Source organism: Adiantum capillus-veneris, chromosome 7 (genome assembly GCF_014529385.1).
Source record: "Adiantum capillus-veneris isolate H3 chromosome 7, ASM1452938v2, whole genome shotgun sequence".
In the NCBI taxonomy this organism is placed as follows: domain Eukaryota; kingdom Viridiplantae; phylum Streptophyta; class Polypodiopsida; order Polypodiales; family Pteridaceae; genus Adiantum; species Adiantum capillus-veneris.
Genome location: NC_140937.1, coordinates 10455018 through 10527106, shown reverse-complemented (window position 1 = coordinate 10527106; position 72089 = coordinate 10455018). Strand labels below are relative to the sequence as shown.

Below are 72089 nucleotides of genomic sequence, written 5' to 3'. Positions count from 1 at the left end.
TAAAAGTAAATAAGGTGCTAGCATTGCTGGATGGGCTTTGGCCTATGAGCCTCTTCTTATGATATGATATGAGATGATTCCCATGAATTCAAATGATGCAAATGATTCCACATGGTGTATCTATAGAACCTAAATTCATCCCCTATTAGTAGGCGTTGACCTCTCTTTCTAGGAGAGCTTGGTGGAGGTACCTGCACTCTTATTGACTTCTAGTACAAGCTTGTACTACCTATAGATGCTCAACTCAAAGCTTTAAAGAGAGCACTTTGTACTTGATGCATCTTATAGTTTTTGTTTAATTATCTTCCATGCATAATGGTGCACTCTTCATCCATGAATACCTCTCTTCTCTATCCACCATAATCTTTCAAATGCATCATAGACACATGAGGATTTGTATTTTCTAATGCATCATAGACACATGGGGATTTGTATTTTCAAATGCATCATAGACACATTTTTTGATCCATTAGGTTCAAATTAGCATGGATACAATAATTAGTCTTATTAATCATCAATAGACTAGTTAAGTGTGGTTCTTGGGTTTTCTTCCATTGAGCCCCTACTCTACTTGACTAAGTAGGCATTGGTTAAGTATAATTAAAATCTCACTCAGTAATGTGTGCTGTTATGTCTCCATAATTAGGCAATTCCAATAAATATTTCACCCATCATACACACTTTGGGTTAAGCTTCACTAAATTTCATCAAATTTGTTGGTAATGGTTGATTAGCAGGGTTGGATCATTTTAGGTAGGGTTTTCAACTATATTTCATTGTGTTTGTTAGCAAAAGTTTCAACATCGTATTAATCAATCCTCTTGATCAACACTTGTACCCATTTGCCTAAGATTGAAGCCCCTATTTTTTGCTTTCCATAGATTCCTTAACTTCTACAATTAGAGATACTTGACACCATCAACTTTATCACCAAAGATAGGTGTGTGCGAGTGTGTGGGAGCATTACCTATTTTTATTGCCTTTTTTTGGGTTCCCTTCTCATCACTTGGTTAACTCAAAAAGTTCATTTTCTTGGTGTGTAGGGTCGTGGCCTCAAATCCCCAAATTTTGGGGAAGGTACCTTGGTAAAATTTGAAATCTGGCTTTCAATCACCTAAAATCCTCTGGCATGTCCGCTCCGTGTCCACAACATTGATTCTCACTAAAGCTCTTTTGAAGGTTTCCTAGATCTGGATGCTAGTACCTTTATGGTCTAAACTATACAATCAATCACGTTTAAAGTCGGTACCATATCCTACTTGGGGAAGAGTCCCATAGCTTGCAAACAATTATATACCTTGTTAAGAGGCGTATCCACAATTGAGAAAGATTCAAGTTCTCAACTAACAGCAATCTCCCACCAAGAAGTAAAGCTACCTAAAGGAGGAGTCATTGTTCAATTCAAATAAGAAATTTTCTCTCTCCCTCCTCTCCTTCGCTCTTTTAAAATTTTGTAACCAAACACAATGAAACCATATGTATTTACCATCTTATAGAGAGATTTTTGTCTTGATCATGCAAATTGTGGGGATTTACACTAACCTTGGAGAGTCTCCAAGTATCATGACCACTCCATAAGCACAATGGGGGAGAAAGACTTCGAGAAATTTAATGGCCAAGGCTTTCATACCTAGCAAATAGAAATAAGGAATATTTGATGAAAAAAACATATGGTCACTCATGAATAACATCTCTAGAAAGGCAACCCCAACTAGATACAACTCTTATCATCGCCATCAATTGTTAATCCACTTGTTGTAGAAGATGAACAAGCCTTAGACATATACATCACAACACTTCATAGTAAGTGTGTGCACTTTATCGATGAATACACTAGTGCGTATGAGGCATGGAATTTCTTGGAAATAATTTTGTGCTAGAGAAAAGAGGAGTAAAGTAAGCTTGAAGAAAGACTTGTATGAAGTAACAATCAAGAAAGAAGAAGACATTGCAAGCCTTGTTGATACACTTAAAATAATTGTTACATAGCTTACATTGAATGTGAATACCTAAAGATGAAAAATTTATAGCAGTCTTAGGAGCTTTTCCCAAAGAATATGATCATCTAATCTTTGTGCTAGAAGGAAAAGATCTAGCACCAAAGCTGCAAGTTGTACGCAGGTCAACTCAAGACGTAGAAATAAAGCACAAAAATCAATCACAATGCCATTCAAGTGGATGGGTTTATCTAGTTTCATCATGAATAGTTAAAAGTTTCACTTGTGGAAAGCTAGGACATCAAGTAAAATAATGTTACAAGATCAACAAATGCAGTCTATGTAGAAAAATATGACACCCAATTGGCTATCAAATTTCATTTCAACCAACTATCAAATTTCATTTCAACGATCAACAAATACATAGAAAAAACAACAAGAAGAAGTAGCAAACAAAGACTCAAAAAAATATATTGGAGGAGAAAGAAGATGAAGATCAATAAATCAATCACTTTACTTCATATGGTTTTGACTAACATTTTGTAGATGAGCACATATTTACTCCATTCTTTTTAATGTACCATTTAGGATATAGCCCAAGTGTCCTCAATCTTGCGTACTTTAATTTTTGACGTATTAGTTTCTCTTTTTCATTATATTATAGTCTAAATGTCAAGGGGAGGTTTGTTGGGAATGGGCTTATGACCCTCCTCTTCAGATATGAAATGACATGATGCGTCTTTACATGAGCTCACATTATGCGTATGAGTCCATATGGTGTATGAGTCCATATGGTGTATTAACTAGAGTCCAAATTCAGTCCCTAGGATCATGAGTTGACCCTCATGAGTAATGCATCATTTTATTTGTTATAATTAGAGAATCACATGATGATGACTATAGTTATTAAAAGATAGGCTATGGGGATAGCAGATGATTGGAGATATTTAGCCCTTTTGTAACAAATGTGATAGTTGTCAAAGAATGGACAGCAAACTGACAATAGGTAATATCCTATAACCATGAGTTGACCCCCATGAGTATTGCATCTTTTTATTTGTTATAATTAGAGAATCACAAGATGATGACTATAGTTATTACAAGATAAGCTATGGGGATAGCATATGATTTGAGATATTCAACCCTTTTGTAACAAATGTGATAGTTTTCAAAGAATGGGCAACAAACTGACAATAGCTAATATCCTATAACCACCATTATACCTATGGAAGCATTTATGAAGAGGGGTTTTGGACTTCAGGGACCATGCAAAAGCTGACACCCAAAAAGAACAAGGACTTTTGTTGCAACCACTTGTTATGTTAGCAAATGGGTATATTGGGTATGTGGCCTTTTGCCTATGCCAACAGGTTGGTGTGTACCATCTCCAGTCTACTCAACATCTAGTCAATAGGAAACCATATGATAGCATGTGAGTTTAGGCGGCTTGTACACAAGGAGCCAAAGGAGTGCCCTTTGGAATCTACATTTAGAGGTTGACCCTTGCCCTTTGGGAGATGCATCTTGGTTCTTGAGAGATGCACTTAGCCATCTGCTACTTCTTTAAATAGCCACACTTGTGTTGTTGGTTGGTCATTTCATAATCAAGTATTGTCATTAGTTTTTTTTTTCCCAGAGAAAAAGATCCTTCCATTAGTCAGAAAACTTCCCATAGGGCTACAACCACCTCTACTAGAGAGGGCTACATCAAAACCAAGGAGAGTCTCTCCCAGTGAGAAGACAAAATATGTACAATGGGGGCTAAATCACAAAATTAGAGGAGGAAAGAGCCACACAGGTGGATGGTAGTGCCATGAGGGTGCACCTTGGACCATGGTGAAGAAAGACCTTTGGCGCCAGACTCGCAGGAAAGCCTCTCTACACTCTCCCATGCACTGGGAGTTGCCTTGGAGTCTCTTGAACTGACCCTTGAGAGTAAATCAACTCCAACCAAAAATCACAAACGGTCTGTTCCAGTGGGATAGGGCAAGCCTCAAAGATGTGGAAGCAACGGGCCCGCCAAATGAACCAGAGTGTCAGGGCATAGCCACCCGAGGGTTTCCAATCCACGAGCAAAAAAAACCGAGCAAAGCCAATTTCTGAGAAAATATGAGCAACACCCTTGACAAAATGATGCAAGCGCAAGATATACTGAAGAAATAATCATGTCATGCAAGATTCAACCACCCAGAATCTCAACACAAAAGGTTCATACAACTAAAATCACCACAAAGCAGCAGAGGCTTCAAAATCTCAAACCTTCTTACATGTTGAGTCTGTAACAAGTCACAATATAAAGTGCTTAATTATGGATGCATCCAAAACACCAAAAAAGGTTAGAGCTAACAAACTTCCACCAACAAGTCTATGAAGCCACTCAGGTACCTACCAAGGCTTGAAACAACTCCAACTTTGTGAGTGTAACATGATGCCCAACCTCATGGGCAACAAAGTTCAAACCAAGGACGCAAAAGAATACAAAGAAGATGTGTTTATAAGAAACAAATGTAGCATGTTTGTTGTACCACATTTGGAAATTCTCACACGACGTGCAACGAGGGAATTTTGCAAGGGTGACAACATAAGTAACTTCTTTCTCCAATGACCCAATTGTACTCACATGGAACACATGTGATGTGATGGGGACGAGTATTACCTCCTGCAGCAATGTCGGATCCATGCTTCTTTCCTATGCAATTCTACCTTGAAAATCTCTTGCTAGCTTTGATCTCCATCTAACAAACTTACTGTCCCTGAACTTGGGGTGAACCACACTCGATACAGATCCATCGACTTTGACATTGTGGTTGCACTTTATGCTTGCATCAATGTCTTTAAGAACAAACCCATTGTGCTCTAACATTTCAACCTTGGATGGTTGCATGTTAGTGCCCTCTACCACTACCCAAGTTCTAGGAAACCATGGCATCCATATTCCGACTATGAGTATTACTACTATTGCAGAACCATACAAAATTCTCAACCAAACCTCTTGGATTGGATCTCTTAGCGGGATAGTTCTGCCTACCCCAAAAGCACGATGCAGGGATTCCATGTCTCACAGTTGCTTCCATCTCATTTATGAACCTACCACAAGGAAGATTTTCCTCCACAAGAACACCAAAGCATGTCATTTTCCTTCCAGACTCTGTATGCCTAATTGCCCACACTGTTTGGGGCACAAGTATGTCAGGTCACATATGCTGCAAAGTGCAAGCTTCACGCTAACCACTCCTAAATACACTAACCTCTCTTGGGATTGTAGTATACTCAAGCATGTGGTTGTCCTCCTTCAATATTTCCCTAGTTTCCACTAGTATTGGTCTAGATCTTCGAACACTTTTCTCCCTCACGGGTTCTCTGAACATTTCTAGACTTGGCATCTCATGCAAGGAATAGTGGTCCATGTTTATAAGCTTCTTTCCCAAGCCACCTACTACCCGCTGGCTCATAAACTTTGCAGCCAAATCTACCACAACTGGTGAAGTGCATGTGTGAGTTCCTTTTAAGTACACATTGTACCTCGCACTTTGCAATGCAGGTAAGGCCATATCTGCACATGTCGCTTCATACAAACCTATCCTATACTTTTTAAAGTCTAATGGACATGTTCTTTTTTACTTGTAAGCCAAGTGGGTTTTCTTGCAAGCTGGTGACAATAGTCATTATTGAGGGAGCCATCTGGATGAGCAGCTAGCTTTCTTTAACTCTTTTTGGGCTCGCAAATTGCAACTTTAATGTACCTATTGTACATGCAGGTGCACCCACAAAGAGAGAGAGAGAGAGAGAGAGAGAGAGAGAGAGATAGAGATAGAGATGAATGTGTGTGTGTTTTTGTCTTCTTTGGGAGAGTGAGACATTGGGAGAGACTTGCTGAATCTTAAACGCGAGCATGGCTTGTACGAGCTCTCTTACTTTCTCGCTGGATTTTTCTACGAATGATGTAGATAAGTCATCCAACAATACTATTACTTTTTTTCTTACAGGGCACATGGATATCTCTATATCGACATGCGCATTGTTTTTTCCCATAACGAAGGAAGGAGATTCTAAAGCCCAACTTGCATGGTTTACCTTGTTATTTAATCTTCCACAATATTCTGACTAGCATGAACCGGTGCTTTCTCTGTGTCAAAATTCTCTGCAGGGATGGCCGAGGTAGCTTCGAGGAGGACCGGGATTCCTCACATGATCACCATGGGAATGATGAGAGATGGAGTTTCCCCTAATTTCCTAGATTTTCTTTTGGAGCCGATCAGCCATAGCGTCAATAAGAAAAGAATGAACTAAAGTTAAAACTACTAATTAATGGAGCCCAAACTGACGTCGTTTTGTGACAGCCCCGAAACTGACATCGTTTTTGACAGCATTTCTAGCAAGCCGCTTTCCACCGGGTGCAGAAGAGAATGGCCGTGACAAGGGTGGAAGCAGTTCAGGCTTGAGCTACGCACGACAGAATAATGGAGCTTAGGCTTGAGCTATGCCTGCACGGCAGGGTCGATGCTGCTTTTCACCAGCGTCATCATCATGCACATCACCAACACAGGAGCTGGGATCAAAAGGAGAGTATACCTCACGTGTTCTGGAGCCGAGGGTCGAATACAGGCCGGAGCTGTGAGTTTTTGACTGCAGAGTCTAAGAGATCACACATAGTTATTTTCGCTGCCAAGTTATCCTGTACTCTAGATGCAGCGTGGGCTGTGTCCATATTAGCTCATGATGATGGGCCTAGCCCCACCCCCACTCCACTTTGTCTCTACCCGGTGAAACCAGTCCGTGCCGGCGCGGACTGGTTCTAGCAGGTTCGAGCAGAAGAGAATGATCGTGACGAGGGTGCAGGAAGAACTTCAGGCTTGAGCTACGCACGACAAAAAATTGGAGATTAGGCTTGACCTATGACCACACGGCAGGGTCAATGCTGCTTTTCACCAGCGTCATCATCACGCGCATCACCAAGAAAGGAGCTGGGATACAAAAGGAGAGTATACCTCACGCGTTCCGAAGCCGAGGGTCGAATACAGGCCGGAGCTGCGAGTTTTTGACTGTAGAGTTTGAGAGATCACACATAGTTATTTTTGCTGCCAAGTTACCTGTACTGCAGATGCAGCGTCGCCTAGCCCACCCCAGTCCACTTTGTCTCTACCCTGTGAAACCTGTTGAAACCAATCCGCGCCGGTGCGGACTGGTTCTAGCAGGTTTCAGCATGCTATACAAATTCCAATACTATGACTCGCTCCTCATTTCATTATCTAGAATCTTGGCAGATCCCCTCTTAATCTTCCCCATGGTTGATGCCGACGATGACTAAAATCAGCTATGCGCGAGCAGGACATGAACTCGAAACTTCACCAACCAACCTAGCGAACCATATCTCTGCGCTAACCATCCTAGCACCACGACAATGCTGCCTACAATACAATGTCTTCAACATACAAATAAAACCCCCTCGCTTGATGCTTGCACACTCGCGCTGCTCAGCTGCACTCTTGGCCTCTCATGCAGTACTATCACCCTCGCCACCATCTGGCAGTAAACACATTTTCCTTTTCAGCCGGGAATGGGTATCTTTTCAGATTCACGTAAAAAAAAATGTTTGAGACACCTACTCAGCTCATCTGCACACTATTCAAAGCAAAAATATTGTTTTTTTAAATTTTAAAATTAGCTCAAACAAGCTATACAAAGCCAGATAACCACCACATATGTCCTTGGTGAAAGTAGTCCAAACCATTCCGCGCCAGCGTGGACGGGTTCTAGCACGGGGCGGCGCCACCGCCACCGCCACCGCCACCGCCGACGGATCCGGGCAGTACTATGGTAGATTTAAATTAAAAAAAAACAAAATCGGCTCCTTGGTAAACTGGATCACTTTTGTATTAAAATGAATTAAGATGCTTTTGTTTTCATATATTAGATAGTGTTGATATTGACATAAGTATGAACAAAGTGACAGTACTCGGATATGTGGATAAGAGGAAAGTTTTGAAAGCTATGAGGAGTAGAGGAAAAAGGGCAGAGTTCTTGCTAGAAGCATTCAATAGGTTTCACAATCATTCATCATATGATGCAGATGATGGGAGTACTTATAGCCCGACGAGCTACCATATCAACAATTACAACTATAGCAAACCTTCCTCATAGTTTGGTAGCCATATCCTCACGCATCATCCATTCAAACACACCTACAATTATGTGAAGCATGATTACAACCATTATGATTACTAATTTATGGCCGGTCGCATTCGGTGGCCTCTCTCTCTTTTTCTCTCTCCCTCTTTATCGTGTGCACATGGTCTTCTCTCAATTTTGGAGTTTAGCCTTCATGTCGCAAATTTTGACATGTGTAAAGGGCTCCCCCTTCCGCCATATTATGTTAGTTTAGATAATAACCTCAATGATAAATCCATGGCCCACTACAATTATGGTACCACATCAATCGAAGCCCCATCAATTACAATTATAATTACCTCAATGACAAAAATACATACACATAAATACTATGCCACTAATATGTTTAGACAACTTTCTGACTTCTCCAAATGTAATCCAGTTTCTCTCAAGTTTAATACATTCATCCATTATAAATACATTCATATAAATGCATTCACGTTATTTACCAAATGAAAGTGTATCTCTCACACACATAAAAATAAAATTCTGTAACAATGAGGGCATTTAATTATGTAGTCTAGCAACTAATCATGGTTCCTGGGGAAGGGCTTCCTTGGTTGATGATCCTCTTTATAATGATCAAGTCAACTTAGTGTCTATTTCCACAAGTTTTGATGATTTTGATAATCATGTAGATCAGAGTGAGAGTACAAACACTGAGTTGGATTCAATGGATGAAGTTCCAAAGACGGCCAGTCAAAAAGCTACTTTGAAGCTTGTCCCTGTTCACATATTGCCTGAGGTGGCTTCGTGTGTGGATGAGGGGGATGATAGCCACTTAAATGTGGACAAAGATGAGGACATCCTCAAGTCAACAAGGTCTTTAGCTACTTGGAGTGTCTAGGTGTGTCTTTATGCATACTTAATCCATACGCGTGTGCTCGTGGTCTCAGATCAGATGTTTTGGGTCTGAAGATAGCTTTTGCCAAATAGTGTTACATTAAAGAGAAAGGATATTTTATTGTTTTAGTGCACAGATGTCAAAAGAAACCCCATTGATAGGTAATCAATAATAAGCAAATAAAGGTGCTAGCTACAAATAGAAGTGTTGTTCTCAGAGTTGGTTGAAAAGAGATAGAATCTTAGATAGATCTAGCAAGGTCCTTGTTAACTACATTGATTTTCCTCAAGGGATTGATATCCCGCCTAGCTTCACCATGGAGATGTACTAAACCGAGATATTGCTAGTTTACTAGAGAAAATTAAGTCGTCTCTCTCTATCACTTGAGAGTTGCATAAATTTGTACTTGTTTTTTATACTTCCATTGTTTTGTTGGATATCTTCTTCTTACATTTTATTTCATTCTATAATTCATTAACAGACATTGCTATCACCATTTTTAAGTGTCTATACATTTCAAGTTGTGAGTGTGGCAGCCATGTTCTCTTAAAGTGTATGCCGTGTATTTCATTTGGATGAAGTGCATTGCAAATATACCTATAGGCAAATGTAATCCACATGATGTCGGACCCACTATACGATGATTTCTTGAAAGATAGGCCTCGAAGGCGGCATCTGTTTATTGATGATGGGTGTGATTCAAGTTAAATTATGTGGAGCCATAAACAACGATGAGATGATTTGGGATGGTAGTTTGTTTTGCAATATCTTGTGCTCTATAGCTCTTGTGTACTAATGTTTGAAAATGCATTATCATGTGACTTAATATACATTGATTTTTGTGTAAGTCTCTTTTGGTATGTATTTGTGGTTTGCTATATCTCTTGAATTCTCTTCATCATACTCTATGACCACTTATCACAATGTTATCACGCTTGTTTTGTCTCTTTTTCCTTATCACTTTTGAAAATGTCTGTAATTCACAAATAACTTTATTAAGGGACTCGCTCATTTCTTTTGTTGCTCGAAAAAACACGCTCGCCATCTTGTAAGACTCAGGCACCCAACACACCTCTCTCTCACTGCACCACTCCTGGGGGGTAATCTATGTGGCAAGTTGGAATGTAGGTCGACCCCCTTGGATCACTATCATCTTGTTGGTGGAAGCCAACTCAAAATGGATCACAGGGCTTGTGAGAGTGGACCACGCTACAACACAAGTCAACTGTCGAGAGATGGCATCAACCGAAGCACAAGGATATTTTCATTCATATTTACTTTGTGCATTGTTCAATTTCTCTCTCTAATTCCTCATTATGAATGCTACACTAATCATGCCACCTTAACCCTAACCTTTCAATTCCATTAGTTTAACTACTCCTTAATCAACACCCTAATCTTCCATCTATGGAAACGCTCTTGTTGAAGTTTAATGAGCCACTACCCTCCATGGAGGATCAATTAAAATTTATTAGGTAGCACTTAGTGTTTGCATTTATCAATTTCTCCCAAGCTAGATTGATTGGAAGCATTCTCCCCCTCCATTTCTAATGCAAGATTGAGGTCAAATTCTCGTTTTTGGGTTTGTCAACACGTGGAAACCCACTTGGGGACTTGGCTTAGCACACCATACTTAAAATCGTGTGTGTGTGTGTGTGTGTGTGTGTGTGTGTGTGTGTTTAAGTATGAAAAATTCCTTCATAATTGAACCATACTTAGACAATTGTATTACATAATATATTAAATAACAATACTTAAAACAAACTGTCATAAAACTCAATTATCATTTCATATACAGCAATACATCATTCTGTATCTGATGGATAGTACAATTATTTAGATCAAAAATTTGATCTCTAATCATTACAAATTGATATCTCAGTGTTGTATCGCTATGTGTCCACCCTTTGGGATGAGCTTCCACTACATCTACATGGAGAAGGATCCAGCTGTTACCTGCATCCATACAAAAACACTCAGTTAGAACTGGCTATGTTTGTGCGTTTTGCAGGTGTCGACACTGGATCCAGTTGTCATCCATGTCACACCTGTAGACCTAGTTTACCGCTTACCCTTGGGATTGAGTGTTAAGTTGAGAATATAAGTAATGTAACCTCTGAGTGTATAGTCATGTGTATCCTAATATTCACTGAGTAGACTCAAAAGTAGTGCTAGTATCTACGACCATGCATGATACAAAATTTGACCTAATTCTCCATAGGTACCCATCTATGTGTTTTTATGCCAAAAACCCGTGGTTTATCATTTAAGAGTGTGTGTTTACAGCCTGCTAGATGAAGTTGCAACTTCCACTTTAAACGCCAAACATTTTTTTGTATGATTACATACCAAAAATCTTCTTTAAAGACTGCAAATTCAATGAGATACAAATGTTCAACCAAAAACTATTTATGTTCACTATTCTAATGCTTAAAAACCTAAGTGTGTATTTGTTGTTCCAAAGGTTTTATGTACGCAAATCTAACCAATTTAGGGCATCACTTTGCTGCCATTTGAAATAGCTTTCTCAAAGCTCTATGAACTTAACCTCTCTTAATGCATTCAACAAGAGGATTAGGTTAAAAAAGCATAAGCAATATCAGATTTACCAAAGATTCTATTTACGATTGGTCATTGCCACCATCTATACAACTTACCCATCATTGTCACTTTAGTACGAGTCACTATGATCTTCTTAGTAGGAGTCATTATGTCACTGAGTTAAAAAGACCAAGTTCTTAATAGGTACGGTTAACATTACCTGCCTGGCAAAAATCGGACAGCATCTTGTTTGTATATCGAACAAATTTTAAAAATTTTAGTTTTTGCCATCTCACAATGAGACCCTCCACGGGAGGTTTACGGCTCGCCATTCACGGCTTATACCCAAATTCCTTCTTAATTTTTGAAAGCAAAAGTCGTGAAACCATAGATTTTTCAATGCATTTAAGTATATAAGTTTATGCATCTTATTTTGCAAAATGAACTGTTGTACAAAAAGCCAAATTGCTATCTTTCTCAAAACCCACTAAGACAAATTTTTAGGCTAGGTCAACACATCTTTTTCTGTCCTGCAATGTAATGTGTGAAACATTTATAACTTCAATGCTTTTTATTCATACAAAGCCATCAAACAATCCAGCATAATGATCTATATATTAAAAAACCTTAAACAAGATTTCCTTAGCATGCTTGTCTTGGAGACCTCAAAGATAACCAGATTCTAAGTAGGTGCATGCACACCTACCTGTGTAGTCGAATGCTAGCTTGAGTCATGTGTTCGAACGGATTACAGAAGCGAGAATGCCTTCGATGATTGATTCTTATGCCGTTGACTCCACTGTGTAGGCGGTTGTTGCATATTGCCCTTATGGTAGATAGAGATCCTGTTGTTGCAGATCAGGTATGACCATTGACAGGGCCGAGCTTTTCAATCCAAGGCTAAAAGAGCCACATCGAGAGCGGTTGAGAGTTCATAGGTGATAACTTACAAGAATCTGCCAGTGGGTGTGTTTGTGTGAAAGAGATAGAGATAGCGAGAGGAATTATATGTGGGGATATTAGAGAGAGAACTAATCTCATACGAAAAGGGCCAACATGGAGTCTCAGCCCAATACGCACTGTGTGTGTGTGTGTGTGTGTGTGTGTGTGTGTGTGTGTGTGTGTGTGTGTGTGTGTGTGTGTGTGTGTGTGTGTGTGTGTGTGTGTGTGTTGAGAATCGAGATGTATTACCTGGGCGGCAGTAAAGAATCCGTTATTTTCCTGCTTGAATAGAGGACGCCCCACATTGGAGTACATATACGTCTGCATTGCCATAGGCTTACACACTAGGAGCTCCTCAAGGAGATAGAGAGAGAGGGAGGGAGAGAGAGAGAGAGGGAGAGAGAGAGAGAGAGGGAGAGAGAGAGAGAGAGAGAGACAGAGATAGAGTTGCGTGCCTCATGCTTCGATGTTAAAGCCGAACCCGCAAGGAATGCAAGTGCTCACAGGAAAAAAAACACAGCCCCCATAAACTGAGAGCACAGCAGAGAGAGGGCCCAACACTATATTATTTAGAACATAAGAAAGGGGCCACCTCGTATATAGCCCGTTGAGAGTGTAGATAAGGGATAATGAGCCAATGAAAGGGGACCAGATGCACCCCAAGATTGAAGATATTATATAATGGAGCACAACCACTCAATTCGAGATAGCCTCCTAAACATAGGGGCCTCTTAAACATGGGTCTGTCACTGAGTCTCTAGGTCAGACAGAGTGAGGGTGAACCGGATAGACTGAGAACAAGAATACGGTATGTTATAGGCCACGATATCGGCCAGCGTGTGCAACAAATAAAGAACCGCAGGCTTGTTATAGCCAGACAGAGTCGACTTCCCTTTTTTTGGAAAAATCCCAAGATAGGTAGACTCCAGCTCATCAAAGCTAGGAGTTTTAAAACCAAACCATGTGAAAACTGCCAAATTGGCTAAGGGTTGGCACTCTCAAAGCAAGGACTGGCGAGTGTAAAAAGACGGCTTACATGCGCACTTCGAGGTGTGGGTGTTAGTGCTTGAGAACGTAGAGAAAGGACGAGTACATATAGAAGGAGTCGCAACCTCACCACTGCTGAGAACGCAATCGAGAGGAGGATTTACCAAAAGAACTATTGCATATCTACTAACTGACTCCAGTTAGGTATCCCATGAATGAGCCATAGTTTAGGTAGGTCACATGTAGGCACGGTTGTTCACAACCCCAGAATAGGAAAAAAATTAAATTTCATGTAGAGGTTTTAAAATTCCATCATGTGTTACCCGAATAGGGAGGAGTCACAAGGGGAGAACTACGAATGAAGATTAATGGGAAAATGAGAAAAAGGGCTGAAAAGAAGACAAACCCCGCAGTAAAATCCCAGATTGTGAGGTAAAGCATCGCTATCCCTTCATCAAAGGAGGGTCGGTTCATACCAAGTTAGTGTAGGTACTGCATCTTGGCATGGGAGACTCATCTTATTACCAAGTTAGTGTAGAGTTTCCATCTTGGTACAGGAGATAGCGAGAATGAGATTTCCGAAGAGAGAACAAGTCAGCCAGGTTTAGTCCAATAATTGTCAACTAGATAAGTGTGTGTGTGTGTGTGTGTGTGTGTGTGTGTGTGTGTGTGTGTGTGTGTGTGTGTGTGTGTGTGTGTGTGTGTGTGTGTGTGTGTGTGTAGTTGTTTTAACTTATATAATAAGACATGATTGAACTTTTACATTCAAAAGACAGCTTGCTTCAGAGAAAAAGCAAAAATTAGTACAAAAATAACTCGGTCTTAGAATTATCTTTGTACATGGCGTATTAGAATGAAGCCTCATTATAGTATACAATGATACTGATCCAATAAAGAATTACTTCCCAAGTGGTAAGAGCAGGTATACTATCTGACTGACAATAGCTTTAAGCCAAAAACAATCCAAGAAAGGATAGAGTCCTCACCTGCATTCATCCAAACAAGACAACGGATTCGTTAACCTTGGATGTGTATTACAAGTGTCAATGGACTATATCAGTTATTATCCATGTCCAACTTACAACCCTTTTTTAATTAAAACCACTGTCAAAAAATGTTCATGTCTTTTAGTTCTTTTTAGAAAAAACAGTTTATTTATCTCATTAAATGTTAGTAATTGTATGGTTTCTTTATAGCCCAATGTTTTGAAAGACCTTTAAATAGATATTTAGCATATATATCATTTTGATCAAAAAGACATTACCCCTTTTGATCCAAGTGTCCTATTTTAACCCATAGGTTAGTTTTTTTAAGAAAATTGTTATGCCAATTTGTGAGGCCCAAATTTTCAAGTATCATAAAGCATAAAGTAACCTAATTATCAGCTTAAAATATGTACCAATACCAGAACATCTTTGCCAATTTTGTCACGCTCCGATTTCACTGGCTTAACTAATTATCATGAAGCCATAAAGTGTTTCTCAATACCAAATCTAGATACCTTCCAAAAAAACCTCTCGGCTTTTGTCAAGCCGACTCAACAATCTCATGTTCATTTACGATTGTCATCCTACCAAAGTTTGTATGAAAAAAACTCCACTACAAGAGCCCAAGTTAAGAAGAATAGTAAGGAGAAAAAACCCATATATGTTACCAATACTGCCAACTTCATGCGATATAACTTACTACGTGGGATTCTTTGTAAGTGTAGCCCAAGTCAAGAAGATTAGTAAGGAGAAAAACCTATATATGTTACCAGTATTGTCAACTTTATGCGATATAATTTACTACTCGGGATCCTTTGTAAGTGTAGCAATCCCAAACGTGGCATGAGGGAGGAAAAAACCCCTTTACACTACGCAGTAGTATGCAAAAAAATTTGTGCATCTGATATACAAAGTCTCAACAGCCCCGACTCTAGGCTAGAAAAACGACAGTATCAAGTATAAGGTCCCCCATTTTTCACAGTCCGAGTATTGACACATTAAAGCACCACTATACTGGTTGTGTATTGGTTAGCATACCATCTAGAATGAGTTACAAGCGTTGTTCAAGCTAAAAAAACAAACCCCAACCTTTTGCTCAAAAGAAACAAAGCCCCTTCACACTACGCAGTAGTATGCAATAATTTCCATGTATCTAATAAAGTGAAGAATAGCCCCGACATTAGGCTAGACAAATGACAGTATCTTGTATAAGATCCTCCATTTTCTTATCCAAATATTGCTACATCAAGCACCACTTATCTGGTTTGTCAAAAAATACCTTTAAAGAAATGATTAATGGCGTTGTACAAGCTAAAAAAGGCAAAAACTAATTCCTCTACAATGGCCCAAAAACGAAACAATACTCAGTATGATCATCAATGTATTTCAAGCCATCTTTAATCGCCTAGTTATGCAATTGCATAAAAAATCAAAGGAAAAAAACTAGGTACCGTTAGTTGGTAACTGCTCGTTTAGCAGAAAAAAACCATTAACGTATGTCATCAAGGTATCAAGGTGAGTACCAACCTGAGATGCTAGCTCAACAACTTCCATAGCTGCTTAGTATCAAAAAAGCCCTCACACCTCTCCTTGATAAACACACATAGAGGAAAATAAACCCATAGACTAAGTGAGCGCCCAGAGCACCCTCACCTTATATAGCACCTCCGGGAAAGTTCAAGGTGAAGACGCCCACGATCAAGTACTCAGTAGCTATTGCTTCCCAAGGCGCCTCTATGGCCACTCCTGTTTACATACGGGGAGTTGAGAGGGAGAGAGACCCCGTGTAGGGAGTATCATACGCATTGCAGGTAGTTAAGTGAGACAGACAGAGCCAGTGGGCGTGAGGTTTAAGGTAATGAAAGTAGCTACCTCAAAAATCCCCCAAGGGGTGGGTTCCCATGTGGCGTTTGGGAGGAAGAAGGTTAACCCCTTATTTTTCAACTACTTCCTTTTCCAAAAATTATTTCCACAAGGGATTTGTGTTAAAAAAATGTACATGATTTTTTTTTTGTTTTATATATATAATCGGACTACTGTATAGGTAAACATGTGTGTGTGTGTGTGTGTGTGTGTGTGTGTGTGTGTGTGTGTGTGTGTGTGTGTGTGTGTGTGTGTGTGTGTGTGCGTGTGTGTGTGTGTGTAGAGTCATCACTTGTATCCATCCTTGAGAAGAGAGTCCACGTGGTGGGAGATAGGACCCACCATGTAGAACCCTACCCTCAACCAAGTTTGAACAAATTAGGAACAAAACCTTTCGAGGAATCAATATGGAGTGTTTTAAGAGGTATTTATCATATGTAAAAAGGTAACCATTTGGTAAATTGGTGCCCATAGGGCTTAAATATATAAGCATCATAACTATGTCAAGTATGAGTTATGATGCTAAGCATCATAACTCATAGAAAAAGCTATCTAACTAAGTATACTATGTCAAGTACTGAGTAAGACAAAATTGCATACCATTATTCACCATTGAGTTCATTTATGTTCCAGCAAATGGTTTCCAATGTTTGTTATGGAAATTTTTCAATATCCTGCAATTAGGTTGATATGTTCAAAGGTTATCAATCACTGTTATAAACTCATTTGAGATATTACTATTGTTTTTTACAAATTTTGTGTATGCATAATAAGTACAATAAGAAAGTAAGGTTATAAATTTTGTGGACCAAAATATGCATCTAAAGGTCCCACTCTTATCTTTTCAAACTATGTAGGTTAACATGTGATGTACATGGTAGGTAGTCATGTTAAAAATTTGTGTCTATCGTGAGAGAAAATATGTGCTATATGTTCTTGACCACATTAGGAATCGTGCCCCCACCCATCCTATTGAATTGGGTAGGTCAAGTCGGGATATATAACTGGTCTAGGACCATTGTTTGGCGCTAGCCAGACCAAAGGCTAGCTAGAAATAGGTATGTGTGTTTTTAAGATTGATTATCTAACAATAGTTTTCTCACAAACTATTTTGAACCATACAATGGAACTAGAGACCAGCAGACAGCGCGTACATAGATACAGAAAAATAAGTCTTTATAGTAGACAAAAAGTAGACTTTACAATTGATAGAGGTAAGAGAGTACAATTGACAAAATTTAGTCTTTACAATTTTTCACAAATAGCATTACTTTTGTGAACGTATATAAATATCAAAGAAATATTTATAAGGACTATTTATCAATCATAAAAAACCAAAACCGAATCATGGATGATCTCATGCTATTGATGTAGTTGTTGTCATAATCCCAAGGAAGGAACCTCTTTCGTGCCACCATCCAAGAAACACAAGTATGTTAGTACTTGCATTTACTTGGGAAAACAATTTTCAATAACCCCTTTCCCTTGTTATCAGTGTCAACATCATGGCAAGCATAAAGGCATTTGGAAGCGCCATGAGTGCAAAAAACCAAGGCACCTAACCAATGATTGTTGGAAATTTAAAGAAAATGCTCATTGTGAAAGAAAGGGGCATCCATTCTCCAAATTCCAAGGAGACACTAACATAAAGGAAACAACAAAATAGGAGTGACAGACGAAGACAAAAGACAATAGCTCACTAGTGACAGTGATAGCTTGTAGACAATATGGGTGAACCTTAGCCTCATTATTAGAGGGGACATCTTGGTCCTAAGAGATTCTTGGTTTGAGGGGAGGAATCGTTGGTCTCCATGGCACCATAGTCCTTTGAGATACAACATAGCCTATGTGGCTCTACTAGCCTTCATGGCATAGCCTTTGTGGCAATGTGATCTCATTGCAATTGGTCATTAGTCTAAATTCCAAGGGAGGGTTGTTGGGTATGTAGCCTTTTTCCTATGCCACATGTTGGTATGTACCATCTCCAGTCTAGTCACCATCAAGTGGGTACAAAACCATGTGATAGCATGTGAGCTTAGGTGACTTTCACAAGGGACCAAAAGAGTGCCCTTTGGAGCCTACATTGGGAGGTTGACCCTTGCCCTTTAGAGATACCTCCTTGCCCTTGGTAGGTGCAACGAGCCATCTACAACTCCTATAAGTAGCTACACTTTATACACACACACACACACACACACACACACACACACACACATTTGTGTTGTTGATCATTTCATTTTATAATCAAGGATCATTATTAGTATTCTACTTTGTGCATTGTCCAATTGCTCTCTCTGATTCCTCATTATTGATGCTACACTAGTTATGCCACCTTAACCCTAACCTTTTAGGGTGAAAGCCAATGTTCCCTAGTAGTATTGCAAGATCAACAATAGTGTTTATTTATTGGTAGATCAATTGTCATCTTGTATGTCCAATCAAAAAAGCTTAAAATCAAGAGCCATTTTATCAATGACTATGCAAATACAAACCAAGGAATCTGTGATCAAGCATTGAGATTCCACAATACATTATCCTAGATGGATAGCACCAACAAAACACTAAAGACACTTCTAACAAAGATAGTCAAGAAGCAAAATCACAACTAGGATTGGAAGTTATAGACAAAACTTGCAGGTCATAATATTGCTATCACTACCAAATTGACAACGAGGTAAGAAGAGGCCTGATCATCTTGTATGTCCAATCAAAACAATTTAAAATCAAGAGAGCCATTCTATCATTGAAACTATGCAAATACAAACCAAGAAATCCATGATCAAGCATTGAAATTCCACAATACATAAGACACCTCTAACAAACATAGTCAATAAGCAGAATCACAACTAGGATTCGAAGTTGTAGACAATGCTTTCATGTCATAGTATTGCTATCATTTGGGCTTAGAAAATTGACAACAAGGTAAGAAGAGGCCTAATCCCATTTTAGATGTTTTTTAGAGTTGAGGTGGATTTACCACTTAATTTTATGATTCCCATTCTAAGAATGGATTTAGAGTATATAATCTAAAACTAAGAAAAATAGTGCATGACCTGATAGGATTTAATGAAATCATGCAAAATGCCATCTGGGATCAACCACTAGCAACAAAGAAAGGATGTGCTTGACGAGAAAGTAAAACATCAATATCTCCAAAAGGAATACTTAGGTCTATTTTATCAATCTCAAATGGGATCTAAGAAACCCAAAATGGGGATTTCATGGTCGAGACCTTAAGAGATCAGCTAGGTGTCCTCAAAAGCTGCAATGGGTTTGAAGGATTTGTTGGTTATGATGCTCCTTAGTGAGTACAACAGCAGAGGAACATTATATTATTATTTAGATAGAGAAGGGAGATAGATCAAGATGATAAAACAAAGGGCTCAAGTTGATAACTCTTCTAGCACCAGTGTTCTCAATATAACTTTTGAAGACTACCCTAGACCTGATATTGGACATAAAGATAAAAAGGTTTAGACCGATGAAGACTTATGAAAGGGATTAACCTAATTCCTTCAAACATATACTAAAGGAAAGAGTGGTCTAACAAAGCTTACAAAGCTGGATGTGAAGTAAATTTTTTTCCCCCAAAAGAGTGAGAGTTTATTTTTAATAATTAATGATAAAAGCCAATTCACAAATGACATGTGCACTACACACAATAATAACAAATGTTGCTTCACTTAGGAAAGCAATGGCATACACACAATCATCTCATGTCTCTCTTTCTAAGTCAAGAGAGCATCAACATACTTTCCTACGTCACTTTTGACCTATTTGGCATGCATCCAAGTCCCTGCAATGCCAAGATGTGAGTCACCCCAGATCAAGGCCAATGTTCTACCTTAAGTGTGCTCACCTTCTTCACCTAGGTCTCTGCATTATCACTCCTACTGGCATGGAAAATTAAAAGAACAAAGATAGCAGCATAAGGTCTCCATAGCTATCAACCAAATGAAAAGATTGTGGCATTGATGGCAACTATAAATGTCTACTGTAGCATTGACTAAAATTGTGAAAGTTCCATATGCCAAATCTAAAAAAGATTTGACAAGGCCACTAGTAGCAAATTCATTGATAGTCACTAGATAGCAAAGAGATAGAAAGCTACTCAAGGTGTCACTCTTACTCTGCTAAACAGTACAAATACCTTGAAGTTGGCTATAAAAGCTAACAATTTGTCTTTTATTACAAAATTAGGATTTTGATAACTAGGTGCAAGGACATTAGTGCTCCTTTTATTTAGCTACATTCTTGCATAAGATAGTAATTTTGCAAACAAAGAAAGTTGCCCAAGGAAAGTAGAATTTATTTTAAGATGGTTCATATGTAATCATTTATATTGGTGCATCTATGAGGAAGATACTCTCGGTCCAGCTTGAAGAGAATTCCCTCAAAGGATGTGGACCAACAAATTACTAAAGGTATGAATGTACTTGAGTCACATATCCACAAGACTCAACCATTAGATAAAGGAGTAAAAGTTACTAGGACAAACTCAAACTAGTACCAATCAAAAGCCAACTTAAACAATCTCACTTGACATGCCAAGCTCTAGTTTTGGTATTGTAAAGTACAACCATAGAGTTGGAAAAGTAGTTATGGGACATTTCACCATCATGAAGGTTGTCAAACAAGGTAAGAAAAGACAGCCCAAAGGCAAAAAAAATCACTCAAAGGGGCGATGCATTGCAAGCCTACAAGGAAACACCTTAACATATGGCAAAAATGTTTGAAGCTATACATTCACTTAGAATGAAGTGATCAAATTATTTAGTCTAAAGGCAACTAAGAGCAGTATGAAGTGCTAGACTCACTAAAGACGTCTAGTTAATTGAATGTCATAAAATAATTGAATGCTTAAAGTTTTTTTATGACTAGTTTCAAATTAATGATGTGCAAGAAATAATTCTTTGGTACATAGCAAAATTCAAAGAAAAAAAGGAAGGAATGGAGAAGTGGGGACACACCCTAAGGAAGGGTGCAATCCAAGACAAATATGGTTGAAAAATGACGAAGGCATAGTCAATAAACACTTCTGAATAGGAATGGACAACAAAGAGTTATAAAGAGATCCATTACAACATTATCATTGCTATAGTTTGTTTGTAGTCATGAGCCAATGTGGTGTTATGCTACTATACGCAATTATCTAGTATCATTATTCCTTTGCAAATATTTGTATTTGAGGGCTATCAATCTTTGTGATCAAAGAACTCTGCTTGACTAACACTTTTGAGCTCATATTTCAAGTTTACTATATCTTGTGGATAAAACTTAAAATCAATGAAAGTTCAATTCTACTTATGCTACAAATTCAAATGAATACCAAAGCTTGTGAAACACTTTGTTCTCGGTCATCTAAAGATTATGAATAGGAGCAACGGGTGGCTAAAATGTTGTGAATTTCAACAATTGTATCGTTACTACCATTAAATAGAATGAGTATGCTTGGGCCTTGAACCATTGATAGCACAGGTAAATCAAAACCAACTTGAATTTAAAGCATACTCTAGAATGCACACATGATTCGATTGATAAATCCTATGGCCAAGGAAAACACCTGTAATTTTATTAGTTCACCTCTACGTACATAAATTTCTCTAATGCATAGCCATATAGAGGGCATATGTCAAATATACCTATAGAGGAAAACTAATGTGTAAGTATACTTCAAAGTGACTGAAATCCTCATTTGAGTGAGTGGAATGTCTGGAGCATTTTGTCTCTACTCATTAGCAAGCGTGATATTGATGATTGATATTATAAATTTAGTGTACAAGAGATTAGTGAGATATAGATGTGATTACTCAATGATGTATGAGGTCTTGAAGTGGACATGTAAAAATGATTTGTGAGTGTGATCCTATTGCAATAATATATCTATCCGAATGAGATGACTGGACACAAGTCTTAGTGCATCGAAAGGATGAGATGGCTAGATAGTGATCTTTGTGTATCAACACTTTTGAACTAGATGGACTAGACTGATTGTTTGCATCTAAGTTTCAGTGTGAACTTTATGAATGCCAATCACTTTCTTTAGGATGTAGCGAATCACTTGAATGTGACCAATTGATAGAATGAAACCCATAAGAAGTTACACTAAATGCATTCTAAAACATGTAACAGTAACCACTAGCAAATTAGAACATAATTATGTAATTCACATGAAATTCAATGGAGACACAAGCTATGCACAGATTCTTATAAAGGCAAATCATTAGTCATTTAAACTGATTGAGCTTTGCCTTTGCCGTTGTATGGCAATCATGTAAAAGCCAGCAACTTGGAACACAAAATAATGTTACATAGAACATGGAAGTGGCGCATTACTATCAACACCACTATAGAAAGACATACAAAACCTTCCACCTCTCATATTGACCAAAACCAAGAACATTACAACTCCAATCAAGCGCTTCTCACATTGCATTAAGCACATAAACAAAGGGACGTTATATCATGCTGGACTTTGAGACATGCCTTGAGATTAAAAATGTACATAAGAATGGGTCTGACTTTGTTCGTGATGTGGAGTGCAAAATATGCGTTACCACATATAAAGCCCAAAAAAAAAAGTAAATGGTCTCCATTGATTGCATTTAGAAAATGGCATTCAGTAAATGGGAAACCCTTCGTGTGACATGGTCTTCAAAATTTTCTATAAACTGCATGTAGTCGAAAAAGGGAATACTATTAAAATACCCTTTACTTCGTGGAAATTCCCAAAATACCCGCTGAAGCTTTGAAAAATTCCAAGAATACCATCCCACTTGTTTTGGATGGACTGCTCCAATTTTCACATGGTTTATGCTTTTTCATGGATAAGATCTACATTTAAGTGTGTACAGAACAAAATTTCCACCAATACGGTCTCACATAACTATAAGGAACTATTTCATCCCAATAGCCCATAATATTATCAAAAATTATAATTCTAACTAACATCTTCTATCAAGCAAGAACCCATCGTCCTATGGGAAGTCACAAAACAGTAGGTCTCCAGACAAGGGGTATTTTGCGAATTTGTATGAAGGCATTTGGGGAATTTTTGGTAAAATTTACCAAGTATTAGGGGTACTCAAGGAAATTTTTAATTTGAGAGGCCTTTTGGGAATTTCCACAAATTTCAAGGGTATTTTGGTCATTTCCTATCACAAAAAACATAAATTCCTTCAAGAGAGGTGACCAGCTTATAAGCTACCTATGTCTTCTGACCAAACAACCCCCAAAGGAACCACTTTTTATCCACCGGCGACAGCTTGAAAGACAGTTTTGTTTTGAGCTAGTGATGTGGCTCCACAATTTCTACCTGCTGTCAACAATCTCTCATGAAACTTCTAGAAAGAAAAGAAAAGAAAGCATAAATGGAAAGCCTTGACTATCTTGCAGGTTTAGGATATTGTTAAGGATACAGTTGCTTGCTTTTAGCTTTGCATCTCTGCCTGACGAACTCCTCCCCCAATAAATCAACTCTCATACAGCAGTAGAGTTGCAGCACAGGAAAATTTTATGCATAAAAATCTCATCAAGAACAAAAAAACCGCAAAATTTGCAGGATACTCACAAGGATACAACATTCCAATCCATGAACCTTGCTGCCTGATGGAAAACCGGAAGTCTTCAGTCCTAAAAAGGCCCTGGATTTAATGCAAACTGCTGTATAAGCTGTTGAGGCCCCACAGCAGCACCATCTGGAGATACTACCGATGCAGAAATAAGCATGCCTACGCATCCAGCATGGTTCACAGTTTGATCCACCAACAATAACAGTCACGCGATTCAGTCACGAGCTTGTTGCCTCTCACCATGAACCTTGCTCCCCCACCTTCGGTGATCTCTAGCAGACTCATACCTCCTCTCAGAAGAATTATCACCACTGTGGACGTGAAACATGCTCCCAGACCTTTCTCGATAGCTTTGTTCATGTCTCTGACTGCCACTGCTCAGGGACATCGAGCTAGACCTGTGTTTTCCCCCCCTTTCTGTTCTGAATGATTCCCTGCTTTCAGATCTGGAGTATCTGTCGTAATCATGATAAGGTGTACCCATTTCTTTGCTTGCAGCATCTCTGCTGCTTGACCTTGAGTTTTGACTATTAATTGTGTTGTCTTTAGTCCCTAGAAAAACCCCTCATCAGCACATTATTGCTTGACCATTAGCAAATTGTATTAATCATTTCAGCACAAATCGTATACACAAGACCTGATGCTGACACCGTTTTCGACTCTGGTAATGGTGCATCCTGTGGTCTCCTACCAATACAACCAATCCCACCAGCAGCAATGATGTCCTCCATATGGCCCTCGATGATGTCTCGCAGGACCTGCAAAAAGAGGTCTTGTCAAGAAACAGAGTATATCTGCCTCCTACAACAAATTAATGGCAGTGGCCTTTCTGATTAGTGACCTTCATGAATACGATCAACATTATATATCATACAAAGTTAATTGGCAAAACCTTCATTCACACAATCTTTACCAAGCATGAATGCATGGATATGGTGTATCCTTCACCAACAGATACACAATTATTAGAGATCATGCTGATCGAAACGAAGCAATTAATCTTTTAGCTCTATGTTACACGTTAAGTCCCTGAAAATCAACTGCTTTACCTCTGCAGGCGTTCGTTGGACTTTCTTGCCACGATAAGACATCCGGCGCCGTTTATAATCCCTCTCCTCTGCCAAAAGTTCCTCTTTGGTCTTGTTTGTTTTGAAATCCTACAAAAGAGAGGCCACTGTAAAACGACATTCATATCAATCAACCAAATGGCATGTATAAAACAAACATAACCAACATTTTTGTTAAGGCCCCTCTCTCCATCTCCCCCAGTGTCATCAGGCACATTTCCAGAAGCCACGCAGAAAGTGTGTAGGGATTACCGATTGATTGAAGCCTGCATGGGCAGACTTCACCAATGCGGCAGCACATTTTGTGCACTGCATGTTATGTGAATGTATTGTCTTGTGGGGATGGTCATGGGCATGGTTTGCTTGAAATGTGAAAAGAAAGGATATGAATCTGATTGTAACAAGATTTAGCAAACCAAGACATCCATGAAAGGATCAACGCTATAAGGTGCAGCGGAAGTGAATGTTAAACTTTGCTCAAGATGAGTGCTCCGAACTGTGCTCAAGGGTTCCTTTTACTTACGGAAGGGAGAGCCTTCCGTTCCTTCAATGAGCGAGTGCAATGGACACAAACAAAGTGGTGAACACTGTGAATGAAGGTGCTGAGACTGATAGATAGAGATAGAAGAATACGTGTCACAAAGTGATGACGTGGCGGACAGCAGAAACCCTAATTTCTGCCAGAAACCCTAAAATTCCTGCAAACCCTAATTTTTGCCAAAAACCCTAAATTCCGGAAATCGCGGAGGCGGATTATTATTTTTTAAAAAAATTTATTTATTTTTTTTTGGGAAAATGATGAGCGACGCGAATTTTGCTTTTGCTTTTTTTTATAAAAAAAAAGAGAAAAGACTCTCTAAGAGAGAGAGAGAACTGATGCTTTTGATTTTAAAAGCTTTTGGGGCTCTGCTTTTGGGCATCCCTTGTAACCTTTAAATTAGTGGTGAGGGCCTCACTTCTCAGAGCATCTGGACGCAGAGTCTGAGAGTGAAACCCTAACCGCTCTCTTGTACTTTGATGATTGATTAATACAAAAAGAAATACCGAAAGGGGCGCCAGTCTTTGGGGCCAATATCTCTAGGCACGGAACTCCGCCGGGCCAGTGCAAATCTATTGTGATCTGTGAATTGTTTTGAAGTGGTTATTTGGTGCTGTCGCGGTTGATTCTTGACTTGGAGTGTCCAAGTTTGTTACAGTGGTATCAGAGCACGGCCGATTTCTCTTCTACGGGAAATCCGATCCCCGGATTTTTTTTTCCACGGCACCTATGGCTTCAGGCAATGATCAGTCGACTCCCTCTGCATCTGGAGATGCGGGCTGGGATCACAACGAAGATTCAGGCAAAGAGTATGGCCCGCCTCGGCCTACTCAGGCGGAGCAAACAGAGATGGAGTGTCGTCAATTGATCGGCGATGCAACAAAGATGATGCTCAATTTTGCCAAGGACCCGAAGATGGCAAAATATATGAACCAGACCTCTTTGAAAGAGGTACAGATGGAGTGGCAGAGAACCACAACACCACTCCCGAAACCTGCTCTCAAGAAACCTTCTGCCTCCAAGAAATATACGGAGAAGGAACTGGAGAACGTGGTTGATGCACGGATTGCTCAGCTTTTCGACATGCAAAAGAAAGGCAAAAAGCACGGCAAAAAGCAGAACAAAGGTACTGACTTCCCGGGATATTTGGGTCGTTAGTCGACATTCGACAAAGCAAAGAAACGGAAGAAGCGTGTTCGATTTGAAGGAGTACCCAGTTCTTCTTCTTCTTCTTCTGACAGTTCTTCTAGCTCCTCGGATTAGAGCGAAGAAGACAGAAAAAAAGCAAAAAGCGAAGCAAGACACAAAGCTTCGGAATGGGCAAGAAAAAGGCAAAGAAGGCTACATCTCGCCCAGAGACTGACAGTTCTACTGAGGACTCGTCTACAGATAGCTCAGATTCCGATGACGGAAAGTTTTATGCGAACAAGAAGAATTTTTACAAAGCCAACCAGTATGACTTTCTCGAAGATAACAGCAAGAAAGTCCGAGAGTTTAAGGAAGGTGGCCACTCGATCAAGTTTGATACTTTTCAGGATACTCAGATGCTTCGAAGGCTTTGTCTCTTATACAGCAGTTTGACATCGCTTTCGCGGGCGGACGCTATTCAGAGCACTCCAAGATTCGGAGAGCTACCTCTTACTCTGAGGGGAATGCTCGTACTAGGTGGTCCACGCTTCTATTAAGCAAGACTGTGCCAGTTACATGGCTGAAATTCAAGAGGCTTTTTATTTCTTCTTGGTTGACTCAAGAGTTTGAGCGAGATATACGAGCTGCTTGGAACCATCTCCGGATGACCAAGAGCGATACAGTGAATTCTTATTGTGAAAGATTCTGGAGCTCTTTTCTACCCGCCTCTTCATTCAAGAAGATCTCGTTCAGAGAACAGATTGAGCGGTTTACCTTGGGTCTACCTACAGAGATCCGAGATCGCTGCTTGGAACAGAAGTCAGCTTCTATTCAGGAGTTGATGAGTCATGCGAAGCGGGGCTTTGCCATTCACTCTGGCAGTCTGACCTACCCCACAGATGAGGCCATGACACAACGAGCCGAACAGACTTCTGGGAATGAAAGTAGAATGAAAAAGAGCAACCCAGAGAAAAAAAAAGGATGCACGACCCAAGCTTACTCCTGAGGAGAGAGCTCGCTTCATCAGAGAGGGGAAGTGCTTTGGATGCGGGAAACATGGACATATTTCCGCAAAGTGCCCTGATAAGGCACAGAAAGAACAGAATGATAAAGACGACGACAGGTCTGAGAGTTCGAGAGCAGCTGAGGAATGTGGCAGAAAAGGCAGATAGAAAAGCAGAACTGGTACCACATGGCGTGGGACTTGCACCGAATCAAATGAATGAAAGTACAAACTTTGCCGTTTTTTTTTGGGGCAAAGTGAAGGATCAAGAAGCTCTTTTGAAGGAGCAAAGGCCAACTTCTTTTCACTTGGAATTGGCGGCTCGATTTGGAACTGCGCCCGACAGACTGACGCCACTGGCGGAGGTAGTTCGACTGGCACCCGGATGGGATGTTGCCATTACACCGAGCATTGGCAAACTTCGTTTGCAATGACAGGGGTGTTCAGGGCACGTGAGTGACGTTCTACTCGGGATCCCTTGGTACCACAAGAACTACGCCGTGGTTGACTACCGGGCCGAGAAAGCGACTTTGATAAATGAAGGGCTTAGAGATTGTACTTGATGAACTTCAGTTTTCTTACTCATTCTTTTGGGAGAACTGAACGATGGATAAAAGTTGAATATGTTTTGACCTGAAGAAAAGAACGCAAAGATTTTTTTCTCCACACTCATGCCGATTGCTTTTGAGAGGGCCTGAAGATCATACCATTGATCTGATATCTGGAAGCACGCCACCGAATCGGCCACCTTATCGTGTGAGCCGAGTACAGAATGAAAAGATTATGAACTCAGTGAAAGACCTCTTGGAAAAGGGTCTTGTCCAGCTTAGTACTTCACCGTATTGCTCTCCAGTGTTGTTGATTTTGAAGAAAGACAGATCTTGGAGAATGTGCATCGATTATAGCACTCTCAACGAAATCACCATCAAGAACAGATTTCCGATTCCTAGGATCGATGATATACTCGACAGGTTACAGGGATCCTCGTGCTTTAGCAGGATTGACTTGAAGAGTGGATATCATCAGATCAGGATAGCACCAGGAGATGTCTACAAGACAGCTTTTCGGACGACTTTTGGGTTATTTGAGTTTTTGGTGATGCCTTTTGGCTTAACCAATGCTCCTGCGACATTTAACCGGATGATGGACAGGATTTTTCAAGAGTACAGACTATTTGTTGGCACTTTCTTTGACGACATCATTGTTTTCTCCAAGAATGAGGCAGAACACAGAGATCATCTGCTTCAAGTCTTTCAGGCAATTACGAGATCACACGTTAGTGATTAATGCTAAGAAAAGTGAATTTTTCCTACTAGAGATACACTTTTTGGGACACATTGTGTCAGCAACAGGAGTGCAAATGGACCCGGCCAAGATAGAGACTATCCGTGATTGGCCCGATTTGAGGAATGTCCATGAAGTTAGAAGCTTCTTGGGACTATGTTCATACTACAGGCGGTTCATACGAAAGTTTGCAGAGGTTGCTTCCCCTTTGCATATCTTGACACAGAAAGGAGTACCTTTTTCGTGGGGACCCACAGAGGTGACTGCCTTTCAGACATTGAAAGAGAAATTGACTACGGGACCTATTTTGACTTTGCCGGACTTGCAGAAGTCATTCGAAGTATATTGTGATGCTTGTGGTCGTAGTCTGGGTGCGGTCTTGATGCAAGAAGGCCATGTCATAGCTTACGAGAGCCGTTTGTTCTCTAGGCCGGAGATGACAGCACAGATTTATGAGAAAGAGCTTTTGGCGGTTATCCATGCTCTTACTCAGTGGCGGCATTACCTACTCGGAGCGGATTTTATTGTCTTTACAGACCATCAGAGTTTGCGCTACTTCTTGTCACAGAAGCAGCTTTCGGAAAAGCAGATGCGGTGGGCGAACATCTTGTCACAGTTTCACTTCCAGATTGTCCATGTGCAGGGACAGAAGAATGTGGTGGCAGATGCTTTGTCTCGGAAACCGTTGGTTTTGGCTATTTCCGTGATACATCATAGGAGCTTCGAGGATATGGTCGATCAGTGTGCCACAGATACAGGTTTTGCAGATATGTTCACACGGATACGGGATGGGGAGACAGTAGCTGGATACTCCCTTCGGGAAGGCTACTTGATGAAAAAGACTATGTTGTGCGTTACACAGCCGTTGAGGGAAAAGGTTATGACTGATTGCCACTGTCCACCTTTTACGGGTCACCGCGGCATTGCTACCACCATGAAAGGGGTAGAGAGATATTTCTTTTGGCGGAGACTGAAGAAGGATGTGGAAGAGTTTGTGCGCAGTTGCTTGGTATGCCAGAAGGTCAAGTTTGACAGGCATAAGGCACAGGGATTGTTACAGCCTTTACCCATACCCACCCGCCCCTGGGAAAATATTGAAATGGATTTCATTTTTTTTTATCTCCCGAGAATACAGAATGATCACGATGATTTTCCGATTACATGGCACGCCTGAGACGATTGTCTCCGACAGAGACCCCAGATTTATGAGTTTGTTTTGGAAAGCAATTTGGGAGAACATTGGCACGCAGTTGCAGTTCTCGTCATCGTTCCACTTGCAGACTGACGGGCAATTTGAGATTGTCAATTCAGTGATTTTAGATTTATTGAAGTCTTGTATCTCGGATCAGAAGACTCAATGGGAAAAGAACTTACCTTTGGTGGAATTTGCCTACAATAACACGATACACTCTTCGACGGGGAAGACGCCATGTGAGATTGTTGAAACTGCTGTGAAGGTTCCATCCTTCCAGAGCACGAAAGATTAGAAATTTGAAGTGGATGAATATTCGCGAGATTTGGATACGGCTTTTACCAAGGTTCGCGAGACTTTACAGAAGTCTCAAGAACGACAGAAAAAGGCAGCGGATCGCCATCGTCGCGACTGGAAACTGAAGGAGGATGATTGGGTGCTCTTACTTTTGAGAAGGCACGCCTAAGAAAGAAACAGGGAAAGGAGAGGCTTTTTCCAAAGCTTAGTATGTGATACTACGGACCTTTCCAGATTACTGACAAGATAAATGATGTCTCCTTCCGATTGAAACTGCCAAATACTTGGAGGATTCACAATGCATTGCATGTGAGTCTCTTGAAACCTGTTAAGGGTGATGTGCCTGATGATGGGGAGCCTGATGAGCAACCCGAAGTGGAAGAAAACGAGGAGATCCTTGTTCCTGAACAGATTTTGGCACATAATGATACAAAGAAAGGTAACGTCCGAAGGCGGTTCTTGGTTAAGTTCAAGAACTTTCCTGCATTTGATGCGAAGTGGATGGAGGAGGACCTAGCAGATACTCCTCGGATTGTGAAACTTTACCTCGATGTTTTGGTTTAGCATAGTCTACTCCAAACGGAACCCAGAAACTCAGCTTGGCCGAAGATCTGGTGCAGTGGGATGCACAAGAGGGGAGTCGCTCCACTCCTTTGTCGACAGATGCCTCGATTTTGATACTAAAGTCACTGATGTCTCTTTGAGCTTCAGGGATACTGAGAGCTGACAGTATTCTGCTGGATGACTTTATGAAATGGAATTCCTGATTATGATACTGATTTGTTCTTGACTTCTTGTGAGTGCAGGAACTGATAGCCGAAATGACTGCAGCATTTTGGTCTGATTGATCTCGAATAGACATGGTTGCAATAGGGGTTAGTCAATCGGACATCGATGAGGTCCCGATTGGACCTAGATGTGATTGCTAGCTACATTGCCGATAAATCATGGTCTAAGATCCGAATGAATGTTGAATGTCATGTGATGTCCTGTGATGTCGTGTGATGTGACTGTCGATTTTGTACATGTGCTAGATGTGTGTTCCTAGTACGTAGGTACTAACAGTCAGTGTCTGCTAAGACGGTTTATGGCTTTTGTCGGTTTTGCAGGCGTAATCGCGGTCGATTACAATGCTTTCAAGAGGGGGGTATGTCACAAAGTGATGACGTGGCGGACAGCAGAAACCCTAATTTCTGCCAGAAACCCTAAAATTCCTGCAAACCCTAATTTTTGCCAAAAACCCTAAATTCCGGAAATCGCGGAGGCGGATTATTATTTTTTAAAAAAATTTATTTATTTTTTTTTGGGAAAATGATGAGCGACGCGAATTTTGCTTTTGCTTTTTTTTATAAAAAAAAGAGAAAAGACTCTCTAAGAGAGAGAGAGAGAACTGATGCTTTTGATTTTAAAAGCTTTTGGGGCTCTGCTTTTGGGCATCCCTTGTAACCTTTAAATTAGTGGTGAGGGCCTCACTTCTCAGAGCATCTGGACGCAGAGTCTGAGAGTGAAACCCTAACCGCTCTCTTGTACTTTGATGATTGATTAATACAAAAAGAAATACCGAAAGGGGCGCCAGTCTTTGGGGCCAATATCTCTAGGCACGGAACTCCGCCGGGCCAGTGCAAATCTATTGTGATCTGTGAATTGTTTTGAAGTGGTTATTTGGTGCTGTCGCGGTTGATTCTTGACTTGGAGTGTCCAAGTTTGTTACAATACGACACCAGAATGTTGTCAAACCCTCCTCCAAAGGCCCCACTCTCTATAGCGAGAGCGGTCTACTATTGATTGCACAAATCTCTACAATGCTTGGACTTGCCGATGATGTCGACGACGATGAGGACGACGACAAGACGGGTTGTAATCTGAAAACGCTAAGGATTGAAATTTGCAAATCTTGATCTGCTGAATTCTGACTCTATGTCGGTGACGATGTCAATGGCGACGATGCAACGACGACGCGCTGAAAACGCAGATGCTGAAATCTGCAATTTCCGGGCTGAAACTGCAAACTTCGATGGATCTGACCGTGCGGCAAGGATCTGCTGCGGGAAGGTGAGATCTGCGAGGTTTGAGACTTGTTCTGCTATGTCTAAATGCTGAAAACTGAAAACGCTAGTGCTTGTGGTGGTTCCGTCGCAGTGGATCTGCAAAACGCTGAGATGCCAGTCTGATGCAAAAACGCTAGGACTGATTTTGGTTCTGATGCAAAAACGCTATGGATCTGTTGTCTTGTTGCTGCCGGGGCTGATCTACAATGCAAAACGCCAAGCTTGGAATGGCTGAAAACGCTAGGCTTTGCAGGTGCAAAACGCTAAGTCTGTTGATGGGGGGGGATCTTGCTCAGAAGGTGCCTGTTGAACAAGATGTTCTGCTGCCTCTTCTGCGAGAAAGTGCTAGCGCTAGGTTTCTTACATACATGCTTGGTAAATTTGCCCTACCTAGTTCTCAACAAAAGTCACTTAAAAATAATAAGTGAAAATTGGCTAAAATAGGGACAATAGGTCTATGCACTGTAAAAATGCTCCTGATGGGTTCTTATGGAAATCTGATGATCATGTTGTGTGCAACCAGAGGATATGCATCTAATCTAAGTGTCTGGACATGCACGGTCTGCGAATAGACTCACAAAAGTGCCAAAACACTTCCTAAGCTAGGCTAACTGAACTGAACTCATGTCATGAAGTAGCTTGTCCACCTACACATAGGGTTAAACTCTTCCTTGGTGGGGAAATTCTTCTTCACTACTTTCATGCCCATCACCTCCATGCGAAGTATCCATTCCGCTTCGGGTGATGACCATCCACTGAAATCGTAAATTCTTAAGTTCACGGGGAACTTGGGTTCTTGTGAGTCTTGCTTCTTGGGGTTCTTGAGTCTTGAGATTCTTGAGGTTCTCGAGTCTTGAGGTCTTGAGGTTCTTGAGGTTCTCGAGTCTGTGTTAGAGAAGGATCTTCTCTTTACCCGAGCTCCTCTTTCCCGTGGGCGCACCCCTTGGCGGCCTTGCGCTCACACCAAGGTTGCTTTTTCCCACCTCACATCGATTGGCCAGCCGCTAAGTGCACGGTCAGCTCTCAATGAGCGAAAAGAGGCACAAGGGAAGGCTGGACGAGCCCTTCTTTCTCGGGTTTCCTATCACTCTTCAAAAACACGATTAGGAATCGACACGCCCAAGAGGACTTGGGTTACGTGCGACCGCAACAAGCAAAAAAAATTATGTGGTTCTTGTGGTTCTTTCCTTGAGTGATACAAAACACTACCAAAGCTTTGATACCAATGTAAGGTGCAGCGGAAGTGAATGTTGAACTTTGCTCAAGATGAGTGCTCCAAACTGTGCTCAAGGGTTCCTTTTACATACGGAAGGGAGAGCCTTCCGTTCCTTTAATGAGCGAGTACAATGGACACAAACAAAGTGGTGAACACTATGAATGAAGGTGCTGAGACTAATAGATAGAGATAGAAGAATACGACAGTAGAATGTTGTCAAACCCTCCTCCAAAGGCCCCACTCTCTATAGTGAGAGCGGTCTACTATTGATTGCACAAATCTCTACAATGCTTGGACTTGCCGATCATGTCGACGACGATGAGGACGACGACAAGACGGGCTGAAATCTGAAAACCCTAAGGACTGAAATTTGCAAATCTTTATCTACTGAATTCTGACTCTATGTCGGTGAGAATGTCGATGGCAACGATGCAACGACGACACGCTAAAAACTGAAAACGCTGGTGCTTGTGGTGGTTCCGTCGCGGTGGATCTGCAAAACGCTGAGATGCAAGGCTGATGCAAAAACGCTAGGGCTGATTTTGGTTCTGATGCAAAAACGCTATGGATCTGCTGTCTTGCTGCTACCGGGGCTGATCTGCAATGCAAAACGCCAGACTTGGGGATGGCAGAAAACGCTAGGCTTTGCAGATGCAAAACGTTAAGTCTGCTGATGGGGGGGGATCTTGCTGAGAAGGTGCCTGTTGAACAAGATGTTCCTGCTGCCTCTTCTACCAGAAAGTGCTAGCGTTAGGTTTCTTATATACATGCTTGGTAAATTTTCCCTAGCTAGTTCCCAACCAAAGTCGCTTAAAAATAATAAGTGAAAATTGGCTAAAATAGGGACAAAAGGTCTATGCACTGTAAAAATGCTCCTGATGGGTTCTGATGAAAATCTGATGATCATGTTGTGTGCAACCAGAGGATATGCATCTAATCTAAGTGTCTGGACATGCACGGTCTGCGAACAGACTCACAAAAGTGCCAGAACACTTCCTAAGCTAGGCTAACTGAACTGAACCCATGTCATGAAGTAGCTTGCCCACGTACACATAGGGTTAGATGTGCACGTGACAAGTGCGGTATGGATGTGATTGCTAAATAGGTTACAATGATCATGATTTGTATCTTAGACCCTCAACAGAAATGTGATTGATCAGTGATTGTATGTCGTTGTAAAAGTGCTCGATTTGTAGAGTTTAGTTCTTTCCTTTGGCTGTCTTGCAGGTATAACGGAGGGCGATTACAATTCTTTCAAGAGGCGGGCATGTCACAAAGTGATGGCGTAGCTTGCCCAACTGGAAAGAATTGACCACGAGGAAGAGAAGAACTGAACACATGAAATGTGGTCGACGGGCCTAAACAAAAGGGGTTAGGGTTTTTAATAAAAACCTAGCCCTACCCAACTTATGGAGCACCCGTCGAGAGACCCAAAAACCTTAAAAGTCAAAGCTTGGACTCAGCTCATAGCATCAGATCAAGTCTCCCGCACATCATCAACACGTGTTTTCAGCCCATTGCCAACATCGGCAATAGCAAATCAGCCCATAGCCTCGTCAATTTGCAAATTCTATACCAGATCCATTAGCATTTTGCATTTTCAGCCCTTAGCCTCGCAGATCCAAGCATCCATAGCCAAATCCCGTCAAGATATCAGCATCTAGGACCATTGTATCAGCATTTGTGCAATTTAAGCAAATACCTCTCTATCGATAGAGAGGGGGGCCCTTGGAGGGGATTTCTCTCTCTCTCTCTCACTCACAGAACCTTCACTCACACTATCATTCTCTCTTCTCTCTCTAGTCTATGGCGAAAGAAGTGGAGAAAGAGTAAGAAACGCAAGAAAACCATATCCAAAAAGAGGTCTAAGAAGCACAGAAAGTTTTCTAGCAGTTCAGAGAAGAACACCTCGTCCTCTTCAAACAGTTCACACAGTGATTCCCGCACCTTCGAGAATGTCTATGGTAAGAAGCAGAACCACCTTATGAGACTGACTCAATACGGTTACTTAGAAAAGAAGAAATAGAAGACCAAAGAGTTCAAGGATGGGGATCAAGCCATAAGGTTTGACACTTTTTCAGGCTTCAAGGATGCCCATTGAGCTCTTGCCTACACACAGCAGTTCAACACCGATTTCTCTAGGGGTCATTTCCCATAAGCATCCGTCTTTTCATAAAGGTAAAGCTCAAACATGGTGGTCGATCATGCTCTTGCACAACAAAGCTCCGAAGACATGGGTAAAGTTCAAAAGACTGTTCACTTCGGCATGGTTGACTGAGGAGTACGATCAAAATGTCATTACAGCTTGGAATCATTTGAGAATGACAAAGGAAGATACTTTGGCTACTTATTGCCAAAGATTTTGGGACAAGCCAATGACCACTTCCACCGGGAAAGAGTCTTCCGACAAGAAAAAGAAGAAGGGCAAGAAATAGCAAAAGAAACCCACCGACCCAAAATTGACACTAGAGCAAAGTGCAGAGTACTACAAAGAGGGCAAGTGTTACAGTTGTGGGGAACAAGGGCACATTCTTGCAAAGTGTCTTAAGAAAGAATCAAGTTGAGGACAAACCATAGACTTCGAAATCGGCAAACGAGCGGGCAAGGAAAGGGAAGACGAAGGGGTCACACAGATGTTCCTAGCACCATGCAGATGTCTTTAGATGCAAATCCCACATAGAGATACCTGATCATGGCACAGAGGATTCCGGCTTTGCCCAAGAGATTGGTATGAACCACCTTTCTAGGGGAAATGAGTCTAGGGCGGGCCAAACGAATGCATTGATCTGATGCGTCTATGACATCGACGCAAAAACCCTAATCCTAAAACCCATCACATATTGCCTTCTAAAATCAAAGCAATCGTCCTTGATTGCAAGATACAATAACATGTCCATACTCGTAACGTTCATGCAACTTGAAACTTCACAATTAATCATACAGTCATGCATTCTTGTGTCATGATGACCGTGCACATAAAAGAAAGAAGCTAGTTGCACACACCTTGGGTGCGTCTAAAAATATGTCTTATGGCCAGTATCTTAGCCAATGGCTATAAAAGGTCATTGGATCTTGCTTGGATGTCGATCACACACCCAAGATCATAATCTTAGCCAATGCCTATAAAAGGTCATTGGATCTTGCTTGCATGTCCTGCACACACTCAAGACCATAATCTTGATCATAATCATTATTCATCATAGATTCATACAAATTTCAAAATTCATAGTTCATTCCTTCAATTCGTTATTCTTAATTTGTCGTCGCTCTTTGTTCTTGTGGTTCAATTGAATCGTTCGTTCTCTTGCCTCAACGTTGGACCCAAATCCATGACGTAGAAGTCAATTGGATCTGCAAAATGTCTAAACTTGAAGTCAAAGTGATCCAATCAATGATGTCGATGATGTGTAAGTCCCACAAAACATTTGTGCTTCAATCTGCATTCCCTTGGCATATTCATCAATGCCTAATCTTGCAACTAACTGTGAGGATATAAAATTTTGCATGGAACCTGAATCAAAGAGAATAAGGGCATCTTGATCTTTAACTTTTCCCATACCTTTGCATCGTTCATTTGATGTGTCAATGGTAGAAACACCTATCTAATCAAAAATCAATCCCAACTAAGGGTTGGGATTTCTTGTTTTCTATGTTTGCATAGGGGAGTGATCTTTTGTTGTTGGGGTTTTACAAATAGTCCCAAGAAATATGGCCATGAAGACGACACTTGTAACGCTTTCCTTTTGATCGGTATTGTGCTATCTCTTCGGGGGTCAGCCGTCCGGTGGAAGTATTTGCGATTGTACTAGTTCGCGGTTGTTGGACATCTTGGGCGGAGGATCGTGAACGTGGGTTTCTCTTCTTAGGAGTAGTAATGTCGGTAAATACTAGTTCTTTCTTCATAATGTGATAACCCACTCTTCCAAGTGACATAAGTTGACGCATATTTCGAGTTTGAATCTTTTCAAGAACTGTTTTTGAGAGGCCATGGGCCTTTAAATATGTACCTAGGGCCACTCTTTCTCTCAGACTTGCTGACGAGAGGTTGAGCAGAGAGGACCCTCGGACTTTGTACTTTGCTCAAGCATTAATATAAAATAAATACCCTTGGGGCACGAAACTACGCTGGGCCGTGTCGACTCTATTTAAACCATGATAAAGTTTGTGAAGTGTTTTAAGTGATTCTCTTGTGTTGTGCTAGATTTCCGACTTGGAGTTCCCAAGTCTATTACAGTGGTATTAGAGTTCAGCCGATTTTCCTTCCACCGGGAAATCCCATCCTTTCTACTGCGACACACATGGATTCAAGTTACAAATCCCACAAGAATCAAACGACTCTAGATCGGGTGAAAGCACATAAAATTCAAATGGACAACGACCACCTTCTGTCGATTCAGAAGAAGAGTACGGGTCACCGAGGCCTACGAAGTATGAACGAATGGAGATGCACCGTCAACAGCAGGTTGATGCTTGTGCTAGGCAAATGCTCCAATAATCGAAGGATCCCCAGTATGCAAAATTTTTGACCAAGCATCCGATCAACGAAATGCATACTCGGTGGCGTACAACCATCAACTCACCTTTAAAGTCGGCATTGAAGAAACCACTTGCCCCACGGGTGCACACTGAAGATAAACTTGACGATGTCATAGAACGACGAGTCAAACAAATATTTAGGACCACAAAGCATTTAAAGAGACGCAACAAGGGAGCAGATTACCCTGGTTACTTGGGTCGTCATTCTTCTTTTGCAAATGCACGAAAACCAAAGAAGCACGTACGTTTTGAAGTGTTTCAAATTCATCCTCGTCCTCTTCTAACAGTTCAAATAGCTCCTCTGATTCAAGTGATGAGGACCGAAAGAGCGGGAAGCCAAGAAAGACTCAAAAGACACAATAAGAACAAGAAGAAGGCCAAGAAGAGCAGATCCCACCCAAGATCTCGGAAATCTTTTGACAATTCTGAGGAGGATTCATCCTCTTCTGAGAGTTCGGACTCTGATGACCAGATGTTTTATTCAAAGAAGAAGCACTTTTATAGAGTCAATCAATACGACTTTCTCGAGGATAAGAGCAAGATCAAAGAATTCAAGGAGGGTGGACAAGTACTAAAATTTGATACCTTTTCAGGCTTTTGAGATGCTCACAAGGCCCTCGCTTTTATTCGACAGTTTGACATAGCTTTTTCTGAAGGCCGCTACTCAAAGCACTCCAAGATTAGGAGGGCATCATTCTATTTGAAAGGAAATGCACACACATGGTGGTCCACTCTTCTGTTACGAAAAGAAGCACCGACAAAGTGGCTAAAATTCAAGCGACTTTTCTTTCCTCCTGGATCACTCAAGAATACGAGCGTGATGTGATTACCGCTTGGAATCATCTTTGGATGGCCAAGGGAGATACTCTGGATATTTATTGCCATAGATTTTTGGACGTTTTTCTACCTACCTCTTCTTTTTTTTAAATCTGCTTTAAGCAGCAAATTGAGTGATTCTATTGTGGACTTCCCAAAGAGATACGAGATTACTCCTTATTACAGATGTCCGAGTCCATCCCGCAACTGATAGGACATACTAGGAAAGGATTTGCTATGCATTCGGGTAATTTGAATTATCCAACTAACCAACTTTTGACAGCAAGGACCGGACAAAATTCGACGAGTGATAACAAAAGAAGAGGGTGAGGGAAGTTTCAGAAAAAGAAGGATACTCGTCCCCGACTGACAAGGGAACAGAAATCTGAGTACCTCAAAGCGGGGAAGTGCTTCGACTGTGGAAAACAAGGACATATATCCGCATGATGCCCCGAAAAGGCACCCAAAGAACAATCTCATGATAGTGCGTCTCAGAGTTCCGATGATTGAGACTGATGTACCAATGGACAAGGGAAGCTAGCGAAGCTACCAATAGGTCCCAAGGCACAAGGAAATATAAGAAAAGAGAATCAACTGATAAATCGGTAAATTCCCCAGATTAGGATAAGATGATTGAGCAGATCAATATGATCTAGATCTGGATACGGCTTTTGCCAAGAAAGGAAAGAGAAAGGTAAAGGGAACGGCGGTTCTTAGTCAAGAATTATCCGGCATAGGATGCGAAGTGAATGGAGGAGGAGGACCTAGCAGATACTCCTTTTGGTCTAGCAGCGACTATTCTGAAAGATCCCGCAGATCAACAGGGTTGAATTTGGTGCAGACGGGGCTACACGAGGGAAGTCACTCCGCTCCTTTGTCACAGATTACCCAGATGGAATAAGGTCATTGATTTCCCTTCGGATTTCACGGATACTGATGTGCTAACAATATTCTGTTGTATGGCTTTATGAATGAAGAACTTTGAAATGGGAATTCCCGGAAATGAATCTGATTTCTATGAGCTCACTCATGTGATTGTGTTGAGTGCAAGTTTGAAAGACGAAATGACTGTAACATTTCAGTCTTGAGATTCTATGGACATGATCTGTCACGTGACACATCCAACTCTATGCGTCCGTGGACAGGCTACAGCACGACAAGGGTTCAGTCAGTCCATTCGGTTTAGATTTAGAAGTGATCTGGCACTTTTGTGAGTCTATTCGTAGACCGTGCACGACCAGTCACTTAGTGTAGATGCATATCCTCTGGTTGCACACAACATGATCATAAGCATTCCCATCAGAATCCATCAAAATCCTTCAGGGGAATTTTCCAGTGCATTTAGCCTATTTTCCCTATTTTAGACATTTTTCACTTATTATTTTTAGGTGACTTTTGTTGGAAAGTAGGTAGGGCAAATTGAGTAAGTTTGTATATAAGCAAACCTAGACTAGCACTAACAGGCAAAAGAGGCAGCACGAGCTCCATCGCTCAACAGGCAACTTCTCGGCAAGAACCCCTTGGTGGATTTTCCCTCCAAGCAAGATCCCATTCCTAGCGTTTTGCATCAACATCAGCCATTGGCCTTTGCTCCAACAGGTAGCCATCGCCAGCAGGTCCCAGACCTAGCGTTTTCATCCTAGCCTCACCGCACAAAGATCCCAGCCCTAGCGTTTTTCACAGACCCAAGTCGCCCCCCTTCTGGCTGGCGTTTTTCAGCAATGAAGCAACATCATATTCAGCCCCTAAAGACCTGCAGTTTCAGCCCTAAAAGAACATCAGTTTCAGCCCAAAGGAACATCAGTTTTCAGCCCTAAGACACGCAGACTATCGGCCATAAAGAGCAACAAGGGCAGCATTTTCTTTTGTGTTTTCAGCCGCAGCAGATTTCAGCCCAGTAGCATTTTTGGACAGCAGATAAAAGAGTAGCACATTTCAGCCCTTAGATCGGTCTCACTATCCCCGTCGTCGCGATATAGCCTAGACTTGCATCAGTCACATGTTTTGTACCAGTTTGTGCAATCAATAGTAGACCACTCTCGCCGACTAGAGTGGGGCCTTCGAAGGAGGGTTTTACAACGTCTTTGGTGTCGTATCTCTCTTCTCTCTATCTCTCAATCTCATACACTTGCACGCACAGTGTCCATTCACTTTGTTTGTAATCATTGCACTCTCTAAGAACGGAAGGCTCTCCCTTTCATAAGAACAAAAGGAACCTTGAGCACAGTTCGGAGCACTCATCTTGAGCAAAGCGCAAACATTCATTCCGCTGCACCTAACATTGGTATCAGAGCTTTGACAGTGTTCTGTATCACTCAAGGAAAGAACCACAAGAATCACAAGAATTGTTGCGGTCGCACAAACCTAAGTTCGCTTGGGCGTGTCAATTCCTAATCGAGTTTTTGAAGAGTGACAGGAATCCGAGGAAAGAAGGGCTTGACCAGCCTCCCCTTGTGCCTCTTTTCACTCGTTGAGAGCGGACCGTGCACTTAGCAGCCGGCCAATCAATGTGAGGTGGGAAAAAGCAACCTTGGTGTGAGCGCAAGGCCGCCAAGGGCTGTGCCCGCGGAAAAGAGTAGAACTCGGGTGAAGAGAAGATCCTTCTCAAACACAGATTGCAAGCGAATGAAAACCTCAAGAACCTCAAGACCCCAAGAACCCAAGAACCCAAGACCCTCAAGAACCCAAGTTTCTCGTGAACTTAAGAACCAAAGATCATAGTGCATCGTCATCACCCGAAGCGGAATGGATACTTCGCATACAGGTGATGAGCATGAGAGAGGTGACGAAGAGTTCTCCCCACCAAGAGATTTTTCCGACCCTCCCCCTTCTCCATCTACGCCACGAGTTGTACAAACTTCCATGGAGGCGATGGTCAAGTCGATGTTGGACATGATGGCCCAACAACAAGAAGCCAATCGCGAGGTGACTTGCCTTGCGTTGGCACAACAAGAAGCGAGTCGAATTGCGCTGGCACAACAAGAAGCGACTCGCATTGCTTTGGAACGCGAGCGCGAAGAACGAAATGAAAGAAATGCCATAAAACAAGAAGCAACTCGCATTGCTTTAGAACGCGAGCGCGATGAACGAAACGAAAGAAAAGCACAAAGAAAGGAGGAACGGGAAGCTCAAAGAGCAGCCTTGGAGGCCGAGCGTGAGGCTCAAAGAGACCTCCACACTCAATAATTGGTTCGACAAGTACTTGCCTCGAAGTCCGAACCAGCCAAAGATCGTGGGAGTTCCTCAAGTGGCGCAAGCCACGATGCGGATTCCAACAACCCAATCAAAGAGAAGTTGACTTTCAATAAGTATGACGGTAAGATGGATGCAACGGTTACTCATTCTTGGTTACATCAATTTGATGCTTATTTTGCTACAACTAAGAAGACAGGAAATAGCAAAGTTTTGACGGCAGCTATGTACCTTGCCAGTGATGCCATCAATTGCTACCACGCATGGCAAGAGGCACACTTAACCGCGCACCTAGAGGAAGTCGACGAATTCACGCCCCTTTCCTTCAATTGGGCTGATTTCCAAGACAAGCTCAAGGCGCGGTTTATGCCACCTCAGTACCTCGCACGATTAAAGGACGATTGGCGCGCTCTCAAGTAAAATGGTATGCCGGTTATGTCTTTTTCTAATCGTGTTTTGCAGCTAGGTACCCAATTACGCAAGTAGGATGATGAGTGCAGGGAGGCATTCCTTCATGGATTGGACGAGTATATCAAGTACGATGTCGAGGTGCTCGATCCAATCGATCTCAACAAGGCGATAGCGATTGCTCTCGCGTAGGAGATGAAGCACAACAAGGGAAAGCCTAAGGAGAACAAGACTTCCACAAGTACCTCGCAGACTTCTCAGAACCCTCAGAACGGTAAGAACGGTAAGAATGGTAAGAACGGTAACTCTTCTAACCAATCTTTCAACAGTCTCTCTGAAAAGAATTCTTCCAATGAACCGAAGGATAAGGCTAACACAATTGCTAAACCTAAGCTTACTCCAGATGAAAAGGTAGCACAAGGAATTTTAGGAGGATACATCACATCGGAAGAGCAAAGCACTTATTCTAAGGAAGGTCGTTGTTTTCATTGTCACATTAAGAGTCGCATAAAAAGAACATGTCCTAAGCTTGAATCGAATGAATCCAAAGAATCCACAGAACCCACTTCCTCTGTCAATGCAATTACTGATAACACGAGGGTGCCCCAAGTTTCTCCTGACCCTCCCATTGATGATTCTCTCATTAAATGTTATGGTCATATGACGGGGCAGCATTTTGTCATATTGTTTGACCCAGGTAGTATGCATGATGTGATCAGTCTCTCTCTTGTTGAGAGAGCCCACCTAGAGGTTAGTCAGAAATCTCCTCTCAAAGTCTCTTGCTTTGTTCCCCGTATGAACTCTCTCATCACGCAAGAGTGTCTTGGTGTGTTGTTTACAATTCAACAAGCTGCTTTCCGTAGAAAATTTTTAGTCTCTCCTCTCTCAGGATGTGATATGATTTTGGGCATTCGATGGTTTCGTGAGCATAACCCTCTCATTGATTGGGAGGCTAACACTTTCACTCTCAATGCAAAAAGTTACTCTCCCATTGTCATTCGTGGAGAGGAAGTTGTTCATTCTTCCTCTCTCATTGCTAATGCGCAGGACAAGATTGAACAGATTCAGGAAAAGGAGACTCTCTCAGTCTCTTCTTCTCCCAAGCATGACACACAGGATTTGAATTACAATACTTTGCATGATGATTTGAATAATAATGATGAGCATGATGATTTCGATGACAATGACAAGCATGATGATTTGCATGATCAAGATGTGACTTCTCACAAACATGATGATTTGCATGAAGATGACGTGATTGTTCACAAGGATGATGAGTTAGTTGATGTTTTTTCTAGCGAAGCTAATCTCGTTGCAGATTCGATCAATCACGAAGGATCGATCTTGGCTCTCGAGCCTAGGTCCAAAGAACCCCTTCAAGAACAATCGATCTTGGCTCTCGAGCCTAGGTCCACAGAACCCTCACAAGAAGTACTATGTGTTCGCATGATTCATACGTACGCATTGTTCGAGTGTTTCATTCGTGATCGTTTACTGTATTTTAGTCAGCGTCTTTATGTGATCCCTTTTCCTAGGCATGACATATTGTACGTTGAGCACGTTTCCTTGGCATGACACATTTGTAGAAAGAGCACATGACAATATGAGCACCAAGCATGGGCATTTCCGTTGTGAATTGCCACAGTTGATTGCTTTAGATCAAAAGAGAAAGATTCGATCTCATTGTTTACGTGTGTGTGGTGAACAGGTTGGCACTCTGTCACTTTGTTCATCTACATTGCATGCACAGTCTTTGAGGAAGACAAGAGTTTTTCAAGTCACTTTACATGGAATAGGTATGTTCATGTTTATGTGTTGGAAGTGGTTTCAGGAATTTTCAGCCATGGAGATTCTGAAAGCGCGAAGCAGAAGGTACCGGTAGGCGCGCGTCCCGATGTAGTGCAAGATTGGGGCAAGAAGCAGGAGGCGGAGTGCAGCAGAGAGAAAGCGCTAGGGATCGAAGCAGGGAGAGAGAGAGAGAGAGAGAGCTCACGTTTTTGGGGAGAACTCAATAAGTGAGTTTTGGGTTTTCCCACTTTTATTATAAGTGACTTTAAAAAAATGTGTCCAGGTTCATATTACTTGGACAAAGTATAAAAATGTACAAAAAGGGGTTATTTAGGCCTTTAACCCAACAACCTCCCACTTAAAGGCATAAATGACGCCTTTAAGTTAACCAACTCCCACCAGCTGTATGCAATGCTTATGTTGAGCCTTAGCAAGACTCTTGGTGAGAACATCTGCAGGGTTTAGGGTACATAGGGCCACTCTTTCTCTCAGACTTATTGACGAGCAGTTGAGCACAGAGGACCCTCGGACTTTGTACTTTGCTCAAGCATTAATATAAAAATAAATACCGAAAGGGAAGTCAGATTTTGGGGCCATTACCTCTAGGCAAGGAACTACACCGGGCCGTGTCGACTATTTAAATTGTGATAAAGTTTGTGAAGTGTTTTAAGTGATTCTCTCGTGTCCTGGCAAATTTTTGACTTGGGGTGCCCATGTCTGTTACAGGGATAGTCTGTTGCTGGACTCTTTTTCCATAAAAGTCTCTTGGTCTTCATTAGTCTACTGATTCATCGCTCTACAGCTTCGTCAAATTCATCCTCTGAGTACACTCTCTGTCTAGATATCGCCGGTGTAGGTTTCTTCTTTAGAGCCGACTTGAGAGGTGAAAGCACGCGATCGAGAGTGCGCCTCCTCAAGTGGATGCCTCGCCAAAAATTTCACGTATTGGGGATCCTTGGAGTGCCATAGCATCTGTCGAGCACAATTGTCGACCTGTTCTTGACACTGCATCTCCATTCTTTTGAGAGTTGTGGGTAGAGACGAATCATACTCCTCTCAGATTCCTTGGAAAGAGGTCGGCTCTCATTGGAATCCCCAATGGTTTCTTCGTCGCCCAAATGATCGGGTATGAGAGTTTCCTCCTAGCAGGATCCATTGATTGAATCCATGTGTGCTGCAAGTAAAGGGATCAGATCCTCCATAGAATCGTCTGACACCACTATAATAGACTTGGACACTCCAAGCCAAAGATCTAATGCAACACATGTGAGAGAAACTGAAACAAATGATCAAAACTTAGAGAGAGACAAACACAGCACGACAAAGTTCAGCGCCCAGAGCACTGGCCCCAAAGGCTCACGCCCCTTCTTGGTATTTCTTTCTTTATTACGCTTCCACAAAGTACAAACTCCGAGGGTTCTCTCTCTCTCTCTAAAGCTCCAAGCTAATCTGCTGAGAGAAGAGGCCCTAGCCATGCCCAAAAGCAGTTACATGAGAAGCATAGGTTTTAAAAGCATCTGGAGCCCCAAAAGCTAGTGCCCCATGGGCTGTCCGTACGGCGTGCAGTGTCAGCACAATTTCTGACGCAATCTGCGGAGATCTGTACGGCCTACCACATCATCAACCTTTACGCAATTTGGGCTCCTGCTTTTTTTTTTTTTTTTGGTTTTAGGCCCTTTGATTGGGGGTAGCATAAGTTGGACATCTTTTGGGTTAGCTTTTTAAGCCTAGACCCTTTTGGGCCCATGGAAGGAACATGCAAGTTGATTAGAACTTCTTTTGACTCTTTCTTAGGGATTAGGCTTCCTTCTGTCCGGCCTTTGTCCTTAAGGCCATGCCACGTCATCACTTTGTGACAGAGAGTATAGCAATGGGTTTCATCTTCAACCTTCCAAAGACTCAAAGTGGGGATGATGGTATTTGGACAGTCATCAACAGATTTAGCAAGTAGGCTCACTTCATACCGGTAAAGAAGACGGTTAAGGCTGACTATTTAGCCAAACTGCTTGTCTCACACATTGTCAAACTCCATGGGATGTCTACATCTATTGTGTCCCCAACCATGAGTTTGTTTTGGAGAGAAGTGTGGGAGAATATAGGTACTCAGATTAAATTCTCATCGTTGTTTCATCCAAAGACAAATGGCCAATCAGAGATAGCCAACTTAGTAGTTTTGGACTTGTTTAAATCTTAAATCTTTGATCACAAGACTCCATGGGAGAAGTATTTGCCTCTGGTGGAGTTTGCTGTCAACAATCTTGTTCACACGTCTACGGTGAAGGTGCCATTTGAGATTGTTGAGGGTGCTGTACAGGCTTGGACACACCAAGCTAGAAAATCAATAGCAACACACAAACAGAAACTTCAACACAGAGAGAGAGAGAGAGAGAGAGAGAGTCAACACGGCCCAATGTAGTTCTGTGCCTAGAGGTATTGGCCCCAAAGTCTTACGCCCCTTTTTGTAGGTCTTTATCATTAATCACTGCAAAGGGACCTCTGCTCTCAGACTCTGCATCCAGATACTCTACAGAGTGAGGCCCCAAGGGCTCTTATAAATAATACATGGGATGCCCAAAAGCAATCAGTTCAAAAGCACTTTCACCCCAAAGCTCTGGTCCCCAAAAGCTAGCGTTGGACATTTCCAGAAGCAGCCAACATAATTTGCAAAAATCCGTACAGCCTGCCATGTGGAACATGCAGTGCAAATCGGGGAAATTTCGTTCGACCCTGCCATGTCAGCATGTCAAGGCATTTTATGAAAATCCCTTTCTAGATTCAAGCTCTCTTGTAGGGTTTCGGATCCCACGGCCAATGCTTCATAAGTTATTCAAGTTAGTTCGTTCAGTTTCTCTTGTGCACTTGGCCATTTCTCTGCCAGAGGTCATGCCACATCATCACTTTATGACATACCCCCGATTTCACCTGCAAAATTAGACATAAGCCATAAACTAGTTCATTAGACACTGAACCGACGCACTAGATAACACAAATCCAGCACTTGCACAAAGATGACAATCATTGAACATCAAATCACACTCATATCAAATCACATAGAATCCATCAAGATCTAGGATCATGATTCCTCGCATCTAGATCCACACCGGACCTCACTGATGCCACATCAACTAATTCTTATTGCGATCATGTCCATAGAATCTTAAGACCATAATGTTGCAGTCATTTTGTCTTTGAAACCTACACTCAGCACAATCACATGAGTGAGCACACATAAATCAGAATCATTTTTGGGAATTCCAGTTTCCCATGTCGAGGTACTTCTTTCATAAAGTCATCCAGCAAAATACTGTCAGCCCATCAGTATCCCTAAAATCCAAAGGAAAATCAGTGACTTTATTCCATCTGAGTAACCTGTGACAAAGGAGCGGCGTGACTCCCCTCTTGTGCAGTCTAGTCTGCACCAAATTCAACCCTGCTGATCTCCAGGATCTCTCGGAATAGTCAAAGCTAAATTGAAAGCCTCAAGGTAAACTTCCAATAATTGAGGAGTATCTCCTAGGTCCTCCTCCTCCATCCACTCCGCATTCAATGCCAGGTAGTTCTTGACTAAGAACCGCCGTTCACTTTACCTTTGTCTGTTCTTTCTTTGTAAGCCAGTATCTCTTCCGAAACGAGAATCTCCTTGCTCTCTTCTACTTCAGGTAGCTCCTCACGCTCCCTGTCAATTGGCACCTCACCCTTGAAAGGTTTCAAGAGACTCACATGAAAAGCATTGTGAATCTTCCAATTATCTGGCAACTTCAGATTGAAGGACACATCATTTATCTTCTCTTGAATCGGGACAGGGCCATAGTACCGGAATCTTGGCTTCGGAAAAAGTCACTTCTTTCCCTTTCATTTCCTTAGGCGTGTCTTCTCAAGCCCTAAGAGCACCCAATCATCTTTCTTCAACTGCAAGTCGCGTCAATGTCTATCAGTTGCCTTCTTATGTCGTGCTTGAGACTTCTCAAAAGCCTTGCAAACCTTGGCAAAAGCAGTGTTCAAATCTCTCGTATACTGATCCGCTTCAAAAATCTTATCTTGGGTCTCGAAAATTCTCTGATCTACAAGCAGTTCTCTTTTCCTTTCTTTTCTTGTGCCCTGGGACCGTGGGTAGCTTCGCTAACTTCCCTTGTCCATTGGCACGTCAGTTTCAATCATCGAAACCTGAGACGCATTATCATCTGAGTTGTCATCCGGTTCCTCTGATTCATTCTTTTCACCGGCAGACCACCTTGTTTGAGGTGGATACTATGCTATCCATAGGATAAGTCAATGAGCCGGCATGCGTTCCAAATCGTTGCTTATCATGTCCCATGAGTTTCTCAATGGAGTCAGACTTTTGGTTCAAACAATAGTCTCCAAGCTCTTTTGGCAAACCACAGCAAAACTGCTCAATCTGGTTTCTTTGGCAAATAAGAATCCCAAAACCTCTGGTAGTAGTCATCCAATGTATCTTTCTTAGTCATTCTCATGTGATGCCAAGCCATGATGACATCTCTTTCATATTCATCTGATATAAAATTTGACGTGAAAATTTTTCTTGGATTTTAACCACATCACAAGTGCTTTTGTGCGTAACAACAGAGTAGACCCCCATGTCTATGTAGTCCCTTCAAGTAAGATGCCGCTCTTCGCACCTTGGAGTGTTTTTTGAACCGACCTCCAGAGAAGGCGACGTCAATCTGTTGTACAAACTGAAGGGCTCCATGGGTGTCCTCGTAGCCTGAAAACGTCTCAAACCCGACATCATGACTCCCTTCCTTGAACTCCTTGGTCTTCTTGCTCATGGTCACTATCAGAAAAGGACAAGCTCTCCTCCTCTGAATTGCTAGATGCCTTCCGTGCCGTCTAGACTTTCTCAAAAATCTGCTTCTCTTGCTTTTTCTTCGCTTCAAAAATCTTGCCTTGGTGGGACCTTCTTAGCACCCTCGACTACCTCAAATGGCGCCTTCCTCGTCAATAAATGAATTGTGTTGTTGTAGGCAAACTCCACCAAGAGTAAATACTTTTCCCATTGAGTCTTTTGATCCAAAATATAAGACTTCAACAAATTGAAAACCACTGAAATGGCTATTTCAAATTGCCCGTCTATCTGCAAGAACTGCAACCGTGTATCAATGTTCTCCCAAATTGCCCTCCAAAACAAACAAGTAAACCGGAGATCTCTATCCGAAGCAATAGCCTTTTTGCATACTAAGCAACTGCGAACAAACTCGTCCACATCCTTTTTGAGCCTTGGCGAGTAAAAGTAACACTTAACACCCTTCAAGGTGGTATTTATGCCACGATGGCCCGAAAAAGGTGGACAATGGCACTCTATCAAAACCTTTTCCCTCAAAGGTTGTGTGACACACAACATCGTTTTCCGCATCAAATGGCCATCCTGTATGGAATAGCCTACAACTAGCTTCCCACGCTGTATTCGATGAAAGAAATCTGCAAAATCATCAATCATATCTTCGAAGCTTCGATGATGTATTGCGGAAGTAGTCAGAACCAACGGCTTTCTAGACACGCATCTGCCACTAAATTCTTTTGTCCTTAAGAAGAATCATTTTGCATTCTGATACTACTGTAACAAACTTGGACACCCTAAGTCAAGATTCTACCGTGACACAACAGAGATTCACTTCAAAGCAGTTCACAAAGATGACACGGCCCAACGTAGTTCCGTGCCCAGAGGTATTGGCCCCAAAGACTGGCGTCCCTTTTGGTATTTCTTTTTATATTAATGTGTTCAAAGTACAAGAGAGTACGCAGGAGCTCACTCTCAAACTCTGCATCCACATTCTCTGAGTAATGAGGCCTAGCCCACTTATTTATAGGTACAAGGGATGCCCAAAAGCAAAGCCCCAAAATCTTTTAGCTCAAAAGCAAAGTTCCCAAAAGCCGTTTCCTTAAAAATCTTTGATCCAAAAGCTAATAAAAACAGCCACGGTAATTTGCGCAATTCCGTACAGACTGCCACGTTGTTATTTGCGGCGCAATTTTTGGGGGTCCGTACAATCTGCCATGTGTCAACCTGTCGGTGCCTTATCCGGGCTGCTGCCACGTCATCAGTTGCACATGTGTCCGAGGGCCAGCTACATCACCAGTTTGTGACAAATCATACACTTTTTTACTGCATCTAGAGCCGCCCAAAGCTCGGTTTAATTGACATGCACAAATGTGATCTCCCAGTTCGGCAGGACTTGTAGTCTCGTGGTATTGTCGACATGGATCGTGCTTTGCTTGACACCGGAGGATTGGAGACAAGAGATACAGGCATGACTAACAGCGCAGACATCTTGGTCTACCACCCCTCTTCTCACAAGAAGTAAGGTGCAGCAGAATGAATATTTGAACTTTGCTCAAGATGAGTGCTCCGAACTGTGCTCAAGGTTCCTTTTGTTCTTATGGAAGGGAGAGCCTTCCGTTCTTTATGAGAGAGTGCAATGGACACTGTGCGTGTAAGTGTATGAGACTAAGAGATAGAGAGAAAAGAGAATACAACACCAGATACGTTGTAAAACCCTCCTCCGAAGGCCCCACTCTCTATGGCGAGAGTGGTCTACTATTGATTGCACAAACGGGTACAAACTGAATGCATGTGACTGATGCAAGTCTAGGCTAGATCGATGACGACGACGGGGATGGCGAGACCGATCTAAGGCTGAAATCTGCTACTCTTTACCTGCTGTCCAAAAACGCTGATAGGCTGAATTCTGCTGCGGCTGAAAACGCAAGAGAAAACGTTGAATTTGCTGGTCTTTGTCGCTGAAAATCTGCTACTTCTGTGGGCTGAAATGGATGTGGAAAGAGAGGCTGAAAATGGACTGCTGCAAATCGCCAAAGGCTGAAATCTGTAGCGGACAATGCTCGATGAAAAACGCTAGGTTTGAAGGAAGCTTGGCGATTGATGTCTGTTGAAAACGCTAGGGACTGTTGCTTGCAAGCAGTGGGGAACTGCTGAAAACGCCAAGCAACTGGAGCTATGGCGATGAGGACCAAAAACGCTAGGGGAGTTGAAGTCTTGCTTGGGGGGAAACCACCAAGGGGGTTCTTGCTGAGAAGTTGCCTGTTGAACTTGGGCTCATGCTGCCTCTTCTGCCAATTAGTGCTAGCCTAGGTTTGCTTATATACAAACTTACTCAATTTGGCCTACCTACTTTCCAACAGAAGTCACTTAAAAATAATAAGTGAAAAATGTCACAAATAAGGAAAATAGGCTAAATACACTGGAAAATTCCCCTGAAGGATTTTGATGGATTCTGATGGGAATGCTTATGATCATATTGTGTGCAACCGGAGGATATGCATCTACACTAAGTGCCTGGGCATGCATGGTCTGTGAACAGACTCACAAAAGTGCCAGAACACTTCTAAATCTAGACTGACTGGACTGACTGAACCCTTGTCGTGTTGTAGCTTGTCCACGGACACATAGGGTTGGATGTGTCACGTGACATCCCCTCCTTTTCAAAGTGAGGTACTGGTACCGAACTATATGGCGTCGAGGGAGATCGCCAACAATATCCGGAATCCTGGAAAGGACTCTTCGTCGGCCCACTCTGATGTGTGGGTCGTGCGGTACTTGAACTTCATAAAGGTCTACAACGCTTGCTTCTTTTGGCCGCGCCGAAAGCGACACAAAGTCTTGTGTGGCTCCTTCAATGCTTCAACTTCATCGAGTGTCATGCTTCTTTCTTCTTCAAGAATCTCCATGGCTGAAAATTCTTGAAACCATTTCCAACACAAAACCATGAACATACCTATTCCATGCAAAGTGACTGGAAAAAATCGTCTTCCTCAAAGACTGTGCATGCAATGTAGATGAACAAAGAGACGGAGTGCCAAACCGTTCACCACACACACACAAACAATGAGATCGAATCTTTCTCTTATGATCTAGAGCAATCAACTGTGACAATTCACAGCGGAAATGCCCATACTTGGTGCTCATACTTTCATGTGCTCTTTCGGAAACTGTGTCATGCCAAGGAAGAGACATGGAATGTGACTTCCGTGAATGCATACCTTTCAACTTTTCATGAAAAATCCGCATCCATCCGTGCTCATTCATGAGTGAAACGTGCTCAACGTATAATATGCCATGCCTAGAAAAAGGGATCACATAAAGACGCTGACTAAAATACAGGAAACGATCACGAATGAAACACTCGAACAATGCGTGCTGACAAATCGTTCGAACACATAATACTTCCTGTGAGGGTTCTTTGGACCTAGGCTCGAGAGCCAAGATCGATTCTTCATGATTGATCGAATCTGCAACGAGGTTAGCTTCGCTAGAAAAAGCATTCACTAACTCATCCTTCTTGTGAACAATCACATCTTCTTCATGCAAATCATCATGCTTGTGAGAAAGCACATCTTGATCATGCAAATCATCATGCTCATCATTATCATCCAAATCATCATGCTTATCATTGTCATTCAAATCATCATGCGTATCATTGTCATTCAAATCATCATGCTTATCATCATGCAAATCCTGTGTGTCATGCTTGGGAGAAGAAGGGAGTGAGAGCCTCCTTTTCCTGATTCTGTGCAAAGTACACCTGCACTTAAGAAAAAAGTCGCAAAATCTCTTCCATGTGTCGGTCGTTCATTGCCTTTCTTGCTTTCTTCTCGCGATCAAATTCGGCTTGTCTTTCTTTGGCTTCCAAGCATGCTTGCTCGCTCTCACGCGCTATGGCTGCCATTCTTTCTTGTGTCCGCGCTCCATTTCTGCTTTTCTTTCTACTCTTCTTTTTGTTTTTCTGATGCTGACTGATGAATGCTTCTAATGTTGTGGATGTCTCACAAATGAAAATTTCTTCGGAACCGGGGACTGATGGTATTGCGGGTGCTGTGGATACTGCTGACGATGCAAACAGCGTGTAAGGGTCACTGTCCAGCCTTACTACGATTGCCGAATATCAGCCTGGGCTCTATACCAGATAGTGCTGACTCTGCCTGCTGTAGCAAGAGCTGTTTCCCGAAAACTGACTGTGGTGAAAACATTCCCGGTGTTTATGGACTGAGGTTTGGTTCTGGAGTCCTTTCCAAAGGTTCAATGACGAGGGAAATGGATGCACGCTACATGCGAATGCAGAAGAGGTTAGGGATCCTGTCTCCAACTCCTTCCATAACCGCATACAAGGCTAGAAGATCTTGGTACTCAAGATCTGGGTTCTCGTGTATCCGATGTCGATCTTCCTTCAAAGACATGGCAATGAAGATGGGATCTGGTAAGTCCATGGTCGAGACTCAAAGATTCTTCAGGAAAAAAAAGTGAGAGAGGTTTCTTGGATTCTTTGGTTCAACTTGGGTTCTTAAGGTTCTTGATTCTTCTGGGGTTCATGAGTTCTTGAGGTTCTTGATACTTGGGGTTCTTCTTTAGGTTCTTGATGGTTTTTTCCTTGAGTGATACAAAACACTGCCAAAGCTTTGATGCCAATGTTAGGTGCAACGGAATGAATGTTTGAACTTTGCTCAAGATGAGTGCTCCGAACTGTGCTCAAGGTTCCTTTTGTTCTTATGGAAGGGAGAGCCTTCCGTTCTTAATGAGAGAGTGCAATGGACACAAACAAAGTGAATGGACATTGTGCGTGCAAGTGTATGAGACTAAGAGATAGAGAGAGAAGAGAATACAACACCAGAGATGTTGTAAAACCCTCCTCCAAAGGCCCCACTCTCTATGGCGAGAGTGGTCTACTATTGATTGCACAAACGGGTACAAACTGAATGCATGTGACTAATGCAAGTCTAGGCTAGATCGATGACGACGACGGGGATGGCAAGACCGATCTAAGGCTGAAATCTGCTACTCTTTACCTACTGTCCAAAAACGCTGATAGGCTGAATTCTGCTGCGGCTGAAAACGCAAAGAAAACGCTGAATTTGCTGGTCTTTGTCGCTGAAAATCTGCTACTGCTGTGGGCTGAAATGGATGTGGAAAGAGAGGCTGAAAATGGACTGCTGCAAATCGCCAAAGGCTGAAATCTGTAGCGGACAATGCTCGATGAAAAACGCTAGGCTTGAAGGAAGCTTTGCGATTAATGTCTATTGAAAACACTAGGGACTGTTGCTTGCAAGCGGTGGGGAACTGCTGAAAACGCCAAGCAACTGGAGCTATGGCGATGAGGACCAAAAACGCTAGGGGAGTTGAAGTCTTGCTTGGGGGGAAACCACCAAGGGGGTTCTTGCTGAGAAGTTGCCTGTTGAGCTTGGGCTCTTGCTGCCTCTTCTGCCAATTAGTGCTAGCCTAGGTTTGCTTATATACAAACTTACTCAATTTGGCCTACCTACTTTCCAACAAAAGTCACTTAAAAATAATAAGTGAAAAATGTCAAAAATAGGGAAAATAGGCTAAATGCACTTTAAAATTCCCATGAAGAATTCTGATGGGAATGCTTATGATCATGTTGTGTGCAACCGGAGGATATGCATCTACCCTAAGTGCATGGGCATGCACGGTCTGCGAACAGACTCACAAAAGTGCCAGAACACTTCTAAATCTAGACTGACTGGATTGACTGAACCCTTGTGTTGTAGCTTGTCCACGGACACATAGGGTTGGATGTGTCACGTGACACAAGATGACTACAGCACAGATTGCTTAGTCTGGCAATCCTTCTTCTCAGAGGACAACCATAGTGGAGATTGCTTAATCTCGCTTGGAGGATGTTGTCTACTAATAGGACACCATCTACGATGGTCCATGCAATCTATTGATGACCATTGCAACACATAGTAGATAGACTTCAATGCTAAGTTCGTTGTCTTACCTTCCTAAATTTTTTTGTGGATCAACTACTAGGTCATGATGGCTTGCGACTAGTGACCACAAATCTTCATCACCAAGATTGGACATTTGTAGGCCTATCAATACTTTTATATGATCGTTGAGTCTACTTCTACGCATGATTTAGGACATCTTTCTTGGAGCAATACACACACTTAGCAGCGATAGAATACAACAGTTCCTTACATTGCTAGAGACAACATCTACTTCAAAATTTCTTGATGGCTTGAAATGCCCAGACTCGTGCTACTATCACTAAGTATTGTCCTCTTGTAGACATCACAGCAAACATCTTCATTCAAGGCCTCACGTCTTTGACTTCTGTCGGATTGTTCAACATCATGTGCTAAGGGGGCTGTTAGCTACACACAGTAACACTGCTCTTGTTGCACTCCAGGTTAGCGCATGCTTATACAATTGTAGGCTCATGTTCCTTGCTTGAATGTGTGCAACTTACCACAAGAGATGGTTCCTTTTATTTCCTTGTAGAGAGAGAATGAGAGAGACAGATAGAGATGTGTGTGCGCGCGTGTGTGTGTGTGTGTGTGTGTCTGTTGGGGGGGGGGGGGGGAGGGATAGAGAGAGAGAGAGGAGAATGATACCCAATGGGATCCCAACCAACCCTCTCAAGGGCCCCAGGGCCCCCATACTATTGACGATGTCGTATTTGCTTTTGATTGCGTAAATGTAATGTACACACATGAAATACCTCAATCCAGACTCTACTAAGTCGAATGGGGGATGTCACCATGGTAACTCTTCATAATGAAGCACCTCTAGGGCTGTTTGATGCACCTTTGGAGTCGTTTCCATGAGGGGTTGTTGATGGCCACCAAGGGGTAGATCTAGGCCTGATTTGTGCCCAATGTGAGAGGAAACAAGGCTGAAAGCTGGCTGCAAAAACGCAGCCACGTAAAGTAGGGCTGAAACGCAGATGATGATGATGCCGATGATAGACTGCAATGGGAGCACTCGATGCGGCAAGGGAATGGCCGAGAAGAGGCTCAATGGGCTGCCGAAATACCGGGCTACAAATAAGAGGGTAGCTTTAGCAAACCTATGCCCTTTCCAGCGAGAGGAAGGGCTGAAAACTGAAAACGCTGGGCTGCTTTGCTGCTATAGGAAAAACGCTAGGCTGATCTGCAACGTGGAGCACAAACACCATGCTTGTTGTTGCAAAAACGCTGAGCTGAATTCTGATGCCCCCAAAACTTGTGAGAAAACGGTAGGGCAAGGGCTTCCTGTATAGGACTTTTTGAGGTACCAAGTCAGGAAAATTAAGCAAGTCGCGAAAATGCGAAAATGTGCAAATGTGCGCACATGTGAGTTTTCAGGCGATAACTCACTGCTCTATGAACCATTTGATGAACGGATTGGACCGACACGTTCCTCTAACCTAGACCTACATGCACGTCATTTCAGATGGCCCAATGAAGTGTAATTGTTACAAGCTTGGACACTCCAAGCCAGAAATCAATAGCAACAAAAAAACAAAAACTGCAAAATCACTAAACTTGACTAGAGAGAGAGAGAGAGAGGAGTCAACATGGCACGCCGGAGTTCCAAGCCAAGACGGGCGCCCCTTTCGGTATTTCTTTATTATTATGCTCGCAAAGTACAACTCCCGAGGGTCCAATTCTCTCCGAGACTCTGCATCCAGATGCCCTGCGCAAGAGTGGCCCAAAGGGCCCTTTTGAACTTACAAGGGGTGCCCAAAAGCAAAGCCCCAAAAGCATCAAGTTCAAAAGCATTCTCACCAAAAAGCACTTGCATTAAAAAACTCACATAGAAAACTGCCAAAACTGCTTGCCACATCATCACAGCAACGCGATTTACGAAATCCGTGTAGCTGCCACGTCAACATGTCCGTACAATTCTCATGTCAGCAGTCATCGCGATTCACAAAAGTGCAACCCAGAGTTCAAGCTTTTGGCTTGTTAGGGTTAGGCCCCTCGAAAGGTGCTCCATAAGTTCAATAGGGTTAGGTTTTGAATAAAAAACCTAACCCCTTCATATTCCCATTTATTTGACATTGGTTATTGAGATGTGGATCACAAAAAGGCGTGAAAACGTGTGCTTTTCACACTCTTAAAAGCACACTTTTGGGCATCAGCAAACACAAGCCTCCTCTTCTTCATCGCCTCTTTTTGTTGTCGTGTCTTCTTCTTTTGACTCCATAGCCTCCAATTGTACATTGATGTAGAGCACGTGATGCTGGCCGGTTACAGGACTAGAGGATAGGGTATGCTTCAGCCTTCAGTGCCAAGCTGCGCAAAGGATTATGGATACACCATGGATATACTACTGCCCACCCAATACGATTTGAGCGCCCAACACAACTTCTCTCTCGCGAAGAGAAGATTGTCAGGCACTAAAATCATAGATATACTACTGCCCACCCCATAAGATTTGAGTGCCCTACACATCTCCTCTCTCGCATAAAGAAGATGCGTAAACGATTATGGATACATAATAGGTATGCTACTGCTCACCCGGTAAGATTTGAGTGTCCCACACACACACAGGACATGGGTGGCACCGGCTTAGTTTTTGCCCACCAAGATTGCCTATTAGAGAGATCAATTTGTCATGTTGTCCCATGGACATCTTTATCCAGCGCCCATCATACATAAAACTATTTCAACCACACAGTCTTAGAGTGGTAATTGGTAAGCTAAGAGTTTCATCTCACCCTCTCAAGATCAAGGCGGGTAGAGCAGCACACATCCCGCAAGAGTGAGTGCGCGTGTGCGGAAGCGTGAGAGAGAGGAGAGGAGAGACATACATTAGACACAAACGCAAGGTGTGAGAGGAGGGGGGGGCAATCAGCCCCCCATGACTACCATCAACCACCAACCTGCAAATACAACGTATGTCAGACTATGTAAGTGGGTATCCCCCTGGCTCCCTATATAGGTTCCCAAGGAGGAGGTAGGGCAATGCATAAAAAAACCCCACGACCCAACAAGAAAAAATAGGAATATAGAGGGCGCCTGGACAAGGTGGGCGGCCGGCCCAGAAGTGGGCGGCGGGACAATGCAACCTATATACATATGCAAAGGGTGGCCAGCCCGGAGGCACACTAGCCATACATGTATGCGGCATGCCCTAGACCTATGAAGCAGCAGAGTGGTGTAAGTCTAGCAACCCCTCTCAGCACCTGATGTTGAACAAACCGTGTGAAGCCGAAGACGTGAGGCAAATGATGAAGATGTCTGCTGCGATGTTCACTGAAGGACGATACTCCATGAGTGTAGCAGCAGTCTAGGGTGTCCCAACCTCCGAGATATCTCCATGGTAAAGTGCCGTCACGAGCAGTGTAGCAAACTGCTGTACTCCGCCAATACACGGTGAAGATACTGCGAGAAGGTCCCGAGCTGAGTGTGAAAACAGCTCCTTGTCGTAAAAGAAGTGTCAATACACCTGCAAGTGTCCTACCCAATAGGATATGTGTTGTCTATAGTCAAATTGTCCGGAGAAAATGGGGAAGCCTAGGAACCGTCATGAGAATGATCGGAAGCCTGTCAATGCATGAACTTGTAACCCAGTGTGGCCAGGTGGCTAAACTGTGAAACATGTCCATAACAAACCACAAGTCACCACCCCCTCTGGAGTGCGCAACGCTGAATGATGGCTGGAATGAATGGATCTCCCAAGGGTCGTGCGCCTGCAAACGATCAAGCCGATGTCGAAACTACCGTGTGCTGAAGCAGTCACTGAGAGACCGCACGGACCACCATCGGATGGTGTCCTAGCGGGAGGTAACTTCATCCCTCTGTGAAAAACACACGCCAAGAGGCTGCTGTCCATCCAAAAACGCAACTACCAAGTGATGAAAACGCCGCTGTCTAGCGATTTTCAGCGTGCTTGTACACTCTCGGCACGGTCTAGAGCAGTGCAGAGGGTCTCGGGAGGGTGGGGGATCAAAGTCACAGCCCCGAGTGGGCTGAAAACGGAGAAAACAGAAGTGTAAAATGGCTGAAACCTCTAGTAGATATGAAGAGGAACAGGGCCGGCGAGGCAGCGGATGCTAAGCCGGGTGTCGAAAGGCAAGATCCATGGTGGGCCAAAGGTAGCGCTACCTCCTCTTGCAAAACGCTACTGTATCTGCCCAAAAACGCAGGTGGAGGCAGAAAACACAGGTGGTAGAATGGGTTTTCCGACGACGAAAATGCCTGAAAAGGTTGGCGCTGGCTTCCAAATCTGGTGATCTCCATGGGAGAGCCAAAAAACACAGCAACCTCTAAAAACGCTAGGGTTTTTTGCTGCCCAAAACGAGATGGGCTGAAAACGCATGTTCTTTGCGATGGAACGCTGCTGTAGGTTGAGTGTTGGCCTCTCCTTTCAAAAACGCTGGCTAATCTTCTTCTTGGGAGGGAGAACCTCATGCTGATGGTGAAGCGTTGGTCTCATGGAGAGCCTGAAGCTGCTAATACCATGTGAGTCTGTGAGAGTGCGCATGTGCGAAAGCGTGAGAGAGGAGAAGAGAGAGAGAGAGAGAGAGAGAGAGAGAATAGACACAAACGCAAGGTGTGAGAGGAGGGGGCGACCAATGCCCCATGACTACCATCAACCACCAACCTGCAAATACGACGTATGTCAGACTATGTAAGTGGGTACCGGAGGTAGGGCAATGCATAAAAAAACCCCATGACCCAACAAGAAAAAATAGGAACATAGAGGGCGCCCAGACAAGGTGGGCAGACGGCCCAAAAGTGGGCGGCGGGACAACACAGCCTATATGCATATGCAAAGGGTGGCCAGCCCGGAGGCACACTAGCCGTACATGTATGCCCTAGAACTGTGAAGCAGCAAAGTGGTGTAAGTCTAACAAACAGGCCACGCTATGCACTCCCCTCCCCCCCCCCTCCCCCCCCCCCCCCCTTCCCCCTTTTGGGCTTGATAGAGACTATCTTCCATTACCCTCTCACAAGTAGCCCAAACTCAAGGCCCCCTAACATGAGCTTTCTTGGACACTAAACCTCAGATGCATTGACAACCATGCTCTACCAAGCATCTTCTTGCCGAATCATCAAGTGTCACTACAAGTAACGTGATATTTCCTAGGATCGGCCCAAATTAGCTGCCCATACATGGGACTCTCCAATTTGGGGTACATAGCTTGCCAAGTAATGCATCACTAACCAGCAGTAGGTAAAGCCATGGCAAAGACTAGAACTTGAAAAACAAGGGCTACTGAGATCAATGCATGCGTACAGACACACGTTTAGAGAGCATGCCACATAACAAATATAGCATCGAGGCTATGCAAACACAAGCCATTTTTGTCATTACAATCAACAAATTTGTACGGTCTAATTCTCTTACAGAAATGTCATCTCTCAAGGATCATAATTAAAATAGGATTGAGAAAACAGTCGACAACATTCATGATATCCAAAGTAAATTTGAATCTTTTATAAGAATATAAGAGCATGTGTACAATGTAAGTCTACATGGGAACTTTTTTGAGGATGAAACTGTCAAAACTCATTTTGGGCCTTAAAAATGCCCATCTTGTGGCTCTTTCTTTTCAATTCTTTGGGAGTAAATGGTGTCCCTGTAATAGGACCTCGGTGATATGCGTTGTTGTTGGTTTGTTACAGAATAGAAAGTCTTAAAGCCAAAATCAAAGAATAAGGCACTGAGCCCCTATAGTGGCTCGGACCCAAACCAAGGCTGCGGCTTCAACTACCGCAGAAATGAACTGATCTTACTCCCCTTGAACCTACTAAGTATTCAAAAATGAAAGCTTTTTCGAGTAATCCAACAAGATGATATGCATTGAGATGCCTCTGAAAAGCTGGGAATGAGTGACACCATACCGAGCAGGGCATAATAAGCTGAGAAGCAACTGCATGCACGATAATAAGAATGTTATCAATCCAATCTCAACAGGCACAAAACTTTTCAAGTTCCCAACGGTAAGCACAAGATCACAAGATCAGACTCGAATCTTAGAATCATTTTCTCAATCCATGATATTTAAAGTATACCTTACATTGGGCTACACAAAAAAATTCTCGTTTTAGATAAATGCCTTATATTGAGCAACAAAAAAGCGCAAAAAATATTACTTGATTTTGGGGACGCTGCCACATCAAACCATCATGCTCAAGAACTGCTCTATAATCTGCTCGAGTTGATCTCACTTCCGCGGCCTTGTTAGTCACCATCGTGTGCAAAGCTGACCTGTTGCAGAAAAGAAGTGTTTCTGGCAGTTGTGAGCTGCTGCAGGAAACAATGAAAATTGCACTGGACTTAAACGTGTGCCATAGAGCCATGATATGTTATTACCTCTGATCTGGTGAACAAGTGACTAGATCAAAGGCTCTGAATTTGTCATGTACTGCCTGTGCATGGAGTGTCAAAATTGCAGCAGCTAAATGCTGCAGACATAAGACTCCTTCACCGACACAAGATGACTGATCAGATCGGTCAGTACAAGCTTCTGAAGAGGAGCGAGGATGATTGTGTGATTCTTGCTCTAAACCAGCACCGGAACTTTTCCTGCCATCAACCTTTACAGACTCTACTTTCTGTACACCTTCAAGATTGCTTCTCTGCAAAGATCTGACAGAACAATAAGCAGACCTTCTAAAAGCATACTTGTAGAAACCTAGTACCAGGTTTGCACTACAAGCTGCGCCATTGAGTGACGACAATTGAATAGATAACCAGCTTGCAGTTTGATGTAAAGTCCTACAATCTACCAGTCCTAGTTTCTCCCCAGAATCAATAAGAACTGCGGCTTCCCTGTAGATGGCTCTAAGACAGAAGACCAACAATATCACAATGTGGTCTGCCAAGAATCTGCTGCAAGTTACACCATATGAGCGTGCGTGCGTGAGAAGCCACTTCTTCAGGTCTGCCTGCTGCACTAGAGGCAAACCAGCTATTGCCTTTAGTTGATCTGAGGTAAGTTTTTTGGGAAGAACTTTCCACTCAACCATCTCCTTACTTACCAACCAGTACCTTGAGGGCAACAGAGTTCCTCGAACCTCTCTGTCAGTATCAAAACTCTGTGATGTAAGTTCATCCCATCTCTCCCCCATTGCAAAATCCGGAAGTTTAAAATTTTTGAAACTTTCATCATTTGCATTTACAGGTACCTGTAGCAATGCTCCATGAACAAGCTCTCCAATCAAAACAAAGAAAAAAAAATAGCTGCAGCCAATGATTCATTAAACTATAGATGTCAATGGGACAGCCTGATAAGTGGGTCAAGCTTTAGCTCATTTATGCAGACCAATAGTGAATTTTCAAGCGAGCACTAACCTGTACAACTCCAGGAGCATCTTTATAAAATGCATTCTCTCTGGATTTCCTTGAAGAAATCAAAATGTTGCTAAAGATTGTACTTGCTGTCATAAATTCATCTGATCTTTGCAAGCTTTCAAAAGAGGCTCTATGATCCACAGAATCCTCGATTATGTTGTGAGAGGCCATGTGTTCCCTTGTGCTGCCAACTACTTGAGGATCCAAACTTTTTAAAGGCAAGGTGTCAGGCTTGATATTCAACATACTCAGAATCTTTCTAACTGACTCGTTCACTTGGGGAATAAGTCCCCTTAAGTTGGGGATAAGTTCCTTTACATCTATCCCGTCAAGACTGGTTGGTTTTGGAACGTCATTGCCATGCATTGAGCCAGTTCCAACAGGATGCTGTGGAACAGAAAAAGGATTTGGAACACTTAATATGTTGCAAGAGGCATGGGATACTGTCGTGTTATGGGCCACAGCACCACTTTGTGTGCCATAGCTGAAACTCACAGGTCCATAACCAATTGTTGGAGTTGGCTGCTGCAGATATATGCCTGGCACAACGCCGTGACTCTGTATGCTTGTTGTACTGGGCAAGCAGTGCTGAATGTCGCTTGTATTCAGGAAGACCGGTGTGGGTTGCCAATACACTCCTGCTCCGACAGCATGACTATGGCTAGCGAGACCAGGTCCTGCTGGGCTCCAAGGGAAGCTTAAAGTCGAAGGTCCAGAGGAGACACCTGGCGGAGGAGGAGCGTTGTAATACTCATTTTGGAATCCAGATGATGTATGCCACTCAAAGTTGCCAGGAGGAGGAGGAGGAGGAGGAAGAGGAGGCCCCGACATAACTGCGTGGATCACAACCTTCTACACAAAGCGCACCACTGAACACCTCCATGCCATACAGAGCGTCCGTCTTATAAAACTTGTCCCGTGTACCCCAAGGAGATTATTAGAGAAAAATGTAGTGTGTGACTATCAGTAGGGGGTACCCATTTTGAAAACATGTTGTAAGCCCTTTTTCTAGCTGGGCATTGAGGGAGCTCCCGTGAAGAAAAAGAAAATTGTGGGGAATCTTGGCAAATGCGGGCGGAAAAGCGAGATTGGACTCATTGGAGCATGGAGGTCCCGACTGCAGCGCTTGGAGGAAGGAGGAAGGAGAGAGAGAGAGAGAGATGGAAAGGGGAGAGATGCGAGGCGGCCATTGGGAGATGTGAGCGCGATTGTTGGGGCGCAGAGGAGATAAGCAGTTTTTTTTTTTAAATTTGTGGGTCGCTTTGAGCGACAGCATTGGCTAGATGTAGAGTTGGCTATTACAGTTTGCAGAGGAGGCGTTTTCTCAGATGTAGTGAGCTCGAATCCGGCAATCACCTTTTACTAGAGATTATACAGATCTCAGAATCTCAGATCAGTCCTAGCATTGCCTCGGGACTTACTAGAGATTATACAGATCTCAGAATCTCAGATTAGTCCTACATTGCCTCGGGACTTAAAGGAAGGAATCGCATGAGGTAATGAACATAATAAAAGATGAACCAGTAGGTGATACGATCTTTTTAATTCAAAAAAGGGACGGAGCAAATTAGATGCAAGGTGTCTCCGCTTGAGGAGAAGGGCGACAATGCGCCGAACTGGACGCTCTCTCTCTCTCTCTCTCTCTCTCTCTCTCTCTCTCTCTCTCTCTCTATATATATATATATATATATATATATATATATATATATATATATATATATATATATATATATATATATATATGTGTGTGTGTGTGTGTGTGTGTGTGTGTGTGTGTGTGTGTGTGCGCGCGCGCGCGCAGTTGACATATGGAGTCTCTCTCCCTCGTCACTATATGGCACGGCTTTGGTTTAGAAGGGATCTAGGGCCCAAATTTGGGGGTGAGAGGCGGCTTTAATCTCAGCCGTCGGATCACGCCCCTAGCTTACCCGCCCCTAGCTGGCTCTCCCTCGTCACTATATGGCACGGCTTTGTGTCAGAGGGGATCTAGGGCCCAAATTTGGGGGCGGGAGGCGGCTTTAATCTCAGCCGTCGGATCACTCAGTGAACTAGGGGTGAACTAGGGGTGAACTAGGGGCAGGGTAAGCTAGAGGTGGTTGAACTGTGGGTGAACTAAAGGTGAATTAGGGGCACCTAAACTAGGGTATGATCATGTGCCATGCGTGGTGGTAGGGCATTCGTGTGGCAATCGAGATGTCCCAGGTTCAACCCACATCCCGCAAGGCCGGTGAACTAGGGTGAACTAGGAATAAACTCGGGGAGCCATTTTTGCCCCTAGTTCACCCCAGTTCACTGCGTGATCCGATGGTCGAGATTAAAGCTGCCTCGCGCCCCCAAATTTGGGCCCTAAATCCCCCCTGGCCAGAGCCATGCCATATAGTGACGAGGGTCTCCCTCCCTTCTTTTGCATGATAATCTCTCTCTCTCTCTCTCTCTCTCTCTCTCTCTCTCTCTCTCTCTCTCTCTCTCTCTCTCTCTCTCTCTCTCTCTCCGTCCGAAGTGTGGTAGATTGGTTATGCCATTTCCCTCTTGAATAACAGGTCTTGAGTTCAACTCCTTGTCCGCTAGATCTTTAAGGTCTCTTGGGATAGTTTCCTACAACGTTAAAACTATCTTCTTCTCGGGTGTGTGTGTGTGTGTGTGTGTGTGAGTGCTAATAAAAAGAGGAAAATGGTATAACCTTTCTATCACCTAAGTGTGGTAGATTGGTTATACCAATTCCCTCTTGAATAACAGGTCTTGAGTTCAACTCCTCGTCGGCTAGATCTTTAAGGTCTCTTGGGATAGTTTCATATGACGTTATAACTCTCTTCTTCTCGGGTGTGGGTGGGTGTGTGTGTGTGTGTGTGTGTGCGCGCACTAATAAAAAGAGGAAAATGGTATAACCTTTCTATCATCCAAGAGTGGTAGATTGGTTATGACATTTCCCTCTTGAATAACATGTCTTGAGTTCTGTCTTGAGTTCAACTCCTCATTGGCTAGATATTTAAGGTCTCTTGGGATAGTTTCCTACGACGTTAAAACTCTCTTCTTCTCGGGGGGGGGGGGGTGTGTGTGTGTGTGTGTGTGTGTGAGTGCTAATAAAAAGAGGAAAATGTAATAACATTTCTATCACCCGAGTGTGATAGATTGGTTATGCCATTTCCCTCTTGAATAACAGGTCTTGAGTTCAACTCTTCGTCGGCTAGATCTTTAAGGTCTCTTGGGATAGTTTCCTATGACGTCAAAACTCTCTTCTTCTTGGGTGTGGGTGTGGGTGTGGGTGTGGGTGTGTGTGTGTGTGTGCGCGCGTGCGTGCTAATAAAAAGAGGAACATGGTATAACCTTTCTATCACCCAAGTGTGGTAGATTGGTTATGCCATTTCCCTCTTGAATAACAGGTCTTGAGTACGACTCCTCGTCGCCTAGAGCTTTAAGGTCTCTTGGGATAGTTTCTTACGATATTAAAACTCTCTTCTTCTCGGGTGTGTGTGTGGATGTGTGTGTGGTTGCTAATAAAAGAGGAAAATGGAATAACCTTTTCTATCACCCAAGTGTGGTAGATTGGTTATGCCATTTCCCTCTTGAATACAGGTCTTGAGTTCAACTCCTGATCGGCTAGATCTTTAAGGTCTTTGGGATAGTTTCCTACGATGCTAAAACTCTCTTCTTCTCGGGTGTGTGTGTGTGTGCTAATAAAAAGAGGAAAATGGTGTAACCTTTATATCACCCAAGTGTGGTAGATTGGTTATGTCATTTCCCTCTACAATAACAGGTTTTGAGTTCAACTCCTCGTCGGCTAGATCTTTAAGGTCTCTTGGGATAGTTTCCTACGACGTTAAAACTCTCTTCTTCTCGGGTGTGTGTGTGAATGCTAATAAAAAGAGGAAAATGGTATAACCTTTCTATCACCCAAGTGTGGTAGATTGGTTACGCATTTCCCTCTTGAATAACAGGTCTTGAGTTCAACTCCTCGTCGGCTAGATCTTTAAGGTCTCTTGGGATAGTTTCCTATGACGTCAAAACTCTCTTCTTCTTGGGTGTGGGTGTGTGTGTGTGTGTGTGCGCGCCTGCACGCTAATAAAAAGAGGAACATCGTATAACCTTTCTATCACCCAAGTGTGGTAGATTGGTTATGCCATTTCCCTCTTGAATAACAGGTCTTGAGTACAACTCCTCGTCGCCTAGACCTTTAAGGTCTCTTGGGATAGTTTCCTACGATATTAAAACTCTCTTCTTCTCGGGTGTGTGTGTGGCTGCTAATAAAATAGGAAAATGGTATAACCTTTCTATCACCCAAGTGTGGTAGATTGGTTATGTCATTTCCCTCTTGAATACAGGTCTTGAGTTAAACTCCTCATCGGCTAGATCTTTAAGGTCTTTTGGATAGTTTCCTACGACGCTGAAACTCTCTTCTTCTCGGGTGTGTGCGTGTGTGCTAATAAAAAGAGGAAAATGGTATAACCTTTATATCACCCAAGTGTGGTAGATTGGTTATGTCATTTCCCTCTAGAATAACAGGATTTGAGTTCAACTCCTCGTCGGCTAGATCTTTAAGGTCTCTTGGGATAGTTTCCTACGACGTTAAAACTCTCTTCTTCTCGGGTGTGTGTGTGTGTGTGTGAATGCTAATAAAAAGAGGGAAATGGTATAACCTTTCCATCACCCAAGTGTGGTAGATTGGTTACGCATGTCCCGCTTGAATAACAGGTCTTAAGTTAAACTCCTTGTCCGCTAGATCTTTAAGGTCTCTTGGGATAGTTTCCTACGATGTTTAAACTCTTTGCTTCTGGGGTGTGTGTGTGCGTTGATAGAAAGAGGAAAATGGTATAACCTTTCTATCACCCAAGTGTGGTAGATTGGTTATGCCATTTCCCTCTTGAATAACAGGTCTCGAGTTCAACTCCTCGTCGCCTAGATCTTTATGGTCTCTTGGGATAGTTTCCCACGACATTAAAACTCTCTTCTTCTCAGGTGTGTGTGTGGATGTGTGTGTGTGTGTGTGAGCGCGCACGTGTGAGTGCTAATAAAAAGAGGAAAATGGTATAACCTTTCCATCACCCAAGTGTGGTAGATTGGTTATGCCATTTCTCTCTTGAATAACAGGTCTTCAGTTCAACTCCTTGTCGGCTAGATCTTTAAGGTCTCTTAGGATAGTTTCCTCAAAGTTAAAACTCTCTTCTTCTCAAGTGTGTGTGTGGGAGCGTGTGTGTGTGCGTGCAAAAAAAAAAAAAAGAGAAATGGTATAACCTTTCTATCACCCAAGTGCGGTAGATTGGTTATGCCATTTCTTTCTTGAATAACAGGTCTTGAGTTCAACTCCTCCTCGGCTAGATCTTTAAGGTCTCTTGGGATAGTTTTTCCTACGACGTTAAAACTCTCTTCTTCTCAGGTGTGTGTGTGTGGGTGTGTGTGTGCTAATTTAAAGAGGAAAATGGTATAACCTTTCTATAACCCAAGTGTGGTCGATTGGTTATGCCATTTCCCTCTTGAATAAGAAGTCTTAAGTTCAACTCCTCGTCGACTAGATCTTAAGGTCTCTTGGGGTAGTTTCCTACGATGTTAAAACTCTGTTCTTCTCAGGTGTGTGTGTGTGCGCGCTAATAAAAAGAGGAAAATGGTATAATCTTTCTATCACCCAAGTGTGGTAGATTGGTTATGCCATTTCCCTCTTGAATAACAACTCTTGAGTTCAATTCCTCGTTGCCTAGATCTTTAAGGTCTCTTGGGATAGTTTCCTACGACATTAAAGTCTCTTCTTTTCGGGTGTGTGTGTGGATGTGTGTCTGTGCTAATAAAAAGAGAAAAATGATAAAAAGAGAAAAACAATGTTAAAACTCTCTTCTTCTCCGGTGTGTGTGTGGGTGTGTGTGCGCGCTAATAAAAAAAGAAAATGGTATAACCTTTCTATCACCCAAGTGTGGTAGATTGGTTATGGCATTTCCCTCTTGAATAACATGTCTTAAGTGCAACTCCTCGTCGGCTAGATCTTTAAGGTCTCTTGGGATAGTTTCCTATGACGTCAAAACTCTCTTCTTCTCTCGTGTGTGCGTGTGCTTATAAAAATATGAAAATGGTATAACCTTTCTATCACCCAAGTGTGGTAGATTGGTTATGCCATTTCTTTCTTGAATAACAAGTCTTGAGTTCAACTCCTTCTCGGCTAGATGTTTAAGGTCTCTTGGGATAGTTTTTCCTACGACGTTAAAACTCTCTTCTTCTCAGGTGTGTGTGTGCTAATTAAAAGAGGAAAATGGTATAACCTTTCTATAACCCAAGTGTGGTCGATTGGTTATGCCATTTCCCTCTTGAATAAGAAGTCTTAAGTTCAACTCCTCGTCGGCTAGATCTTAAGGTCTCTTGGGGTAGTTTCCTACGATGTTAAAACTCTGTTCTTCTCAGGTGTGTGTGTGTGCACGCGCGCTAATAAAAAGAGAAAAATGGTATAATCTTTCTATCACCCAAGTGTGGTAGATTGGTTATGCCATTTCCCTCTTGAATAACAACTCTTGAGTTCAATTCCTCGTTGCCTAGATCTTTAAGGTCTCTTGGGATAGTTTCCTACGACATTAAAATCTCTTCTTCTCGGGTGTGTGTGTGGGTGTGTGTGTGTGTGCTAATAAAAAGAGAAAAATGATGTTAAAAATCTCTTCTCCGGTGTGTGTGTGTGGGTGTGTGTGCGCGCTAATAAAAAAGGAAAATGGTATAACCTTTCTATCACCCAAGTGTGGTAGATTGGTTATGGCATTTCCCTCTTGAATAACATGTCTTAAGTGCAACTCCTCGTCGGCTAGATCTTTAAGGTCTCTTGGGATAGTTTCCTGCGACATCAAAACTCTCTTCTTCTCGGGTGTGTGTGTGGGTGTGTGTGTGCGTGCTAATAAAAAGAGGACAATGGTATAACCTTTCTATCACCCAAGTGTGCTAGATTGGTTATGCCATTTCCCTCTTGAATAACAGGTCTTGAGTTCAACTTCTCGTCGGCTAGATTTTTAAGGTCTCTTCGGATAGTTTCCTACGACGTTAAAACTCTCTTCTTCTTGGGTGTGTGTGTGTGCTAATAAAAAGAGAAAAATGGTATAACCTTTCTATTAGCCAAGTGTGGTATATTGGTCATGCCATTTCCCTCTTGAATAGCAGGTCTTGAGTTCAACTCCTCGTCGGTTAGATCTTTAAGGTCTCTTAGGATAGTTTCCTACACGTTAAAGCTCTCTTCTTCTCAGGCGTGTGTGTGTGTGTGTGTGTGTGTGCATGCTAATAAAAAAGGTAAATGGTATAACCTTTCTATCACCCAAGTGTGGTAGATTGGTTATGCCATTTCCCTCTTGAATAACAGGTCTTAAGTTCAAGTTCTGGTTGGCTAGATCTTTAAGGTCTAACGGGATAGTTTCCTACGACGTTAAAACTCTCTTCTTCTCGGGTGTGTGTGCGCGCGCTAATAAAAAGAGGAAAATGGTATAACCTTTCTATCACCCAAGTGTCGCAGAATGGTTATGCCATTTCCCTCTTGAATAACAGGTCTCGAGTTCAACTCCTCATCGGCCAAATATTTAAGGTCTCTTGGGATAGTTTTCTACGAGTTAAAACTCTCTTCTTCTCGGGTGTGTGTGTGAGTGCTAATAAAAAGAGGAAAATGGTATCACATTTCTATCACCCAAGTGTGGTAGATTGGTTATGTCATTTCCCTCTCGAATAACTGGTCTTGAGTTCAACTCCTCGTCGGCTAGATCTTTAAGGTCTCTTGGGATAGTTTCCTACGACGTTAAAACTCTCTTCTTCTCGAGTGTTTGTGTGGGTGTGTGTGTGTGTGTGTGTGTTAATAAAAAAGGAAAATGGTATAACCTTTCTATCACCCAAGTGTGGTAGATTGGTTATGCCATTTCCCTCTTGAATAACAGGTCTTAAGCTCAACTCCTCCTCGGCTAGATCTTTAAGGTCTCTTGGGAGAGTTTCCTACAACGTTAAAACTCTCTTCTTCTCGGGTGTGTGTGTGTGTGTGTGCGCTATTATAAATAGAGAAAAATGGTATAACCTTTGTATCACCCAAGTGTGGTAGATTGGTTATGCCATTTCCCTCTTGAATAAGATGTCTTGAGTTCAACTCCTCGTCAACTAGATCTTTAAGGTCTCTTGGGATAGTTTCGTACGATGTTAAAACTCTCTTCTTCTCGGGTGTGTTTGGGTGTGTGTGTGAGTGCTAATAAAAAGAGAAAAATGGTATAACCTTTCAATCACCCAAGTGTGGTAGAATGTTTATGCCATTTCCCTCTTGAATAACAGGTCTCGATAACTCCTCATCGGCTAGATCTTTAAGGTCTCTTGGGATAGTTTCCTACAAGTTAAAACTCTCTTCTTCTCGAGTGTGTGTGTGTGTGTGTGTGTGTGTTAATAAAAAGAGGAAAATTGTATAACCTTTCTATCACCCAAGTGTGGTAGATTGGTTATGCCATTTCCCTCTTGAATAACAGGTCTTGAGTTCAACTCCTCGTCGGCTAGATCTTTAAGGTCTCTTTGGATAGTTTCCTACGACGTTAAAAATATCTTCTTCTCGGGTGCGTGTGTGTGTGATAATAAAAAGAGGAAAATCGTATAACCTTTCTATCACCCAAGTGTGGTAGATGCCAGGTCTTGAGTTCAACTCCGTGTCGGCTAGATCTTTAAGGTCTCTTGGGATAGTTTCCTACGACATTAAAATTCTCTTCTTCTCAGGTGTGTGTGTGTGGGTGTGTGTGTGTGTGTGTATGAGTGCTAATAAAAAGAGGAAAATGGTATAACCTTTCTATCACCCAAGTGTGGTAGATTGGTTATGCCATTTCCTTCTTGAATAACAGGTCTTGAGTTCAACTCCTCCTTGGCTACAACGTTAAGGTCTCTTGGGATAGTTTCCTATGACGTTAAGACTCTCTTCTACTCGGGTGTGGGTGTGTGTGTGTGTGTGCGCGCGCGCTAATAAAAAGAGAAAAATGGTATAACCTTTCTATCACCCAAGTGTGGTAGATTGGTCATGCCATTTCCCTCTTGAATAACATGTCTTGAGTTCAACTCCTTGTCGGCTAGATCTTTAAGGTCTCTTGGGATATTTCCTACGACGTTAAAACTCTCTTCTTCTCGGGTGTGTGTGAGTGCTAATAAAAAGAGGAACATCGTATAACCTTTCTATCACCCAAGTGTGGTAGATTGGTTATGCCATTTCCCTCTTGAATAAGAGGTCTTGAGTTCAATCGTCTAGATCTTTAAGGTCTCCTGGGATAGTTTCCTATTACGTTAAAACTCTCTTCTTCTTGGGTGTGTGTGTGTGTGTGTGTGTGCGCGCGCGCTAATAAAAAGAGGAAAATGGTATAACCTTTCTATCACCCAAGTGTGGTAGATTGGTTATGCCATTTCCCTCTTGAATAACAGGTCTTGAGTTCAACTTCTCGTCGGCTAGATCTTTAAGGTCTTTAGAGATAGGTTCCTACGACGTTAAAACTGTCTTCTTCTCGGGTGTGTGTGTGTGTGTGCTAATAAAAAGAGGAAAATGGTATAACCTTTCTATCACCCAAATGTGGTAGATTGGTTATGCCATTTCCCTCTTGAATAACAGGTCTTGAGTTCAACTCCTCATCAGCTAGATCTTTAAGGTCTCTTGGGGTAGTTTCCTACGACGTTAAAACTCTCTTCTTCTCGGGTGCGTGTGTGGTTGCTAATAAAAAGA

General features: G+C 42.4%; 1 protein-coding gene across 2 annotated transcripts; it reads right to left on the bottom strand.

Annotated features, from left to right (window-relative positions):
• Positions 1-22677: 22677 nt before the first annotated feature.
• Positions 22678-63350, bottom strand: LOC147453423 (U11/U12 small nuclear ribonucleoprotein). Of its 2 annotated transcripts, XM_086515608.1 has the most exons (7): positions 62417-63350; positions 61436-62250; positions 61216-61330; positions 24889-24996; positions 24477-24597; positions 24080-24391; positions 22678-23998 (listed from the first exon to the last, which is right to left on the bottom strand). In XM_086515608.1, the coding sequence occupies exons 1-7, from the start codon at positions 63245-63247 to the stop codon at positions 23901-23903; spliced, it is 2400 nt and encodes a 799-aa protein (XP_086371734.1). In that variant the 5' UTR covers positions 63248-63350; the 3' UTR covers positions 22678-23900. The 2 variants fall into 2 exon arrangements, with proteins under 2 accessions (XP_086371734.1, XP_086371733.1); XM_086515607.1 differs by having other exon boundaries at positions 23907-24382; positions 62417-63348.
• Positions 63351-72089: the final 8739 nt, after the last annotated feature.

Coding starts and splice junctions, on each gene's coding strand:
- LOC147453423 (XM_086515608.1), bottom strand. CDS start 63,247: ATGTCGGGGCCTCCTCTTCCTCCTCCTCCTCCTCCTCCTGGCAACTTT. Junction 62,251..62,416: donor ATGCTCCTGGAGTTGTACAG/GTTAGTGCTCGC, acceptor GCATTGCTACAG/GTACCTGTAAATGCAAATGA. Junction 61,331..61,435: donor ACTTGTTCACCAGATCAGAG/GTAATAACATAT, acceptor TTTCTGCAACAG/GTCAGCTTTGCACACGATGG.